General features: G+C 41.2%; 2 protein-coding genes and 1 long non-coding RNA gene across 3 annotated transcripts; 1 reads left to right on the top strand and 2 right to left on the bottom strand.

Moving 5' to 3' along the window:
• Positions 1-15,044: 15,044 nt before the first annotated feature.
• Positions 15,045-17,894, top strand: BTG4 (BTG anti-proliferation factor 4). The gene is made up of 4 exons (XM_074936763.1): positions 15,045-15,217; positions 15,818-15,955; positions 16,979-17,177; positions 17,703-17,894. Exons 1-4 carry the CDS (start codon positions 15,045-15,047, stop codon positions 17,892-17,894), a joined length of 702 nt encoding a protein of 233 aa, XP_074792864.1.
• Positions 17,895-30,888: 12,994 nt separating this feature from the next.
• Positions 30,889-42,011, bottom strand: LOC141975866 (uncharacterized). Its single transcript, XM_074936532.1, has 8 exons — positions 41,894-42,011; positions 40,340-40,538; positions 37,369-37,528; positions 36,968-37,100; positions 36,295-36,567; positions 34,431-34,679; positions 31,986-32,153; positions 30,889-31,074 (listed from the first exon to the last, which is right to left on the bottom strand). The coding sequence occupies exons 1-8, from the start codon at positions 41,978-41,980 to the stop codon at positions 30,889-30,891; spliced, it is 1,455 nt and encodes a 484-aa protein (XP_074792633.1). The 5' UTR covers positions 41,981-42,011.
• A 1,388-nt stretch (positions 42,012-43,399) lies between these two features.
• LOC141976074 (uncharacterized) lies at positions 43,400-50,333 on the bottom strand. The gene is made up of 4 exons (XR_012636067.1): positions 50,164-50,333; positions 49,349-49,506; positions 45,202-45,340; positions 43,400-43,495 (listed from the first exon to the last, which is right to left on the bottom strand). It is a non-coding gene; the product is annotated as an uncharacterized LOC141976074 (long non-coding RNA).
• Positions 50,334-72,089: the final 21,756 nt, after the last annotated feature.

The following is a 72,089-nucleotide window of genomic DNA, read 5'->3' as shown; positions in this document are numbered from 1 at the left end:
GGTTTTCCCGCCCAGCACCTCCTGCTCAGTCAACACGAGCCACCTCTGGGTTTTCCTGCCCAACGCCTCATGCCCAGTCAGCGCAAGCCACCTCTGGGCTTTCTCGTTCAGTGCCTCTGCCCTGTCAGTGCGAATTGCTTCCAGGTTTCTCCTGCCCAGCGACTCCTGCCCTGTCAGCACAAGCTGCCTCTGGACTTTCCCACCCAGCCCCTCCTGCCCATCCTACCAGCCCTTCTGGAGGTGGCTCAGTGTGAACCACCTCCAGGCTTCTCCCATTCAGCACCTCCTGTCCAGTCAGTGCAAGCCATCTCTGGGTTTTCCCACCCAGCGCCTGCTGCCCTTTCAGCATGAGCCGCGTCTGGGTTCTCCCACCCAGGTCATATCTAAAATACAGATTCTCTTCAGAGCAGAGGCTGGGGTTCTCTAGGCTTTCTCCAACACTGGGGAGATAGGAAATAAACAGTAATAATCTTGAGTCACCCACGCTACTGGGGAGGAATGGGGGTCACCCCTACAAGATGGGGGGAAAGCGTGAAGGAAATGAGGGTCACTTGTACCCCTAGTGCTCTCACAGGGGAGGGCACATAGGGGTCTCTGTCAATGATGAAAAGGGGTGTGGGGGCTCTCTCCCCAGTGCTGGGGGGCAGAGGCAAGGAATGTGGGGGGTGTCCCAGTAAAAGAGGATGTGGGGAGTCTCCCTGCAGTGCTAAGGGAATATGGGGGGATGCAGAGGGTCTCTCTGGGGTCTTGAAGCTGTGGTCCCCTGGGGCTTAGGCAGGACTCCAGTGGTGGCTGCAGGGTCACCGAGTTCCAGAAGGCTTTGGCAAAGGCCATGTCACACTCAGAGGAGCCGGTGAAGACCAACTGTCTGGCCGGTGCAAGGGAGGCTGCAGACCCCTGGGGGCTCCCCTGTGCTGTCTCCATAGAGCCCAAGAACCGCTGCCCCCCAAGTGGTCGGTGTTTGCGTGCTCAGCCCAGCTCCCCATGGGAACCCACTTTGCAGCCAGGCCAGCCCTGCCCAGTCCTCCGTGTGCTGCAGGGATAAAGCAGAGACAGATTGGGTTGCTGCCTCTGACCCACAGCTGCAGGAAGCTCTGAATGTTTGGGTCTAGGCTGCTGGGGGGCAGGAATTCAGGCAGTGCAGTTTCCTACATTAGTTTACATTAAAGTGGTGTTGTAAGCGACATTTCTAGTCTAAAAACATGGGGCCCATGTTACCCTGTGCCTGGTGTTCTCATTTACACCTATGCACTATGAAAGCAAAAGGATTCCAAGGTAGCCAGGTCGCATTTCACATCCACCTGTCACTGCTGTATGTGGGTACCCCATGGGCAGGCAAATGGTGAATTGGGGCCTGGGTTTCATCTTTTTTTAAAATAATTGATTTTTAAGGGCTGGGCCTAGTGCATCTGTGCATTAATCCAGCACTGGCAAAGAGCATCACAGATTTGCCCATCTCCCCTAGTGCAGTACTTGACCCAGAACCCTGTTCTAGGGCGTGCTGCCCTCGGTTTTGAAGGCAGTTGATGATATTATTGCACCCCTTAGCATATCTGGCATGGACAGTATCCATCAGAGGGCACTGCTGATCTGGACACATTATGGGAGTGCAGGTATTTGTCATATGTGATGAGGCCCAATTAGAATATTGCTGCTGGAAATAAACTTTAGACCTCACAAGTAGGGCACCATAGCACCATCAGCTGGTAGCTTTCAGTTACTACCAACCCAGGAGCCAGATTTCAACCAGCAAACTCCCCTGAGGTGATCTATACCTTGAGATGATCAGACAACTAGTTCCCCACCAATCTAGCATTCATTAGTACTGCACAGTAGAATTGTGTCATGTTTTGTGGTTACACAGAACTCTAGGCACAGTCTCTTTGGAGTCAACAGGAGTTTTGCTGAAGTAAGGACCGGAGGATGTAGCCCAGAGTGTTCTATGCAGGAATAGCCCCATTGCTGTACAGTCGAAGACAAGTAGTGTTGCGATTGAAATGTTTAGCATGATACTTTTGTTGTGCTTGCCACAATACCCTCTCCCCTCCGAGTGCCTCCTTGCAGCTGGGCACAACAATGTCAGGGTAACTGCCTCAGCTTTCCCTCTCAGGCTCCTTAAAGATTCCACCAGACAGTCTCTTGTGTCCACTATTACCCCTTCCCAGGGCTAGTTTATTATTCCACATAACACACATAGTCCTTCGAAGCCTCAAACACAGTTTATCCCACACAGAATGCATGTAGTCCATGAGAGTGCCAAACCACAGTCCTCATAGCGCAGCTCTGGCATGTGCTGCCACACCCAGGCTTTCTTTTGGTCCCCACCTGTTCTTGACCAGAAAATCCATCCTAGTCGGAGTCCTTCTGCAGCTTCTTCCTGGCTTTCAAGCCATCAGGATAGTCCCTCTGGTGGTTTCCTAGGGTATAGCTACCCTGCAAAAAAAGACCCCGGCTGGCCCAGGTCAGCTGAGTCAGGCTCAAGCTGCGGGGTTATAAAATTGCAGTGTAGACGCTCAGGCTGCAGCCTCAGTTTTGGGACTCTCCCCACTTGTGGGATCTCAGAGACTGGTCTCCATCCCTGAGCCCAAACTCTACACTGCAATTTTATAACCCTGGAGCCCAAACCTGAGTCAGCTGACCTAGGCCAGCTATGGATTTTGTACTGCAGTGCTGACATACCCCAACCCCTTGTCAGCCTCCGAGCTCTGGCTCTCCTTTTCAGTTCTTCACGAACACAGGCCCCAGGGATGCTTCCCTAGAGCATGGCCCTTGTTCCATTCCGGTAGATGTCCTTCCCCCACTGACCTCCCATCTTCTTCCAGGGACCTTCCCCTTGCTCAGAGCAGTCTTTCACTCATTTATTAGCCTCAAGTGCCACACCACTCTCTTAACTGAGTCACTATGGGACGTACCTGTGCTGGCCCAGGTATGCTGGATCCACTTTATTTAAAGAGGCCAGCCACCTTGTGACAGTGCTATTTCTTGCCCTTTTAAATTTAATTTATATCAGCCTCCCTCAAATAAATTAACAACTTCATTATATCATTCTGTACATGATAGTTACAGTTTGTTACAACTTGTTGCATATTAACTGTAGACAAGATAAACAGATGAACAAAAATAGAGGGATATCTAATACACTACTTCACAAAAGACCAAGGGAAAAATATACGAACAAGACAAAGAAAGATGGTTCACATGAAAAATATTACCTCACCTACCTTGTCTGTATGAACAATCAGCCTCTAGCTCACAATCTACACTGAGTTGTAGGTACATAGGCTATATGGACACAGGCAAATCCCATGCTCTGTTGTTCACATGGGACCCCATTCTGCAAGGTGCTGAGCAGCCTGAACTTCTAATGAAGGTTAGAGAAGTTGAGGGTGTTTTATCACCTTCCAGAGAAGCTCACCACTTCATAGGATCAGGCCCATGGTAAGGCTTCAGGTTTTGCTGTGGAGGAACTGCCATGTAAAGTTCCTCCATTGGGAAAAGTGAAGAGGGAGGTGATTCTCCTGAAACAATTACAAGCTTGATTCTGATTTCACTTAAATGGATGTAGATGGTGAGTAACTCCACTTAAGTCAGTGGGGTTAGACAGGTGTAAGGTTGGTGTCAGTAAGATTTGAAAAGATCTGTTCTAGGAATTATTTTGGGGCAGTTCTATGGCCTGTGTTATACAGGAGGTAAGACTAGAAGATCACAGTGGCCTTGGAATCCATGAATCAGAATCAGACCCTATGTTTGCAAATTGCAAAATAAGAAGATTTTCTTTCTGTATCCAAGGGTATGAAACATTTTAATATGCAGCTTTATTCCAGCTTAACAGCTATACAATATTCAGCTGACAATTAGATTGATGTCACTTGCATGTTTATGGGGAATCCATTATGTTTCATTTGCTCCGCTTTGTCTCTGCATTGTCTTGTGCACCTCTACAAAGGAGCCAGACTAAATGCCTTTTGTGTTGTTGAAACACTTCAATATTCCAGACGTCCAGCAAGATGCATTACATACCTTTTTACCTGGCTGTGTGGTTAGTGATTGTTACCTTTAGCAATCAGCTAACTACACTGCCTGGTAACTAGGCTAATGTACAAGACAGTTCATTTCCAACATCTGATTTTACTAAGAGCAGGTCTTGCCGCTGAAATATGGCAGACTCTTGTACTATTAAGTTGAATTGATATTTCTTGATAATTAATTCTTATAAGTTCACCAAAGTGGATAAGGTGACATATGCTAACATGGTGAAGATGTATTTACAGAATAATACAGAATATGATCTCTAAGCATTTTTAGAAGTATCTACATGTTTTTAATTTGTTAAATAAGAATTGATACATACATGTTCATATCTTTAAGATAATTTTTAAAGTCAAATGAATTGGACTTGAATTCTTTGGCCTATTTTCTTTGCCCTTAGAATGCTTGTTGGTCAAATCTTGGTACATAAAGAATTGAATGTTTGAGGTGTTTTCAAAAAGCCAAATTAAACACAACAGGTGAAATCCTGGGGCCACTGAAGTCAATGGGAGTTTTGCCACTGACTTAATGTGGCTAAGATTTTACCTAAATTCTTCAACAATGCATTCTTTGTTGAACAGCTGACATTTCTGAAAATGACGTTGTAAATGAAAGATGTGATGATTTATTCTGCGAGTTAGACATCAGCAGCTTGTAAGATGTGCTGTTCTCTGTGCCGAGGCTGTAACAGGGAATTCTGTGCCTTGTTTTGATGGCAGTAAAGTTAGTGATTGCAAAGGGATGGATACAATCAGCTAACTACACTGCCTACAAACCAAACACTATTTCTGTGAGGAGAGCACTGCAGCTAAACCTAGAAAAAGACAGAAAGTTTCCAATAATTATTTGATCTCTCATTGAATTTCATTAGATGCTCCTGTCATGCAAACAGTTAACAATGACAACTGAAACACTAGGCCATATTCATCCTTGGTGTAATTCCACAGACTTCAAAGGAGTTACTCTAGAAATAAATTTGCGAGAGTAATTCCAACATGAAGTTGACTTACCACAAAGGAGTTAGTGCAAAGACATACTGAATCAGTGAAATACCATAAGTTAAGTGAGGAGAATATACAAAATGGAAATTGGAAACCATAACAACCCGATTGTACAACACTCAGTCATGCTGGTGAGCATGAGATAGTCAGAGATTTTCCTCATGTGAGTAAAGGCACCCACAGAGGGAGAAGGCTGCAAAATTTGGGCAAAGTGAAGTGTTTGAATGTAAGTAACATCCTACGTGGTTTATGGCAAATGAATACTGAATTTCTGAGATTTACTGAATCAAATTCATCCTTGTGATTCTACTGGAGTCAATGGCATTACACCAGGGATTAATTTTGCCAAATGTATTAGAATTGTGCCACTTCCTGTTAAAATGTTCTTAGCAGATCATAATTGTAATGACAATACTAATGACAACAGCAATAATAATGGTAGACCCTTACCAGTTCTCAATTTGCTGACCCCCTAAACCTGATAAGCCCCACAGAGGTCTCCCCCATTTCTCCAGAATGCTGAAGAAGCAGAGATGGTGCTTGAAGTGGCATTGGGGCCTCAGACTGCTATGACTTTGTTACTATTACAAACTACACTACAGCATATTTCCTAGGAAAGCACAAAGTATCATCCTAAATAATTACACCTAAATTATGTTCATCAAATAAATTAACAAACTCTGTGCAAAGTGCATGTGGGGTAGTACCTTTGTTCTTTTCACTTGTATTCCTTCATGCTTGTTCATTTCATTTGCTTGCTAATTTGTATGATTATGTCATTTACAATGTCTCCTAATCTTCAATGCAAATTCGATTTTACTAATAATTTATCTGTTCTGCCCAATTAAACACCATCTTTGAAATGATAATAGGCTATACCTTATGTCTCAGACAAGATGTATACAATTAATAATACAATAAAATATTTTATGCAGGTTTACCTGACTTTTCCTTGTTTTGCAATGAGAGACACAATGGAGTTACCCCATGAATGAATTTGGCCCACAAAAGAGTAATATTTTACAAGCTTTCCTTCATAAATGCCTCAGCCTCAAAGTATGTAAAACAAACTTCAGGATTTGCCTATAAGGAGCTTACCTTGTAATAATTCTGATAGTGAGTATTGCATTTATAACAAAATACTTCCTGGAAACTTCTTCGAAGCAGGAAGAAAAGTGCTGGAAGCATCTGCTTTCTTCATTTTAAACATTTCCCTCCTTTTTTTCAGCCAGTAGCCCAGCCACTTATTCACTCCAAGCATTGATTCTGAACTCTGTTTTAAAGGACGAACATGCAAGCTGGAAATTCTGGGGGTGATCCCAAGGCAGTAGCAGACCATCCCATGTCTCTCCATGAGAATCCTCAGCTAGACTGTCCCCAGCGTTGGTTGTGGGGCAGCCCTAGGCCTGGAACCTTTGTATACACTCTGTCGTCATGGACACAGGTGGGGCTTGTGAACGGAGGATGGGTCACTGCTCTGAAATGGACGGCTTGACTTTATGATGGGAGGCTTTATTGTGCAAGAAGTTTCCATGGATAAAACAAATACGGAACCTAGACTGAACAGAAAGAGATATCACCACTCTCCTTTAATGGAGTGGCTATAGCTCGAGAGTTACAACTGGGACAGTCTGGGCTATGGTATTCAACATGATTCTTAACTCACCATCATTTCTGAGACTAGTTCATAGATTGCTTCTGTCTAAGACTGGTGCTTCCCCAGTGCTTGTCTTCCTAACACCTTGTGTGCCAGCCATGGCTGTGCTCATCTTTTCGCTTTCCCTAGTTTAGTTTTCCATCCTCATGTTAGTTTTTTAAAACAGCTCTGATCTCCAAGTGGAATATGAAAAAAAGTCTCCTAGGGCATAAGAAGAGATAACAGTGGCTGCAAACAGAGTGGGAGAACCTAGGAATTAGATTTGGGATCTCAGTTACCCAGATGAAAATCCAGTGTGATCCCAGCGTGGTAAATGGAGAGGAGTGAGTCTTGTTTGGGACCAGAGTGAGTCTTGTGTAAATGAGGATGGGATAGTCCTAAGGGGGATCAACCTGAATTTTGTTAGACGTGTACAAGGTGCCCATATACTGTGGTAAGAGGCACATTAGAAAGAGATTGACAAATATACGGATGCACAGAGTAAGAGTCTCCCATGGGGACCTGATTTTATGGCCCTCACCCATCTGCAAAGCAAAAGCACCCAGGATGGTAGTAGCCCCTGGACCCACAGCATCTCCCTGCCCCCATCACCTGCTGGGCCCCTTCCCTCCTCATGCATCCTGTCCTCCCCACAGAGACCTCCCTTAGGCCTGGGCTCCGAGGGATAGGCCAGAACCCCTCAGGGTGCACAGAGAGCCTCTCAGATCACTGTGGCATGGCCTTGCTTGCTGCAGAAACAGAAGGCAGCCAGCACTGGGAGCTCAGACAAGTGCATTAGACTACACGACTCACTTTCCCCTGTCTTTACTTGAAGTGTTTTCTCTCCTCCTCTTCCCTCTTGGTCCCAACCTTCTGTCTGGTTCTTTTTTATTGTTGTTGTTGTTTTTCACCCCTGCTGTCTCTGTCCTTGCCCATCACTGGTCCTGTGTACTCCACATTTCCCCTGAGCCTCTCCTGCTCATTGCTCCAGTCTCGTCACTGCACTATCCTTCCCCAGCATTTCTTTGGCACCCCTCTGTCCTTGTCTCTCTCCCAGGTCCTGCATCCCACCCTCCTCCCCAGTCCTGTTCTCCCATCCGACCCTGTCTCTCCTGCCCCCATATGCACCCAGCCTGCTGCTGCTGAGGCGCTCAAGGGCAGGAGGCAGGTGGGTAAAGCCAGCATGGGGCAGCATGGAGCAGGCTGCACCCTCTTCGTTCCCCATGGCCTATCCGGCTGCGGGCAAGGCAGCCAGAAGGAGAAGCAGCAAGGAAGGATTTCTAGCTCTACAGTGCCCCATAGTAGATGGGAGGTGAAATTGCAGGAGAGGCAGTGTGCTTGTAAGTGGAGCTGGAAGGAGAGATGCTTGGCAGGTATGTGTCCACTGGGTAGGCAGACACTGGAGACATTAAAGATAACATTTTCAAAAGTGACTGGTGATAGTGAGTGCCCAACTTGAGATGCCTTAACGGGCCCTGATTTTCAGGAAGTGCTGAGCACCCATCCTCTGAAAATCAAACCCCTTTAAGGTGTCTCAAATTGGGTGGTCAAAATCACTAGTCACTTTTGAAAATCATGGCCTGAAATGAGAATATGGTGTGAGTGTGTGTGTTGGGGGGGGGGGGAGGGGATTAATAGGCATAATCACCAAATTATTACAGTAGCAGAAAAATTTCTAATGCTAGAGCACGGCATGAAGACTCTGTTTAAAGAAAGCCAACTATCAACTCTATGTTCTGTTCTTTGTTGTTTAATACAGGCTTTGCCAAACCAGCATCAACCTCTTTGTCTGTTTGGTTTAAAAGTTTATTTGCATTTTCAGTTTCCAGGGACTGAAGTTCACATTTAAAGACCTAGCAATACATAGTGCATAATGGGTTAAGACCATTCCCATGATGAGCAAATCACAATTCTTTCCTGACCCTTACTTTATAGTGTGAGTTGAACTAATAATATTAGAGGCCGTCCAACATCGCTACATGCCTGCATACAAACCTCATATGATCCCTTCTAACCACGGAAAACACAATGCAACTCACAGATATGGGAATACAAACAGGCCTCAAACCTAAAGGTTTACAGCTAGGGCCATGGTACATTCAGGTTCCCGAGGAAGAACATGTTCTGTGTTTGTTGAATCCATCCTAAGTTAGTGGAATCAGCTCCACTATATCCTGTCTGAAAACTATCTTTATTTCTTGTACTGTATGCTTTCTTACACAACCTGAGCGCTCTTACATAGCAGGAGCCAAAGCCCACTGAAGTCAGTGGGAATCTTTTCCTTGACTTCAAAAGGCTTTGGATCAGGCCCATATGGATCAATGTAATTAGCTTGGCTGTATCGCTATATGCATATTGCATAATAAAGTCTACTATTTATGTTAATCTAATCTATTTAAAGCATCTTTAAATGTTTGGTTTATGGCTGCAATTAAAAATAATTTCTGTGTTGCTTCAGGAAGGAATTTTTTGCATTGAGATTGTTGAGAAGATTTAAATGAACGTGGCTTTTGTTAGCATCATATTGCCCAACAATGCCAAAGTTACCCTGCCCTGCAGCATCCTGCTGCTCACAGTTGAAGCGGCACCTTGTGATGGTGACGCTAGTACTAACACATTATTGTATCTAGAGGCAGGTCAAGTTCTGTCTGAACAACAGGTTGAAATGCAGCCAGGACAAACAAATGCAAAGTGCCCTCCTCCCACAGGGATAAATTAATCTCTTAACCAGCGAGGATTTTTTTTCTCCAGAATGGCTCTTGCTAACTGATTTTATACCAAGATTATTAATTATAGGGCAGATGCCTTACCTGGAGTAGGGATCTCTCGTGCTTTATCAATCACACCTGTATGGGCAGATGCCTCGATAAATAGACATATGAAGTTTTCTTCCAAATAAAAAAGATGTTTTCTTTAGAAAAAATAATTCAGAACAGGCAGAAGGAAGGTTCTTAAAAGTAAGTCGCACACAGAGTGTCAGTTCCATATTCGTTAGCAATGGACTCTGTAAAATAACGTAACTGCAAAAATTCTACTGGGGTGGCCCTAACCATCAGTGTGTTTAGGAAAATAGTGCTAGCACTTGCTTTGGCCTGCAGTTACTAGAGAAACTGTGACTGACTCTTTCCCCTTTGTAGTTCATGCCTAGGCTTGCCTGGTGATCAGGGAGATCCGTAATTTAATCTAACTAAGAATGTTTGTGCTGAGTTAGGGGTCTGATCCAAAGCCCACTGAAGTAAATGGAAAGATTCGCATCGATTTTAATGGGGTCTGGATCAGGCTTTATGTGCCCAGAAAGAGGAATGCAGTATTTTTCTGACAGTGATTTCAATAAATCATTTTTTTGTAAAGGGACCAAATGTTCCCCCATTTGTCTCCTATGACCTATTAATCAAAATATCTGGCTAGTCGTCCTTCTGTACTTCTTTGCAAAAGCTGTCAGGATTCTAACACTTTCTGTTAACATGTAGCTAGAGTGGCTTTTGCTGGCTGGATCTTTCATTTCAAACTTTTCAAACTTTCTCTTTGAAGCTTGGTTTCTTAGCTGTTTATTACCCAAATATAGAAAACCAGGGCTGCCTCTCCTGTAAGTAGGTCAGTGACAAGTGGCGACAGTATAAATGATTTGAAATCAATGAATCTGCCTAACTCGGAAATGGCAGTTTTCTTTCTTGCTGAAATGGGAAGCCAGCAAGTTGAAAAATTCTAAACTTTTCTGGCTCCCATTCAGTGATATAATTAACAAAAAGTGCTTCTGTATTACCAAGTTGGCGGATGATGTTAGAAGTGTTCCGTCAAAAACATTTAATACCCTTTATCTAAATCAATGATAACCTCAATATTTTGAGTCATCAGGATGAACATAAAGTTGCCAAGAACTTTACTTAGTTGTCTTTTCTGTTTGACACATGACCTCTAAAGTGGCCGAGTTTAGCTGAATCAAGGGCCAGACGCTTCCGCCTTGACTCCCAATGAGTAGAAGCTTACTCTGTGAATAGTCCCATTGCTATGTGCTCTGTTGGTTTGGTTTCTCAGGTGCAGAGTTTGTTTACAGCTGATTTACAGTTTGCACATTAAATATCAGCACAAATAGGTGAACAAAAGGAGGTGTTGAGGGAACTTAGGCTTCTGTTTGATTGTCCTTTTGTGGAATCCAGGCATCTGATTATTCTGCTTCACTATTTCATAACTCTCAGGGCCTGCCTGGACAAGTCAGAGAAAGTAATAGCCAGGAGACGGTTCAAAGTTCCATCAGCTGATGTGCTTCACCAACCCAAAACGAAACTGTATTTCAATGGGGAAGCTCAAAGAGAGTACCTGAATGATTGTTGAAACCTTACTGGTTTAGGATCAGATCCCGTGTTGAAGCCAATGACAAAACTCCTATTGATGTCAATGGCATAGGGCTGGACCCTGCACTATTGTGCACACTCTATAATTTTAGACGGTAAATATCAGTTTATCTTTAATACTTACCCTAAATTAAAATAGGTTGAAATTTTACAGGGATGACCTAACCTAATTCCTAAACTGTTCTGATGTTACTCCATTTTACTTTGTCTGTGCCTAAAATAAGATAAAGGTCTCCATGGGAGGGGCAAATATTTTTTTAGTGGCTAGAAGCTAATCCTTGTTAATTGTCACTGTACAGTGGTAAAATGTTATCAGCAAGTGGCAGATTCCTGGCCTGAAGTATTTAGAGTAAAAGGTAGGAATGGGCACTACAGATCAAACCCAGGGCTGTCAGATGACAGTCTGGGATAAGTACTGAATGTGATAATATCAAACTTGCTTCCCCACCTGCCCCTAGCTGTTTTTCTCTGCTACAAGTCTTCCCTGCTCTCTCCCTCCACTTTTGCCCACCCCACCCCTCCACTCTTTTCCACAAAGGGCATCCCTCTGTTCCATTTTTGATCCTGTTAGCAAAATCAGTGCAATTAAAAGATGCACTCCATTTGGAACCTTCACTCAACACATATTTAGAAACAAAGAGAAACAAAGAAAAACTGATGTGGTTGCAACTTTTGTCTGAGGCATTCAGCCCAGAAAGCTTCCCACCAAAATGTTGCCTCTGTAAAGCTGTTTTTAATCTTTAGAACGCAGTTAAGGCTCTGGCATGAAAGTCCAGTGTTTGCCACAGACAGTTGTGCCTAAAGGTGCCCGTTTGTGAGTGTCTTACTCCTTGCCCAGTGCAAATTTTGGTGTGTAATGTGCCATGGGATCAACTGAAAGTGAAATTCCCTACGGGCTCCACAGCAAGGAACTAACAGACTCCTGTCAAGACCTGCAGGGAATTAGGGAAAATCTACACGGTAATACATTTTAATTGTTTCCTGCTGTCAAGCACCATCCTTCAGAAAGCCCTGCACTGACAGCTATTGCCATTTTATGTTATATGTGAAAGAGAAAGAATGACTCAAGCTTTACCCATATAACAAACAAAATCAATATTTGTCATCATACGTTGCTCTGTGCATTGCAGGGCATTTCCTGGGAATGAAGGCTGTGGATAAAACACTCACCTAGGCTAGAGAAGATGGACAATTTCAATTCCTGGCTTGAAAACTGACTTTCTGAAGAGTCATTTCCTTTCCCTCTGCTTTAGGTTTCGCCATCTATAAAGCAGGGATAATAATACCTAGCTTTTATATAATACTTTTCATGAGTAGATGTTGAAGAGCTTCACAAAGGAGGTGAGTATAATTATCCCCATTTTAAAGATGGAAAAACTGAGGCACAGAGAGGTGAAATGACCTGTCTAAGGTCACCCATGGACCAGTGGCACAGCCATTAATAGAACATAGGTAATCTGAGTCCCACTCTAGTGCACTAGCTACTAGGCCATACCACACAGCTACTATGATGTGCTTAGGTGATACGGTAATAGAAGTCATACAAGTATGTAGGCAGGAGAGAAATAGGAAATGGAAAAATGATAAATCAGTGGAGGCTTATCTTCTCCTTTTCTATTGCTGTCTCTTTATAACAGGAGTTTAAATTGAAAACACTGGCCTTTTAAGTGGTACAAGAGGACACTAGTATAAAACAAGGAGTTATTTGTAGGTGGCAAAAGAAATCCACAAATACAAAGCCATGCATAAAATGCAGGTTTAGGCTCCTGTCCTGCAAAGGCTTGGGAACATGCTTTACTTCACATACCTGACAAACCCCATAGATCTCAATGAGACCACTCATGTGTGTGAGGTTTAGCAAGTGATTCGATCTTTGCATGATTGGGGCCTTAGATTTCTTCATATTTATGCATTTTTGATTCTAACCTGTTTTTTACCTTAGTCTTTCCTTTCTTGCTGTCAGACAATGGCAATGCACGTCTTAGAGATAGCAATAGGTCCCAAACAGACAAAGAGAATCAGCTTCTTTCTCTATATGCCATTAGCTAATTATTATCCAAACTCCTAAACAACAAAGTACTCACCTTTAAGAAAGTGCCTTCTTCTAAACCCTTTAAAAATAATCTCTAGAGCTCTTCTTCATACAAGTGTTTCAAAAGTATCAATTATTATAAGGAATATAAAATATATATACTATTGATAGAAGTAAATAGTATATTATTTTTAATGATAAATGCAGAATAATACAATTTTCAAAGATATATAATGACTAAGTTCAGGGTTACACAAGGAAAATAGCTAGTCTGTTTCAATTCTGTGTTTTTGGCAGTTATAGAGAATAACACTAATGATTAATTATTTAATCTGGTATTGCTTCTCTTGATTATGTATATTCCCCACAGATACTAAAATTAATGGGTATTACATAGATAAACATGACTGAGGAAAGTACTGAATTAATCAAATGTACTTCAGAAAGGAAGCCTCATTGGTGTTGAAAACAGATAAATTGACAGTAGTTTTGAATGTCTGCAGTATTGTTGCAGTTCCTTTGGTCCTACGATATAAGAGAGACAAGGTGGATCAGATAATATCTTTTAATGTATTAACTCCTGTTGATGGAAGAGACAAGTTAAGGAGCTGCACAGAGCTCTCTTCTGGCCTGGAAAAAAAAGCATCCAGAGTGTTACACCCTTGGAAGAAAGCAAGTTGTATTCAGCATAATGGAACACACCTGTTCAGCTGTTAAGCTCTTAACAGCCAGTTGAGTTCTAGTTCTATATACACCTGAAGCAGAAGATTATAGAGTAGAAGATTGCAGCTTGCAAGAGTAGGTGATGACAGAGGGTATGTGTGAGGGTGGCTTCTGCGTATGTGGTTTACTAAGGCAACAAACATGTTTTTGTCAAACATATTTTGAATTGTTTATTGTAGTTAAAGTATATCTGAGAGTTTTAAAGTAGCTGGAATTTTATCAGTTTTTATTGGACAAGGTCCATTTTAAAGGTAACATTTACTCCTTTATGGCATGGAAAAGGACTATATCACTACACAGCCTGTGTGGACTGAGGGTTAATGAAGTGATGTAACTCTCTAATATAGGTTGCTGATCCTTGACTCTAGCACACCAAAAATAACTGTTGGGTGGGAGCACTGCCTAGTCTTCTATTTCTCTATATATTCTTATACTGTGCTGAATACTTCAGTGATGAATAATGTGAGTAGCATCTGTAACTAGGTAACCTCTCTGTAAATAGGAGCAATTTATTAGGCAAGACTAGATAATCTTAATATCAACTCTCCTGTATTCTACACTGTTTATAAGTTTGTTAGACCTACAACTGGTACTTGTTAAAGTAATGCTCATTCTTGGAGTGACAGTCTTTTTTTTTTTCTATTGGGTTGCTCTAAATAAACTGAGAATACTAGCCTAGCTAAAGTCCTTCATTATTAATTCATACAACTAATTATAGTGGTGACAACTTGTGACTCTTATGAGTTTTGATGTTTGGTGTGTTTTGAAATCCAGCTCCTGGAATTGTAATTGAGACTTTTGCTTTTTTTTTAAAAAAAAAATGCATTTAGCTGGCATGACTGCAGAGAAGCTTGAAAAGTCACCTGAGTGCACCCTAAAGGCTTCAAAAATCAAACCCCATCTTCTTAAAATCTCAACCTTTAAAGCAAAATGATGGCTTGCGGGGAGGATCTGATTCATGAAGGTTGAACACCTGGGGCTGGCAATAGTGTAACTGACAAGTCTTCCTTAGACTAAGAAGGATGAAGAGGACAGTCATGCTGTTGCTTAATATTTGAGTCTTGTTTGACCAAACACTGTAGTGTGACTTCCTGGTCTCTAGGATGTCTAAGGTCTTTTTTTGGCATTGCTTGTCTAGGCCTTCCACCCTCTGCCCTTATTGAAACTTAATTAGTACCTTAATGCTAGTTAGTTTCTTCAGCATAGTTATCTCTCTACAGTGATGGTCTAACAGCTAGTACATCCTCCTGCACTCCAGATTAAAAAAGAAAATGAAAGATGAAATTGCTGCCACAGTCTTTTTCATCACAAGGCTGGTGAAGAAGCAAGACAAACTGAGCAAGCTCAAAACTGAGAAATTTGCAGCTAAGCTGACAACAATACTGTTTGAAAAGTATAAGAACCACTGGTACCTAGACAACCCATCTAGGGGACAAGCCTTCAGGTAACAGACTTGGCCCTGTGCTTTTGGTGCTATGGTAAAAGGGGGACCAGTGTCTAGCAAGCTGGAATAGACAGAATGTAAGGCTCTGGGAACATCCATGTAAAGATGTAGGAACTACTCCAGGAATAATAATACAGGCTGTAGTAAAGCAAACGAGGCAAATGCTGAAAAAGCAATGAACTGAACAGGGTTTATGAAGAACTTTTTCTTCCTGTCAAACTTGATAGGCGGAATGAATGGCCAAGGAACAGAGCAGATGTGGTAATGCAGGCTGGCTGCACGCTTGGGGAAGCTAATGATTTCTTGACAAGAATGCATGCATAACTGAGGGCTTGCTCTCACTGCAGAGTTAACTCAAGTTAATCTCCACTTGAGTGAAAGTGGCTACACTGCAAAATAACAAATGCGCAACAACGGTTGTGTTGGCAACTGATTTGTGCTAACTCAGGCTTTAGCCTGAATAGCTCTTAGGGCCCAGATAATCTGAATTTAAAATACCACCACACTTGACCTAAGGGTTTTGATGTGTGAATAGGATTTGAGTTAACTGCAGTAAACATAAGCCCTGTGGCATAATAGTCTCCCTTATTTACTCTCTAGGTGTATACGGATAAACAAACATCAGACAAGAGATCCTGTACTGGAACAAGCTTGTTATGACAGTAATGTGGATTTTGATAACCTTGGCTTGCCAAGAGAGATCACCATATGGGTTGATCCATTTGATGTGTGCTGCAGGTGAGGCCTGAACTCAGGTGACTGTTACACCCTTGCTCTCTTTGTTGTCCACAGCTACACTACATACAGTGCATTCCAGAGGCCAGGTGTGGACATGATTCTAAAAATGTATTGGCAAAGGAGCATGTGATGATTAGGAGTTGTGGATTTTCTTACAATCCTATAACTAGTCAAACATGATTAGAAGGTTTCAGAGTAGCAGCCGTGTTAGTCTGTCTTCGCAAAAAGAAAAGGAGTATTTGTGGCACCTTAGACTAACAAATTTTATTTGAGCATAAGCTTTCGTCAGCTACACACTGAATGCATCCGATGAAAGGAGCTGTAGCTCACGAAAGCTTATGCTCAAATAAATTTGTTAGTCTCTAAGGTGACACAAGTACTCCTCCTTTTCTTTTTATGATTAGAAGGGTGCACTTTGTTCTATTCTAAACTGTCGGGACTGGTGCTGGCTCCAAGCTCTCAAACTAAGGGCTTGTCTACACTGGCACTTTACAGCGCTACACCTTTCTTGCTCAGGGGTGTGGAAAAAAACACCCCCCAAGCGCTACAAATTTCAGCGCTGTAAAGTGCCAGTGTAGACAGTGCACCATTGCTGGGAGCCGTGCCCCACGTGGAGGTGGGTGGTTTGGTTTTGTTTTTTCAGAGCGCTGGGAGAGAACTCTCTGCTGAGACTAAACAAGCCATGTTAAAGCGCTGGCATGGCAGCACTTTAACGTTGCCAGTAGAGACGTTTTAGGGCTAGTCTACAACTCTTCACCAATCCCCCTGTAGGAGGAGTCCCTTCAGTCTGGAATACAGCAGAACCTCCTGAATTAGTATCTTGCTAAGACACAAACAGGCAACAGTGACCTCTTGCCACTAATGGGAAAGAAGTAATAGCAGAGTACTAAAAGCCTGGGGCTCTACCATAAAGAGGTATGTCATGTCTGTGGGTAAATAGCAGTGGACCTTTACAGTATTAGTGCAAAGCTGTATTATGCAATAAACTGAGCAAACACTCTTTTCTCCCCCCCCCCCCCCCAGGTATGGTGAGAAGAATCTGCCTTTCACGGTGGTTCACTTTGAAGGTTCTGAGGATGACCGAGAACTCTCTCAACGCATCAGCCATGCTGTTGACAAAGCAAACTCAGATTATCATTCTGGCACCTCCTCAGATGAGGAGGGCTATACCAAGGAAGCTAAAGCTATCCCTACGGTCAGCAACCCAAACAGTGTCTATCAGGTAAGTTGCTGGTGGTGTGTCCTAACCTTCTTTCCTGCTGTAAAGGAGGAAACAGCTAGTGTCTGGCCTATAATATGATCTACTGGGGAAGACTGACCAAGCTATCCCACTCAAGTTCTTCTGTCAGTACTGCTGTACGCCGCCTGTACTGCTCTTGATCCTCCTGTCACCCCAAATCAACAAATGGTGCATGAATAAGCAGTGACTTTATCTCTACACTAACTGTAATACCTGAAAAGGAACTTGAGGCCAAGCTCAATAGAAATCTCTAATCTATTCTTATTCACCCCTTCTTGTCAACTGTTGAGAACAGGCTACTTCCACTTTAACTGAATTGTCTCGTTAGCACTGACCCCCCCCCCCCCCGGGTAAGGCAACTCCCATCTTTTCATGTGCTATAATATATATTGCTTTTTTTTAACTCCATGCATCTGATGAAGTGGGTTTTAGCCCACAAAAGCTTATGCCCAAATAAATTTTAGTCTCTAAGGTGCTACAAGGACTCCTCATTGGTTTTGTTCTTAGTTCAGTGACTACTGCAAGATGCCCATTCAGCCATGGTCTCGGTATCCTCACAAGAAGAGCTACACAACCAATGGACTTCATCAGGCAAGTGTTTACTATCCCCAGCACAAGGGCTTCAAATGCTACTGGCCAACAGCTGCTTTTTCTGGACATCGTATGGATCGATATCACTGGGTGAATACCAACCGATAGAGCAGTGCCTGCACCGCTCTAACCTGGCTCTTACGGGTCAGTAAAATACTGGACTCTGTGGTAGGAAGCTTGATGTTTCCACAAAAACACACTTAATTCTGCCTTCTCCTGTCTGTTTTTTATTTCTCTCTCCCTAATTTTATGTACCTGAAATGTAAAGATTTTATTAAACTTTTAATGTATTTTTATATTGCTCTGATAAGAGACACTGAAAACTAGTAATTCTATTTGTAACTTAAAAAGGAAACATGGAGATTAATAAATTTAGTTGTGTTTTTTTAAAAAATACTGCATTTGTGATTTATCACCAGGTGTGTGAAGGGTGAATGCCAAAAGAGTCTTCCCTCCTCTACTGAAAGCTCTTTATGAGATCATCCTAAACTGATATTTTCTTAGGATAGAACTCACCAGAAACTTCTAGTTTAGAGATTCAATGACCAGTAGACAAGTGTATGTGACCTAAACATGCTTTGTTGTGGTGGAGATAATGCAGAAGCCTACCTCTCTCCATCACAGCTACAGCCAAAAAAAATCCTGTATTTGATCCTGGAATTCTCCTGCAGCTCCAGATGTCTGGGTGGGTCCTTTTCTTTTCTTGGGCTCAAATATAACCAAAACAAGTCCTGCTTAATTACATAGTGTTTCTTATTTGGTGTGTGCAGCAAGGATCGACACGGGCCTTGACTCTCATCTATGCATATTCCTTCTTTAAAAGAATATATGTAATTGTTTCTGAAACAAAGTTGCTGTTGATTAATAGGCTCCACTTGATCCCTCCGCAGAAGGTAGGGAGACTCTATCTTTTGTTGTAAATTGGGCAGTATTTCTATTTAAGTCTTCATAAAGAGCCTACAGAGTTAGTATATTAACAGCAATCTAACAGAGTGCTTCAGGAAACTATCCAATAAATTAACAATCTCAATCTGGTAGGTGACTTACTTACAGTAGTGCTGGGAATGCAGGAGCAATGCTTCCCATTCACTTCTGTAGTACACCTCAGCCTGGACACCTGCCACTTCAGTTCTGACCTGTTCAGGTTTTTTTGTTTTCAAAAACTTGTTTGCATTTTCACAAATGAATGCAGTTTATAAATTACAGTTTAGTCTGATCTAGGAACTCTAAAAAGGTATATTTTTAATAAAATACTACAATCAAATCACCTACTTAAGAATATAGAAGCAATTGGATACGGTTGTGTCAGCTGTTTGACAGTATTAGAGCAGAGACATTCAATGATTCACAACAATTGCAACAGAAACAAATCTCATTCAAATCTATATACACAATGCTCTTCTGTGTTGCTGATCTCCTGTGTGTTGCCATCTGCTCCTTTTCCTTCAGATTCTTGTTTGTATCACACCAGTGTAAATTAGGGGCTGATCCTGCAAGGAGTTGAGGGAACTTGTACCCAGAAGCTAGGAGCTTAGATACCTTTTTGAGGATCTAGCCTTCAGCTCACACTGAAGTCAATCTAAGTGAGAGGTACTCAGCACCTTTCAGAATTAGAATTTCTATGGGACAGGAAACTGTCTTCCTATAAGTTTAAAGGCTATGGAGAAGTGTGATAGTCTTCTCCAATGTTTGTAGGGGTTAGCGCTATATAGTATTATCAAAATACATTTATTAAGCATCATAACCAGAACTGATGGGGGTTCCGTTCTAAAACTCCACTTGCATTCCTTTGCTAAGTTGACAGTTAACTGAGATTTCACATGCTTGGGCAATGACAATAACCAAGGTATCTTGACTGCTTATTATTGTTAACGGATATTTCAGAAGAAATGAGGGAGTCGATCAGCCTTGGGTCTTGCCACTTTTTAAGCTACTTTACATTCTTTTAAATCGGATTTAATTATGAGTGAGTTTGGGGGGGAAAAACAACAATGCACTGGTCTTGGAATAAACTTTTCTTTTTTGGGCTTAATGTAAAGCCAAGCTAGAAGTAAGTCATCAATTTTTTTTCTTTGTTATTAATATTACTTAAACATCTCTCTGCCTTTTGCTATTTTCCCTTCTAATATTTCCATTTGCTTTACCAAACAGTCTTTCTCTAAACCAATTATCTCAAACTGACCAAAGAGCAAATCTTCACTGGCTGCATATTTTAAAAAATGATGTTCTTCCTCTATGACTTTCACCAATTCCTCAGTTAATGTATCCAACTTATCTTCCACTTCCGAAAGGCTGAAGTAAGAGCAGCTTTCCTCTTCCGAGCTGAAGCAATAGAAGCAAATGTTTATGACTTAAAATAAGACACAGTAGAAATGCCACACCTAAAGCAATATCCCTGCTTCTGTCATGAAGAGAGGGGGACTAGGATGAGGACTATTTGGCAGAAACTTAATCTAGATAAAACAGTGGTGGGAGGATGGAGAGAAACAAAGGAAAAGGTTGACAAGTCACTTTTTGTGACCTAGGCTTGAAATTCAGGGCCCAGAATTGCTGCAGCATGTTCACCCTTGAACTGTAAGTCAGTGGAGTTCCCCCAGCAGAGAATTTTGGGTTGCTGTTCTTTATTCATCCCATTGCGTCTGAGACTCTCAGACTAGGAAGATCAGCTCCATATCATATGGTGAGGTCAGGACCAAATGAGGGATCTTGGAACAGACTTGCTTCGTTCCAGAACACAGATTATTTGCATGCCACTTATTAAAACATCTAAAAATCATTCTCACCTTATCCTTGCACCAAAGTTGTTCTCTTTCCTGCCTGCTGAGGTGTGGGTGAAACACTCTTTCTTCTTTACAGATAGTTTATTCTTCAGCAGGTCCTCAAGATTTGTATGGAGTAAGAGGTTCCTGTTCCTCTTCATGCACCAGACAACAAGGATACAAAGGGAGGACATGGCAGCATTGGTTTTAAAAGCCCTTTATGGACTCTGTCTGAAATTTATCTTCAAAGACATCACTTTTTACACTGCCCTGGGATATTCTGAATCCTCCCCACCCAAAACATTTTCAGATGAAATGTCAGCTTTTGAGGCAGTCTGAATAAGACTTGCTACAGAAACAATGATTCTCTCTTCCATAACCCTGCGATACCTCTACGTCTAACGAAACCTGAGTCATTCTAGTCAATCCCTGTAGGTTTGTCCACTCAGAATGTAACCTGGGATGTTAAGATGCTAAGCAAGCAGATGAATGGAATTTACCATTCCTTTTAAAAAATACTGGGCCAGATCCTTAGCGGCTGTAAATCAGCATAGCTCCAGCGACTGCAATTGACCAGCTGAGGATTTCATCCACTGCTTGTTTGAAACACAACAACAACAACCCTTCAACCATGTCAAAGATGTTGTGACAGGCCTTATTTACTCCGGTAGAAAACTGGATAGAAGGAGACTTTTATATTGTTTTTTCTTTGAGCAAATATTCTTAATGAAAGTCAGCCAGCAAAGGTCATTTGACATGGAAAACAAAAGGAAGCTGCTGGGGTTAGAAGCTTCATATGATTTACAGTGTGTTTACAGTTCAGTTGCATGACCTGAATGCTAAAATGTCACATTTATTCTTTAAATACTGAATGTAGCAGGGATTTGTCTGCCTTTGGGACACTGTTGCCTGCTTTAGTTCTGAAATTTATGTGACAGTAGCTTTAAATAAACCTATCGTACAGATTGGACAATTGGTTTAGTTCCACTGCTGTTAACCCTAACCCTAAGGATGTCTTAGCAGGCTCAGCACTGAGCAGGCCTCTGACTATATTGAATATGTACAGCATTTAGGGTGAAATTCACCTCTGTGCAGAGCCAGAACTGTGCACCATTTAAGTCCCACCTGAGAGCTTAAATGGTGCCTAGAGCCTGTGCTGGCCCTCTGCGCAAGGCTGATTTTACTGAGCAATGATGTGGGAAATGTGAGTTTAAGATCTGGTTTAGAATTCCAGTCTGTGAAGCAGTAAGAAGGTTGGGGACACTGAAACGTACCAGGGTTCATAACTTTCTGCTTACCTCCTCAGACGCCTCCATCTCCCTGGAGGATTTTACTTTTGCATCAAAAAGCTGAGAGATGAGATTTAATTTCTCCTCAGAGAATGGTTCTCCCTTCAGCAGAATCTCACTTATCTTCACAGAGGATTTATTGTCCTGGAGAACTGCTGACATCCGGAGTCTAAGGGAGAACATTTCACTGAGACAGGCCTTTAGTGCCTAAACATGGAGACAAATTATTTTTAAAAACGTGAATGCATTTGTCCAAGAAATATTTAAAGCTAACATTCATAAAAGTAATAATTAACAAGAAGGGAGAGGAAAAGGAACGTAGATGGACAATGGGTTAGAACAATAACTTTTCAGCTCTGGAAGTCTAGATTCACATCACAAAAGAAATGAATTTATTTGCTTTAAGTTAGTCCTTGGAGAACGTGTGTGCAGATCACAAATGCACCACACAATGTGGGTTAATGTGGCATTCTTAACAGTCTCTCTTCAGGAGACACTCATGATTAGAATATCAGGTCAGGCATGAGCAGGACCAGCAGAGTTGCGTGTAAGGTATTTGCACTGTGCTGGGATCTGGGCAGCGCTGCTAGTCCAACCTTTGCATGAGCACCAGGCAGTCCTTTGGGGAATCACATCTCTGTTTGTGTGCCCGAGGCAATATCTGGGTTGATAACTGGTATCTCCAAGATCCAATGGCTGGAAATTAAAGCTAGACAAATTCAGACTGGAAATAAGGCTAAATTTTTAACTGAGAGTAATTAACCTTTGGAACTATTACCGAGGATTGTGATGGTTTCTTCATAACTGCCAATTTTTAGATCAAGATTGGATTATTTAAAAAAAAAGATATGTTCTAGCTCAAACAAAAATTATTTTGGAGAAGTCCTATGGCCTGTGTTATCACAGTGGACCTGTTTGGCCTTGGATTCTATGAATCTCCAGTGGCCCAAGCTGAATCCCACACACAGAAATCTAGATAGCGGCTAAATTTTCTGGGCCAGGAGTGGCAATATGCAGGTACTATTTTCCAGTGCTACCCCAGCTCAGAACTCTGCATACATTTCCCCAACCACTTGAGACTTCCTTGCACTGAGCAGTAGGTTGCTAGAAATATGGTTGTCCCCAGCGCTATCACCCAATGACAGAAGCATGTTGCAGGTATTTCTGAATCAGTATCGTTTGTACTGAAGGGATGAGTATACATTGCTTTGGAGCTTTCTGCTGGTTTACAATACGGTGCCAGGTAGTTTGAAGCAGTGTTCTTTGGATACTTTTCCAGCATTCTGTTGACAGCATCTCCAGCATGATCGTCATATGTTCTTGATATCATGTTATTAATGTTCTCCAGGAAACCCGAAGACTTGTTTGCATTGCAGTCAACAGGTAAGCATCTTATCCCACCTCCCTCCTTATTATTCCAAGCAATACCATAAAGTGCCAAAGAGAGCCCTGGTTTTAATAAAGTAAATCTTTGCAAAGAGTTCGTGCCTTAATGTAACTGGATATATAGTGTATCGTTATACCTGATAAAACAGTCTCTGAAAGGCGGGGCTGGAGTCTTGGCTGAGGTCAGCAGCAGTGATGTGAGCCAGACAGTGCACCAGCAGCAGAATGAAGCTGCCCACACAACCCAGATACTCTCTTAAAATGAATAATTTGTTCTCTGAAATCTGAGAAGGAAATAAAAATATCCAGAGCAGAGACAACAAGACAGCATTAGAGATGTGAGGTGATGTTTACAGTGGCTGGGCTGCTACTTTCATGGACACTGGACACACTGTTTAGAGTCCACTGGGGATAAACATATGCACAACTGCCAGAAAGTGCAACTATTAAAGGGTTTTATTCAGGAGAGGCTGGTGTGTACCCTGACATTTTTCTCTCATGAGAAACACACTTTCAGATTATTTTAGTGGGTATGAAGACTTCGAGAGAATTTCCTCTTCCCCAACTATACCATGATACAAAACCTCACCTCTTCCCTCAGAATCCCTATATAGAAATAAGTAATAGTTACGGGTCAGATTTTGCCCCCCTTACTCATATCACTCTTACTCCACTGAGTTCAATCAAGGCTATTTGCAGAGTAAGGTACTACTCAATGTGAGTAAGGGTGGCAGAATCTGGATTAAAAAGATTTCTTTCAAAAACTGAAACTGATTGTTGTATATATACAATAATTTTACCAGCTCTCTGAAGCTATCAGTATGACCCATCTATGGCACACAGCCCCATGACCACTATCTTAAAGAACTCAATTAGCTTTACATCAAACACTAACTGGGACATATCACTGGCAGATGAGCGGTGGTTCTTTCACAGTGACATTTTTTGTTTCTTAGTTAAGCAATCTTTTCCTAGAAGGAATCAAATGTTCCATGATTTGATAAATATGAAGTGTATTTGCATTTCACTCCCTAATCTACAAATTTAATAGATCTGAAAATATTGAGGATGCTGAGAAGGATCTAAACTGACATACCTGATGATAGAAAGAGTTTTGGAAGGCATTGCCTGTGGTGTTACTGAGAGGTATGCTGGAGGCGACACACAGGTTAATTTCTGGAGCCTAAAGGGAAAAATAATTGCTTCTGTAAAAGTTTGTATGCACTTCATATCTTCAAAGTCAGATGGATTAGTGGGATATAAATTAATTTAAATGTCAGCTTTGATTTTCAATAGAAGCAGAGCCAACAAATATTGCATGAAAATGGAGAGTGTTTAAAATGTCCCCAGCATATCACTGGAGTTCATCTTGCCAATTTTCTGATTAAATAAATCAAAGGGTACTCGAGCCCAGCAGCTCTGGTGGTTAGCGCACCATTATTATTATTTATTTATTGTATTACAGTAGCTTCTAGAAGCCCTAACCAAGATCAGGGCCCCACTGTGCTAGTGCTGTCCAAAGGCAGATATAAAGGTATGTCTACAATACAAATACTACAGCGGCACAGCTGCAGCTACACTACTGTTGCTCTGTCATGTAGACGCCTAGTCCACTGATGGAAGGGTTTTTTCCATCACTGTAGTAAATTCACCCCCTCAAGAGGTTGTAGCTGCATCTACAGCAGGGCTGATCTAACTAAGCTGCACAATGAAATTTTTCACAGCCCTGAGCTAAGTCAACCTAAGTTTTTGGTGCACAGCAGGCCTAGGAGATCCCCTGTATCAAAGTTTAAAAGCCAAACAGACAAAGGAAGTATTATGCCCATTTTACAGTGGAACTGGAACACAAAGAGATCAAGTGACTTGACAAGGTCCCACAAAGAGTCTGTTGCAGAGCCAGGAATTGAACGCAATCCCCTGAGACCCAGTCCAGTACCGTATCCATTCTTCCAAGCTACTGTTGCTGAAACACGGCTTTGACTCCTTTGAATCTCTTACTCACTGAGCATTCTCTATCCATCCTTCACCTACAATGGATGGGTTTACCGCAGCCCGTCGCTGGGTTTTATTGGTGCTTTTCTACAAATGCATGCTTCCTTCTGAGAATGGAAATATTTTCTTGTAGTATGTTAAACTTACATTGATATGAGGCCTGAGAAACTGGAGAATGGAGATGCCATATTGGTATATTACAAACTCTCTTGCAGAAAGTGTTAGGGGATGAACAGGTATTAGTTCACCTTTATGAGTCATCAAAGCATCCAATATATCCTGAAAAGAACTTCCTGTGTCTGCAGAGAACAACAGCATTTCAACAGACTCACTTATTTTTGTTTTACGTTTGTATTTAGCACCAATGTACATTTTCTTTTATCATGAAATATTAAGGGACAAGAAGAATGCGCAGGTGGAACTTTCTGGGCAAGACTGATTTCATTGCAAACACTTTTAAATGACACACAACACATTTTCTGGACTATTTATACAACATTTAGTAATAGAAATGACAAAGACAACAACAAAACACCCTACCAAACAAGACAATCCCACGGCATACTCTTCCCTCCTGGTGAGAGGATGAAAGAAAACAGTATGTGACAGATATTAGTCACATCCTTCAATGCATTACTGGAAGGCACTCAGATGCTGTGGTGATGAGCATGGCGTAAGAACTTATATAGAATAGAATACCCAATTGTCTATTATCTATTTATTACTGTTATTTTATTTAATTCTGGGGCTATTACATTTGTACACTCAGACTCTGCATTATACATTGTGATTATTTAGCCCTAGTCAGTGGAATCTTTCTGTTCCTGTTAGAGAGAAATGAAGTAAGTTGTTTACTTGAAAGAATGAGAGTCATTGTTAAAAGGTACATGATAAGAGCACTTTATGCATGTAACCTGTGTCACAAAGAGAAGATGGCTAGATCTGCAGCAATGCCCTCAGATTTACTTAAAACATGACCAGACTTACCCCTGTATTAGAAAAAAGCCCAAGGCTTGTTAAGCACATAATTGGTCAGTGAATGATCTACTACAGGTTTCAGAGTAGCAGCTGTGTTAGTCTGTATCCGCAAAAAGAACAGGAGTACTTGTAGCACCTTACAGACTAACAAATTTATTTGAAAATAAGCTTTCGTGGGCTACAGCTCACTTCATCAGCTGCACAGAATGGAACATATAGTAAGATATATATATATACACATACAGATAAGTTGGATAACTTCTCCTAATGTTTATAGCATCGCTGTTCAATAGGAAATAAAGCAACTCTGATGTATCATGCCTTCCATCCAAGGATCTCAAAGTGCAAAAAGCTTTACAACTAACCAAATTTCATCCCATCTAGGAAAACTGGTAAGTGTTAGTATACAACCAAGGCACAGAGAGATTAAATAACTTGCCTAAGGTCATAGAGTAAGTCATTGGCAAAGGCAGGAATTGACCCCAAACTCTCAGATCCCCCTATATTTGCCATTAGTCCATACTTCCACCACAGAATAAACATAAGTGACATTAGGACATCTGCCCTGCTGAAGATGAGTTAATCCCAAAACATATGAGTAGTGGCCAACTCTAAGCTTACATAGAAAGATATCTCCCAATGTTTTACTGAATTGTGCTAAAAATGTACATGAAAAACAGAAGGGAAGGAAATTTACCTTTTTCCGGCAGATGGCTTTCCAGAAGCCCAACTGCCATCGCATGAGCTTGGAGCTGGTCATTCACATCTTTCAGAAGAGTGAGAAGTGGAGAAGATTTCATATATTTGGCTTTATCATCGTCTACACAAATAAATATAAAAATGTAACTGTGAAAAATAACTGTTTCTTACAGTGTGTGCATGAGGCAAATAAGAAACTCATATCCTGGAATAAAACACTTTACTGGTGCAGTGAAGGTAATATTTTGAGCAATCCATTTAATTGTTTGCCCAAATCTAAGTGCTGGTTACTAAAGAGATTTTCATATAACTTGAAAAGAGAGTTCTCTTCTCCGCAGTGTTTGTTATGAATAAAATGGGTAAAATAAATACCTCTTATTTTCCACAGCTCCTGCTTCGAGTGCTTAGAAAATACTCCTGGCAATTTTATGAAGCTTTTTATTAAAGGCACTCTGTTTGTCAATGATACAGTTTGATTGATGAAAAGAGAAAATAAATTTGATTTAAAACATTTTAAATATATTAAAAATGATTTTCTATAAGAGGACCAAATTCTGTTTCCTATCATATTAATGGGAGTTTTGAATAATTAAGGAATTCAAAATTTAGCTTCATGTGTTTATGTAACTGTTGTCTACACCATGGCTACTGTGTGGATATAGGGAAGCATCATACAAAGGTCACAGGATACTCGTTTGATACAAAATGATGTAGCATGGATGGAGTTATACCAAAGGAAGTGACTCTTAGGGGGCTATATTATTCAGATCTACTGACTTAACTGTGTAAAGGGCTTACCACACAGAAGAGGTGACCTGAACTGGGGATTCAGGAGAATAATCCTTGATGCCAACAACTGTTCAGTTTGCTTCAGTATCTTGACATCTATGAGGCCAACATACATGTGTTAGTGAAATTCTCAAAAAAGAATTGTAGAGATGCTCATACTTGCTTTACATAATTATTTCTTCTCTTATTCCATAATCGAGCTATAATTTTTCTATTTATAATCTAGGGTCACTTTATTAGTAACTAGTTTTAAGATGGCCAAAGCTTGATTTGTTGACTGGGTTCTCTCACTTGGGAAGATTAAAGATACAGGAGTGGGTCAGAGTCTATCAAGAGGATGGGGTGGGATATCCTTGAGTGGAGCTGTGATGATTGATGGATCTTGAGCCACTCCTGGAAAGTGCGTAAGGTTCCTGACAGGGCTGACATTAGTGCACTAGGGCCAGTTTGGCTGAATGGTACACTCCAAATTCTTATTTGCTAGCTGAATCTGCATATGCTGCTGCACTCAGGGGCCTTTGTGCCTTTCAATTGTTTCCAATCTCTTATCCTATTTACTTATATTCCAGACTGTAGGTGACACAGAGAAAGGACTTTATATCATCTGGACCATTTATTTGTACTTATGAGATTATGCTAACTCCTATTGCCTGCAATTGATGAATGAATACAAATGACTGGATCTTCCCTAAAGAGGGAACAAGGAGAAGACAGGAAAGACTTAGTGTATTGCCTAGTGGTCCCTGGAACCATAGGCAATTGGTCTTGACTGATTCATTCCCCCGATCCTAATGAATGAACTCCGTTCATTGTTCCAAGGAAGGTGAAACCCTGGTATCCCTCAAGTCCCTGTTAACTTCTTCTATGGCAGGTGCAAAGGGAACCTTTCTAAAATTTGGTGATTCAGTTCAACTCTATGGAGGTAAGTGAACCACACCCTGGTTAAATATTTAATTTACTTGTATCATAGATACTTCTGGCATCCAAGCAACTGTGCATTCTCACACCTAAATCTTGAGTCATGCAGATTCTGCCAGTTATCTCCAAGGGCAGAAAATTGATCACCCCTGGGCAGAAAACCCCATATGTATCTTTCAATCTAAACTCTGTTTAGTTTTTAATTTCCAAGAATGCCCATGTGTTTTCCACTTACTGCCTAGCTGAGAGACTGGCATCTCTTCAGATGATCACATAACATCTTACTCATCCTGTACTGTACTTGTGATCTGCATGTTTATTTCATTACAAAAGCATCAATAACACCCAGAATGCACATTACTTGCAACGAGGAGTTATGGATCAGCTACATTTTCTATTGAAAAATCAGACCTACTCTCTGCCAAGAGAGATAGAACCTGGTCTTCTGCCTGGCTGGGTTTCTCTTTGGCCAATAAGGATGCAGCTGCAGATGATGGAGGGCTGTTTTCTTGCTGCTTCTCTTTTTTCTTCTCTGCCTGCTCTAGCCTTCCTCTCAGTTTCTCCAGGTCTTGGTTAAAAGCCTTTTGCAGGAAGACCTCAGTTTCATTGTGTTCTCTCATCATTTTCTAACAAGAATTGTGAGAAAAATGTAAATGTTTGTAAAAGGGTGAGATCTCTGGGAAATACAATCTCATGCTCCGTAAGACTCTCCCATAGGACACTACCCTGGTATAAGGCTTCAGGATCTCTCAAAGTATGTTAGAAACTCCCTCTGTATAGTATGCATCAGTTGCTATAAGACATATTACATCTGCGCCTCAAAACCATCATACTATCACTCTGCATATGGATGAATTTCACAACCAGTGCATATTTACTTATGGACAATTACCAACTACTGTAATCCACTTATTTTCTGCAAATTTCATTCATCCATACATGGTAATCATAAAATTATCTATCTACGGCATTTCTGGAGCATCCATCATCATCATCGTTTCTCAGGGATATAGAACTTTTTAAAAACGTAAGTATCTAAGAACTCCCTATGGGGGATTTCCACTGCATATGTCATCATACTGCAAAATGCATATTTTGGGACTACGGCGTACATCCTTCATCCAGCTCCTCAGCTCTCCATGATCCAGCTGATCCTGCAGATTCACTCTTTCATCTAATATTTGGCATTGGTGAGATTCTTCCAGCTGCAGCTGCTTTGCTTGGAAAATCTCCCAGATAACGTTCCCTTTAAGTATTTTATCTTCACTTTCAAATGTGGATTTTTTGATCTGCAGGGAAGAACGTTTTTTGTCAAACACCTATGTTTCTTCCTGTAAAAATTTTACCACTGATGACCACAATACTTCTGCTTATTGGCAGTTAAGATAGTTTTCCTCTAGATTTCTTAAACTATGAAATACCTGCCCCCACCCTTAAACTGGAGTTTATAATTCAAGCATTAACTGACTGTATGATGATGTAATGGAGCCACTGTGACATCCAAATCTGTATCATGTTGTTTGGGACAGATACGGGGGGATTCTGAGCTAATTCATTACCATTATGTCATGAGGATGGTTGATAGAGCTCTATTCAAACACATCTGGCTTGGCCCTTTGTTTCTGAGCCAGTTTCCAAAAAGTGTGGCCTCTACACAGGTTGATTGTGTAGGAGGCCCGCCCTTTCCCTAATGTTTTAGGCTATGGGGCAGAACTTAGAAGCACTATATACAAGCAGGGCCAATAAAAGGCAGGGAGTGAGCAAGTGTGAAGCAGCACTAGTTAGAGTGAGAATGGTTGTTACTAGAGATGGGACAACCAATGACAGAAAACCCGTGTGTTTCCCTTCAAGGGAGAATGAGGCGCCAGGGAGCAGCAAGGCCCGAACTTTTCTTCCCACATGTCAATGTCTCTGTTCTCTAGTGGTAGAAGTCAGACCTGTGTATATGGCCAGGACAAGGCACATGCACCACTGAAGTCCTATTTTGAGGGTAGATATGCAGCTAGTTATTATAAGCATGGCTCACTTCCCAGAGCAGTAAGTGGGGGTATGGAAGAAAGGAGGCAGTAAGCATCATCATGACCCACTGTAGCCTGAGCAGTTGAGGGCTTGCCACAAGTATCTGAACTTCAGCATCACAAGCTTGAAGTCTCTGTTACCAAATGATCAGACTGAATTAAGCCCAAAGGGGACATATAAAAACAACGACATAGTATACAGTATAACCTCCATTATATAGGCTGCAGTTGTTGCTTAGGTATCATTACACTCCTGAACATGCATGTGGTGCAATCAATTCAGTTTGAAAAGATACAGAATTTGCTGTTTTTCTACCTGTAGTGGATCAAGATTGCTTGAAGTATTCTCCTTAGTTCTTTTATCGCCCATGAAGATTTTGAGCTGTTCTTTCAGCCCCCTTATTTTCTGCTTTCTGAATTCCTGTAGATCACTGGCTGTGAAGTCAGCTTCATCCACAGGCTGCAGAGTATACATACAGAAAGGCAAAAAAGAGAAAAACAGGAATTTTATTCACAGAAAGAATGTTGTTATTATATAACAGTAACAAAGATAATTGCTTAGCTTCTTTCATCTAGGGATCTCAATGTGCTCTGTTAAAATAAATTAATGCAGACTTACAATATCCCTGTAAGTTGTCTGCAGTGTTGTTGTAGCCTGGTTGGACCCAGGATATTAGAGAGACAAGATGGCTGAGGTAATATTTTTTTATAAGTTGGTCCAATGAAAGATTCACTTCATCTACCTTGTCTCTATAATATTTCTGCAAGATATTATAATGCCATTCTACAGATACATTAAAGGAGGCACAGAGAGGCGGGGTATGGATCAGTGTTCATGTTGTGCTCCCTGTCAGTACCTGGCCCGGGTCAGGGAAGCTAATGATCCAACCACTGGACCAAATTCGGTGATGAATCCTGGTCACGTGCCACTTGAAGCACGCTGCGCATGTGCTAAGAAGAAGAGGCACAGACAGATGAAGTGACTTGCAAGAGACCACGCAGGAACTCAGTGGCAACACTGGGTCTAGAACCTAGGAGCTCTGACCACCCGTTCCTGACTCTAAAACTGAACATAAGCCTCTCAACAGTTTTGGTTATTTGAAGCCCAGTGCAACAAAATTGATACTGATCCATTTAGATTGTTGTTCTCACAAGTTGAAAGTTTTAAACAGAGCCACGGCTCAATATAAAGCTGTACAAAACCAGATGTGCACAAACAATTGTGCTCATTTCAAATTATCGCGTGCACTCTATTGTTAAGTGCCAAGATGTCACTAAGAACTTTGCATGGGCTATTAAGAAAAATAGAAGCAAACAGAACTTGAGAGTGGATATTTTGGTTATCATTAGATAATTTATTTTCAATTTTACCTTGTCCAAAGAGTGGTCTTTCAGGCATTGGGTTATTTCCAAAAACTGTTTCTCTCTCAGTTGTAATAATCTGGCAGCTTGTTTCAGCTCCAGCCCTGAAAGCTTGTATTCTATGTTATCTTTCAATAGATGTATGATGTCCTTCATATCATCATCAACCAATGACCCCTGAAACACAAAAGGCCCATGTGTTACATGGATACAGCCACCCACCATTACCTCAAATATTCCACAGCACCCATAACATGGAACATAAGTAAAATACCCTGCTCCTTTCATTGGTCATTTTAGTTTCTAGAAACCAGCTCACTGAGAACTTACAGAAAGATATATGAACTGCAGGATCTTCCAAAATTCTATCTAGCACAATAGGAATCAGATAATAATACTTACCACTTATATGGCACCTTCTGTCCATAGATCTCTAAATGTTTAACAAAGGTGAGAAAGCATTATTGTCTCAATTTCATAGATGGGCTAACTGAGGTGGAGGCCTGCATTTGCATAAGTGGTTTCTAATTGTGGATACCTCCATTTTTGGGTGTCAACCTTAGAAACCTAGGCTGGGATTTTCAAAGGAGCCTGACGTAAATCTACACATAAATAAATTATTAAATAAAAATAAAGGAGGTAGGAGCTTAACTCCCATTGAGACTCATTTGACAGTCCCAGCCTTAGGGGCTAGTTTTCAGAAGTGCTTAGCATGCACAACTCCAGGTAAAGACAACAGCTGTGATCGCTCAGCACTTCTCAAAATTAGAACTTTCCTAAGTTTACCTGAGAGGCTACAACCTCCTCCACATTCAGGTCTCTCCTGATGACCCCCCAGCTGCCATAGTGCCTATGAGAAGTGTGATGTTCACAGCTTACACACAGAAAAATTAGATACGAACAAACCCTCATGCTGGAAGGTGGCAACGTAACACTACTTTATTTCTTAGAATTCAGAACAACATACAAGACCCAAAACCAGAGAGAGATAAAGCAGGCTACTCCCTTAAACAGAGAGGCACAGCTCACCCCATCTTATTCTAGGCTATTTGTCTACAAGCTGATTCAGACAATCCAGATCACAAGGCTTCCCTTAAAACTCCCTATCCTGCTGTTAGGATAAAAAAATCCCTCACACTTAAAATGATAGCTTGTTATTTTTCACACAGTTTCCAATACATCTTGGGAAGTTTGTTGATGCCAATGACGAGCTTAATGAGTAATCTGAGACTAGTTTACACATCATCTATATATTTGTTAACATAACTGTATATATGTTGTGCCCCTTCCCGCATCCTCTGTTTCTTTGTTTAGGCTGTGAACTTAGTGGGATAGGGATCATGTATTCCCTTATGTTTGGAAACACTTGCACACTGTTGGGTTTGCCAGATATAAATAACAACAACTAGGGGTAAAATTTTCAAAAGTGCCCACATGATTTAGGAGCCTACGTCCCACTTTCAAAAGTGATTTAGGCACTTTGGAGCCTACATCACATTTCATTTCTATGGGATTTAGGCTCTCAAATCACTTTTGAAAATGTTACCTCTTAGGCATCTCAAATTGGGTACCCAGAATTAGAAGCCACACTTGAAACTCTGGCCCAAAGTGACTTGCTCATGGGCACAAAGCACGTTAGAGCTGAGAACAGACCGGAGATATCTTGAGTCCCAAACCACATCATACACAGTGAACCATACTACTTTTCAGAAGATTTCAGGTACAGTTTGGCATGTGTAAATTGTTACAGAAATGATTATATGATATCCCGTAATCTGGAGCCGCACATTTCTATGAAAGGAAACAATCCTTGAAAAAAATCATACAACGCCTAAAACATAAACACATGCAATATAACAACAAAAAAGGGCTTTACATCTATGACAAGCTCGCACAGGTTTCTTTCTTCAGTCTGTGTCCAAAAGTCTGCCTTTTGGAATCTGCAGCTGTCTTGCAGCACTATTACTGTTTGCCGCAAGTGCCTCTGAGATAGGATAAAATATGCCACATGCTTAATATGATTTGGTAACTCCTGTCTTTCAGCCTCCTGGATCACTTGCATTTCCTTGGCTTGCACCTAGGAAGAAAACATTGCAAACTCTTTAAGACTAGGTTCCCTGTAAATTACTGAGTGCTCTGAAGTATTCAAATTCTGCTGGCAAAAGTTTGAACATAGCAGTCACAGAAAAAAATTAATTAACTGTACTGAAGGACAAGGGAATCTATACAGTTAAAAGCCCTGCAGAATTCACTCTTACTAAATATAGAAACCTGATGGAGCTGGATAATCCTTGTTACCATTTTTTTGTGTGGATAATACATGAATCAAATGTTTGCAAACCACAGACAACGTTACATTTGATACAATGGTCAGATACATGTGCTTTCCCATTATTTTAAAGCAGCATAAACAGAGAGAGATTAACAGAGAGATTAACACAATAGCAATTGTACCTTTTCTTCTGTCTGGGTTTGAAGCTCCAGTCTGAACTGTGTCTGCATATTCCTCAATTCAGTCTCTGACTCTTCCTTTACACCAATAAGTAAGTCCCCTTCTTTGTGGTGCTTCTGGAGAAAAGCCGCAGCTCTCTCCACTTGCTGCTTCTCAGTAATCTGGGCCACCTCTTGGGCCACAGATTCTCCTGTAGCTCTATAGTGTAAAGTGTTCAGAATCCTTAACACACCTTCTGGACAGGTCTGTCTCTTAAGAGAGAAAACATAGTGATATGGAAAAATAAATGTTATTTGGCTGCTACATTCGAGATTTTGTTTCCAGCATTGAGTTGTGTAACTCATGAGGCAGAGTACATTATACTGCAACCCCCCTCTGTGGACATGCACATTCTATCCCACGCTTTCTGATTGAAGAGGATCAGGGTGCAGAATATGTTTTGTGAATTTATGTGTGCACAGTAAGCATGCACAGTGGGTAGATGAACTCCTAAATATGGAACAAGCATAGATATAAATGGCACTACAAAAGGAGGCGGGGAGTAGCTCAAACTTTGCACATGCCTGGCAAATCACGCCCCAGACATGCCTGGCTTTAGAAGGAGGGAAGATGGTTTTGTGGTTAAGGCATGGGAATCAGGATTATCTGGGTTAGAACTGAGTTCTGCTAAAGACTATGTGTGGGTCACTTAATTTCTCAGTGCCACCGTTTTCCATCTGTAAAATGGGGATAGATACTTCCTGTCTCTCTTTTCTGTCTTGTTTATTTCACATAAACTCTCCAAGACAAGGACTATTTTTTACTTTGTGTATACATGGTGGGTAGCACTATGGGGACACAAGGTACTACTGTAATACAATTACATTATAATGAATAAAAATACTATCACTTTTATCACCAAGTAACTGTCTTAGAATTCTCCCAGGAAACTCCTGCTGCCTCTAACTGGCAACTGGCAACAAGATGTGATTGTCTCGGGTGCAGATATGAACCAGAGACAGGAAGCATACTGAGGAAAATCTGTGTGGAGAGATCTGGGAAGTTGGGGAAAACTTTTAAAGGCACAAATGGCAATTAGGCACCAAGCTCCCAGTGAACAGCAGAGAGCTGGGTACTTAAGTCCTATTTGTAACTTTGAAAATGGCACCTGTTGTGCTTAGCTTGTGCCAACAATGTGGCTGTGAGGTGCAGCGAGCTTTATCCTTTTGTAGCTGAATTCTAGCCGATTCAAGTCTCCTTTATATTTTCGAACTCTGACTGGAAAAGGTCTGAATTTGAATGAGCCTTAGCATGTTCATGTAGCACTTTATATTCTCAAGGTATCGTGCAGACCTTAGCAAATTGGCATTAACTTCTCATGTGAGGATAGTGAAGTGGAGGAATAATCAACGGGATATACCTGAAGTTCATTATAGAGATCCAATACTCTATAGAGACACACTTGTTTCATAACTTCTAGCTTTACTATTTTGACTGCTGAAGCTTGTAATATTTGAGTTGCTGAGTCTGTAGCTAGCTCTGCTTCCAAATACTGTGTTTCCTGTTGAGTAAAAGAGACTAAGATGCTGAGAGCTTTCAATGTAAAAAACATAGAAGTTCATTCCACAACCAGATTCTCTTGAGGATGGATTTACCTCACTGTACCACCAATACATCAAATACTTTCCACAAATTGTTGTCTGTGACGGGGTTAATTTTTGGATCAGAAATAAAATTACTGTTTGGCAAAACTAAAGGCTGAGAATTCAAATCATTTTTTTCTGACACATGCAGTCAAGACCAGAACCTGCTTTTTTACAGAGAAAAGAACAAACTAGTAAAGTGACAGCTTACTTACAGCTATGTAAATAAGACCCTTGAACTCACATCTTGTTTTTTAGTGACATCGTATTTGATGTGGGAATCTGTGATTTGCAAATCAGCACCAAGCAGTGATAAATGATGTAGAATTTCATCTAGAGAACGTAAGTGGTCTTTGGGTGTTACTAGATCCCAGCTGAGCCCTGACTGCTTTACTTCTTTCCAATGCTTCTGATAGAGAGCTTGTTCAGCACACTGGTGGCATTCAGCTAACTCCTTCAGAAATTTGTCCCAGTCGCTGGCCACATCCATTTCTTTATGGCTCTTCATTCCCTGAAACTACAGAGATACTTCTGCTTCAGCTTAAGACCACATAAATGAAAATAATCAATTAAACTCTAGCCAAGATTTTTAAATATATGCGCCATACATTAACTCCATATAAAAAAAAGGGCCTGAAGTTCAGCACCCAGGGGCTCATATTGAAAATCAGGCCACTTAAGTAGATGTCTATCTATAGATATAGAAGCCTAATTTTAGAGCCTCAATTTTTAAAAACATTGGCCTCCATGTTTTGCATTGAAATGGCCAGAGCTTCAGGTTCCCATGTGCTATGGGAGATATTCTACCTCTGTCATGTGATGTGAAAAAAATGAAAGCCACTCAGAAAGGAAATAAGAAAACTCTCATTTCTCATACTCTGAATGAAAACTTCGAGCTTACTAAGCACCAGTCTCACCCGATTTTCTTTACATTCTTCCTTTTCCTTATCTTTGGCTGATTCATAAAAGTAGCAGATCATGTTTATTTCTTCCGTCATTAAGGACAGCTCTAAATGCACCAATTCACTGGCATGCTTTTCTAAAAATAACCTGCCAAAACACCAGAAATAAATTAAGCACGACAAGAAATTATCAACATTTATATGCAGCCTTTATCACGAAGGATCCTAAAGCACTTTGCAAGCTGATACACATTCTATATGGGGGACAAGTGTCGTCTACCAATAGGATGGATTGCAGTGACTGTTCAAGTTCAAACAGCATCACCACATAACACTTCAGGACGAAACACAAATAATACCCTTCACCAATTAAAACCATCAGGAGGATTTAAAAAAGAAGAATTAGTATTTCTCACCTTGTCAGAATTTCTTGCTGTACATGGGATCCCCCTGGTAAGAAAAAAGAGGGCAGCACAGGTGACAGTGTGGCAGTTGGAGCAATTTCCTGGCTTTCTGCAGTCCTGAATGCCTCAGACTGAGCTGTAGATGCCTTTAAGGTGCTTCTTGAGGAGTATCCTTCAGGAAAAACCAAAAAGAAGTAAAGGACCTTTACATTTATTCCTGAATTCCGGGCTCTTTTCAGCACATTCAAGCTCCCTTTCACAATTCTTTCTACTAAATATTTTGAAAATATTAATATCTGTCACTCTGCAGTACTCTGTCCTAATCCAGTAACAGTCTGGGACAGAAGATAACCTATCTAGATTTGTTCACTTATCTGGTTATCTGCTCATTCTAGTTTTACCACTCAGAAGAAACATTTGTAAACAAGTCATTTTACAGAATACAAGTAACTTTGTAGCAAGAGAAAATGTACTATATACCTGTCACTAAATCCTGCAAGGTTCACAAACCTGGATGTAAAAGTTCCTGAAGCCTTTATTACTTTTTCAATCAGGAAAGCAAATCTTGTTTGGAACACTTGCCTTTATCTAATTGCATATAAATAAGCTTCAACAGCATGTACTAGCGAGCCCTGGTCCCAACATTTGATATAAGGCTCATTCAATCTAATTTCCATTGTAGTGAAGGTGACACAATCATGAATGATTAATTGCATATGAAGAAGAACTGGAAGGGCACCAGTCAAGTGATGTTGAGCTACAGACAGATGAATAAAGAGGTAGCTGATGTGATAGATGCAGATCGAGTACCACCTGGATCGATCTCTAGCTAAGTCCTTTAGGATGGTCTGGCTCGATGTTCACTATATGACTATGGTGCTTGATCTGCAAAGATGCTACATCTCTTTGGAATTTGCCTTAATGATGACGACAATTGTGAGATAGATGTTGCAAGATAACACACTAGGTTATTATAAGGGAATGGAATTTGTGAGTCCATGCTTATCTATTCTGACGCTCTTTCTTGGCAATTCTTAGCACTCTATGCAAGTTGATCCCTCCTCTTCTTACCTTGCAAACATTATGTGACAGTTTTCTCATCCATGCTGGAAATAGTCAAGCAATGTTAGCTCAACTATCGCTACAGAAATGGGAATCAATGCTGGCTCAAGAAAGAAGAGGAATGGCCATTTGATTCTTCTTGTATTAATTATTTTAGTCCAGTCTTGATATGTATATAATCACCAATTCTTTCAAAAGTGCTGACAAATCTTAAGGCTTTTTTGGCTGCTTCCACGTTTTAACTGAAATTTTCAGTGTGTTCCAAAGAAATTGATGAGTGATAGAGAGTGAAAGGAACTAGATGCTGTAGCTGCCATCATTTAGGCCCTGATTCACCAAATTACTTAAGTACATGCTTAAATTTAAGCCTGTGAGCAACCGCATTCCTATGAACATGTTTCTCTCCTATTGACTTCAATAGGATTTAAGCACATATAAGGTCCTTAATCAGTAATTCATTACTAGTTACTTCAGTATTCATAAAACAGCTATACCTTTCCAGTAAAAGAATGACACAGCACTAGATCTGATTATCCTGAAGATATTACACGGAAGAGAAGACCTTTGAAAAACTAATCATTCAAATCCCAACCTTACAGTTAATGATCTTAGCAGAGATTGTGGCTGATAGGAATTAAGAAGAAAATATACTTGTTACAGATCTAAAAAAAAGAGGAAAAAATCTTTACATTTTAATTTGATCATTCATATTGAGAGACTGGAAAGGAAGTTGAATTATGAGAAAGGGGAATAATAAAATAGAGGAAAGAAACAGTTATTAAATTGCTTTGGAAATTCCACTATGTTTTTCTCCCTCGGTTTGCAGAGAGACATATTCTATATTGACTAAATGTTTGCATCCTGAAATGTATCCAACATTTTGACAGCTTGTATATTTCAGCTCTGTTTGTCAGTAAACAGCAATTAGAACTTTTATGTAACTACAAGTCTGGTTACATCACAATTTACAGTTTGAATGCTCACATGAGGGAAAGTAAAAGCTTTGCCATTGATTTCTGTGGTTGCACAAGGCTTTTTACTGCCAAGCTGAGGGTAGGGCCTACATTCTGCAGCAGCCTCTAGTTATACCACAGAATGAACAGAGGTGGAATGGAGACAGATGCACAAAGATTACATCTTTCAAGATTTCCCAGGATTGAAACCTTCTAGTTAGGGAAAGAGGACCAGACCCTCAAAGGTATTTAGTCATCTAACTCCCACTGATTTAAAAGATCTTGTATAGTCCAGTAACTAAACCAATCCTCAGGCCTGAGTAAAGATGCAAGAAATCAAGTACTCTGTCTGTCACCATGCTCCTAATCTTGTTCTCTTGCAAAAATGTGGAAGAGGAAACTGCTATCCCCCAGAAGTTAATACAATCTACTGTACATAATGATGAATTTTCAGCATATACATTATTCTCCTCAGAAATCTGCAGTTTCACCTTCCTTTATCAGTAGAGACTGAAAATCTCTAAGATTTAGACCTTATTTTTTCCTTTGAATTTTAACTGACGGTGTTTTGATTCTGACTGTCTGGCCTATGGAAAGAACATCATTCTGATGAAAACTGACCTTTTGCTTCTGGAAACTTCCAGAAGGATGGGGGATTGCGAGAGAGAATGTACACACAATGCACTTCAATTTTTGAATAGTCTAATAAAAGATTATCTGAATTTTACAAACTTTTATAAATTTTTACGGTTGAAAAGACAGGCTCTGATCCTGGAAATAGTTGACACAAATGCTTCATTTTACACATCTGAGCAGAACCTTTGACTCATGGGACTCCTCAAAATTATAAAATTAAGCACATGCTTAACTTCCTGCTGCAGATTGGAGCTTCAGTTTGTAGCACATCAGAACTTATTCACTCTGGCAACAGTTTCTGAGTTGGAATAAAATGAAATTATTGTCTGTACCTTTACTTGATTGAAGAATCAGTGTCTCAAGTGACCTATCACGCCTTTTGTTTTCCTCCAGTGTCTGAATCAGAGACTTTAACAATGGAATCAGTTTTCGATGGATGACTGCCCATGTGCCGTGGGGGACACCAGCAATACCGTAAAATCTGGTCCCTTGGTAGTTTTCAAAGCATTGTGATGTCCCAGAGAGAAGAGCCTGAAATAGCACAGATCAGACAATGACAAACACACTTGCTGTTCGCATGTGAGTCATTAATACCACTGGAAATGCAGCCTGTCACTCTTAATATTTCCACACAATCCTTGTACATGCAAATCATTTTATAACAGGACTAGGAGGTGTGCACTGAGCTACAAGCTTGCCTAATCACAAACAGTTTAAAAGCTTTGGGGGCTCCTAATGTGTGTCTGGTGGGGTGGTAATGGGCCCACAGCTCCCATCTCTTTAAACTGTCCACGTTCCTGAAGCTAGTGTAAAGGGTTTTAGGACAAAAAAATTAAATTTCATTTCATGTGTTTAATGTCCCCAGTTTATGTGGGATGCATTTGCAAGTGCCATATACATGGTCAAACTCTCCCTCTCCAACACTGCAGTATAATAACCTTATTTCATTTAGAGTAATAAGCTGGAGTTCAGCTATAGATATATATGACAGACTCATGGGGAGTGAAAAGAAGCTGAGATGTAAGGGGAAGGGGAACTTCAGGAGACCAAACAGCATAAGGCATTTTGAAGTAAGGGGAAGAGAAGAGGGGAGGTGTTCAGACATGACCACCCTGATAACTCCAGTGATCATTTTTTTAACTGAAGTAGCCTAAAATAGATAGACTATGTAAACTGGTCACTCAAAAGGACAGAGAGCCTGAACTAAACCCCCTGAAATCAGTCAAAAGACTTCAACTGATGTCAACAGGGTTTGGTTCAGGATCTAAATTTTTCTGGACACAGCCCTTAATTAAAACATAGATACCAAGGGTGGGATTTTCAAAAGCACCTTTGTGATTTAGGAGCACAAGTTCCATTTAAAGTCATTTGGATTTGTGTTTCTAAGTCACGCAGGGTACGTCTAGACTTGCAATAAAACACCTGCAGCTGGCCCATGTCAACTGACTCAGGCTTGCGAGGCTTGGGTTGCAGGGCTATAAAACTGCAGTGTAAACATCTGGGCTCGGTATGGAGCCAGGGCTCTGGGACCATCCCACCTCCTGGGTTCCTAGCAGGCACTGTCACGCTTTATGGGAGTACCTTTAGGAGGAGGATGTTCACCTGTTATAAATGTACATCCAAACTGACATTGTGCACATCAGTCTAACACTGCTGCCAAAATATTACATTTTTTAATTGAATTTTTATTTAGTGTACAAGTTTCAAAGTCCATGATAAAATAATTTTTAAACTAATTCTTGCAACTCTCAAATAGGGTGATTTCTTTTTCTGGGTGTCTGATTCCATGCTAAGATTTTACTCTAAGAACATACCAACAGCCTGTTGTTGCTGGAAAAATTGAGTAATACATAACATTATCTCAAATCTTCAGGTGAAGTCAGTACCTTTGCCTGCAGAGCCTGGATGTCCAACAAGTCCCTGAGATACTCTAGTCTGCTGTATGCAGACTCCACACTGACCTGTTGTTTCATTATATGTTCCTGAAATTCAGCAACATGATGTAGTATGACCTAAAAAAATGATATGAAATATTAGCAAATGAGCAAGCAAGCTGCCTAAATTAAGGATTGCATTTTTCTTATGATTAAAATAGAACTTTATCTATAAAGCTTGTGTGACTCTATCGAGGATAATGCACTCAGTTCTGGTCATCTCATCACCAAAGCTATCCAGACAAGTGCAGAGTTCAGGGAATAGTAACAAAAATGATTAAGGGGCCTCAAGGGACTAATTTAAGAGAAAAACTGAAATAAATAAATATGGCAGCTGGGCCAAGCAGTGACATGGGACATTGGTAAAAGCCTGTAAGAATTTGAAAGGTGTAAACATCAAGGAGGTTTGTTTTGGACAGAATAAGTCGGAGTAACGGAGTAAAATTAAAAGGAAAAGCTTCCACACAATGAAATCTGATACGTGTTGGATGAAGGCCTGAGCAACACACACACACAAGAATGGCCATACTGGGTCAGACCAAAGGTCCATCTAGCCCAGTATCCTGTCTTCCAACAGTGGCCATTGCCAGATGCCCCAGAGGGAATGAACAGGTAATCATCAAGTGATCCATTCTCTGTCGTTCATTCCCAGCTTCACGCAAACAGAGGTTAGGGACACCATCCCTACCCATCCTGGCTAAGTCACAAGTCAATAAAAAGAAAAAAAGAGTCCTATTTATTTAACTAGTCACTTGACTGGGCTATGGATAGTGGTTGAAGCTTCATCTCTACATACATGTAACATATGACTGGGAAAGCTTTTGAGAATCAGTCCCCAGGAGATGATCTTTCATGATCTAATTGGTCTTTTCCAACTCTAATATCTATAATGCCATGTAACAGGTTTCATGTTTTTTTAAACTGCTAACATGAAGAGGTTCTGTACCAGTCAGAAACATAACACAAAACATCGCATTTGACAATTCCTCTTTCTAACTCCTAATTTCAGTCTGGCCAGTTTGACTCCTAACTAGCACTGTTTCACAATCAAACTGGATTTTCTATCTCAAAGGATAAGAACTGGTAACAGCATCATGCTATATTTTTCTGTACAAGTTTAAAATTGATTATCTGAGCAGTAGCTGTATAGGGTGACTGACTTTTGTTTAATATCATTCTGCTCACTTTCTTCTTCAGCCTGGTCTGTGGATAAGGGAGGAGAAGGTCCTATATGAGATGGAAGGTTCTTTGGGAGTTAAAACTGGCTTAATCATAGTTTCATATTTTAAAATGTGCTTCAAAGGGAAACCATAGTTTCCTGTAGAATAAGGTTAGTGATATTTACCTCAACCTGTGACCTCACCTTTCTGGGCTTGAATCTGGGTGCTGTCTCTGTGTTAAAGTTCTTGCTCCTTTGCCATGCTTTCTCCTTCATCTGCCTTTGTAATAGGCCTTCCTCCAGCTGCATCTTTTTAATAAATTGAACCATTTCTTCCAGTGCCTTCCTGATCACCAGTATGACTCGTACTTCTTGCTCTTTTTCATCTCTCTCGGCTGTAGGTACAGAATGTTAGCAATTACTCTCAGCTTGGAAACTGAGTCTCAATGAGTGGTTATATAGGGGAAGCCACTGAATTTCTGAGACAGATGAAGGGCATGGATTAAATGCCCTAACAGGAATTTTCAATTTCTGATTCTGTTGATTCTGTGGCATGCTGCACAAAAATGATTTATCTGTCAAGTCTGTTCACCCGCTATTTCCTCTTTCAACTTTTAGGACACCCACGAGAACTTACTATAGATTTATTCAGAGTGTGAGTTCTACCAATCACAGTGCAGAAGAAAAAACAAAACAAAAAAACCCCCAACCTCAATGAGTCTGACATACAGAGCCATTGCAGAACAGTGTGGGATTTCTGGGGCAATTGGCAGGATTTTGCATGGGATTTTGAGATTCCAACAGAACTGAAGAGACACTGTTCAGGTCTGCAGTGAGATGTCTCAAGATGAGTGAAAAATCACCAGACCGTCAGCACAAAGTCTACGTGTAAGCGGGAGAATGGTCCTGCTATTGTGGGGAACTTTCCTGGCTTCTACACTACCCCGGTGGAATCGGATAGTGAAAGGATCTGAGTCCTCGCTCCAGAGCCCTTTACCCAGATGCCTGCCTGCCCTTGAGGACTCCCTTTTCACTCTCCCAAGCGGCAGAGTCCTCATAACCCCGATAAGGCAGGGCCCAGGATTCTGGGAGACAAAACCCTCAGTCTCGTCGTGGTCACTTAGGACAGGGGCAAGGGTGTCCCCACTCCGGGGTGCTCGCTCCACACCGGCCACTTCCTCAGCCCAGTGAGCCCGACGTTCAGTTCAAACTAAATACAATTGATTAAACAGCAAAGACTGGTATGAAAAATAAGGGAGAGGAATGGGAAAGGTTCGAGGAAACCAGGCACGGGGGAACGGCCAACAGCCGTCTCTAGGAAGCTCACCGTCTGTTCCTCGCACATCCCAGGCCTCCCCACCAGGCCCTGGCTGTGCTGCGGTGATACCACGGGTCAGACACCTTCTCCGGCAGTGGCCACATGCCCTCAGGCGCTAGGTGACAGGGACTTTCCCCCCAGCATCGCCCCTCCCGCTTCGGGGCGACGACCCCCTCCGAGTCCGGCCTGCGGAACATCTTGCCTCCCGGCGCGGGGCCGGCTGCCCAGGATCTCCCTCGCCCGCCCCAGCTGCTCACCGCCCCCGGCTCTGGGGTGACTGGCTGCACGGCCGGCGTCCACCCCCCCCAGCTCTGGCCCCACAGCTCCCCGCTGTCGCCCAGCCCCGGCTCACCGTCCCGCTCCAGTTCCCCAGCTCTGCCTCCAGCTCCACTGGGCCTTCTCCGGCCCCCTCTCCCCTTAGCTCTGCTCTCAGCATCCCTCACACGGAGGACGGGACCCCAGGCCTCAGACTCCCTCACGGGCCTGCCTGACCTGTCCATCGGGCTGACCTGGAGTGCTGGCCTCTCCCCATTGGCCCTGGGGACTGTCAGTCTCACGATCTTGATTTCTCATTGGCCCTTCCCCTTTCTTTTGGTATTGAGAGAGGACCAACAAAAAAAACCTCACTCAGTTCAGTAAGGGCCCAACATATCCATCACTTCAGTCCCATTTCAGCTCTATTTTGAGCTGGAGCCTTGCTCCAGCCCTCTGCACAGGGGTGATTTTCACACAGTGTGTACAAAAGGGCCTCACTTTCTTCACGTGAAAGCCTCTGCTTCCTACCTTTAGATAACAAAGGTAGTTCAGAGCCCAATAGGCTGCTCAGATCCCTGGCAGTTCTTCTTTGAGCTTCCTGAAGAGAGGATTCCTCAAGGAAGTGACAGGTTTCCTCAATGTCTTTTAATTTATCCTCGTGCCTTATCTGTAAGAAGCAGGACAGAAAATATGAAATAAAATTACAGCCTCACCAGATGTTCCCATTATCACTGATGTTATCTTCTGTGACAGAGAAGCCTAAAAATCCTACCTGTTCCAAAAAGTTTTTTACAAAGCTACAGATAACAGGAATAACTGTGATGGCCATGTTGTGAATACATAGTTAGAAAGAATCTCCTTCCTTAGAGGTTTTTAAGGTCAGGCTTGACAAAGCCCTGGCTGGGATGATTTAACTGGGAATTGGTCCTGCTTCGAGCAGGGGGTTGGACTAGATGACCTTCTGGGGTCCCTTCCAACCCTGATATTCTATGATTCTATGATTCTATGAAAGAATAAGGCTTTTATCTATACTTTCTTTTCCTCCTAACCTCCTCTCTTAGCTAACAGAGCATGCACTGTCTGTCCTAACATCTGTCATCTCATTCCCCCTCTGTCTATTCTTCCTTTCCCCAGTCCCTTTCTCTTTCTCTGATTGCATTTTGATTGACTGAGCCAAAACTCACTGAAGTTATTGGGAATCTTTCCATTGATTTCAGTGAGCCTTAAAACATCCATTCTGAGTTTTTACTGGAGATTACTACTGTTAACAGATTACAATCTGTTACTACTCAGATTGTTACTGAGAGGCAACAGCTACTAAAACAATAGCGACTGCAGGAGTGGGCTTGTCTACACTGGGGATTTTTGCACAGGTATAATACACTAATGTAGCTGCACCAGTGAAAACACCAAGTGTAGATAATGTATTGGTGTAAAAAATGACTTGGACTGACAATTTGCACTAGCACAGCACCAGGGTATATTGATGGAAAAATTCAAATGTAGATGAGCCCACACAAAGCATATTCGTTGAGTCAAAAAGAGAAGCAACTATATTTCTAAACATCAGCTTGAAAATTTGGCACACAGTGGATTCCCTTAAGCACTTGAGAAAAAAATATCCACTGAAGAATTAGCTGAAGCCAGTTACAAAGAGGATCCACTGCACCTTCTGTGCCTTTCCTTCCTTTATAGCATCAAGGACATCAAGAAATACAAAGTTTAGCTCTTTAAGAAGCTCTTCTTCCTTTCCTCTTTGGCAGTGCCAGTACATTTGTCTTGAATTTATCTCCTTTTCCAGAATGCTCAGCTGAAAAACAACACCAAAAGCAGCAGCTCAGGTTTTCAGGGTTCTGAAAGAAGGTCAGAAACCTCTGTATCGTGTGTGATTCTCTGTGCCAGTGAGGAAACCATTGTTCCATGATTTCTACAAATTCTCCAGCCTGACAGTATCGGCACTTACTTTGCATTAGAGAGATGAAAAGGAGTACTTGTGGCACCTTAGAGACTAACCAATTTATTTGAGCATAAGCTTTCGTGAGCTACAGCTCCCTTCATCGGATGCATACTGTGGAAAGTTTAGAAGATCTTATTATATACACACAAAGCATGAAAAAATACCTCCTCCCACCCCACTCTCCTGCTGGTAATAGCTTATCTAAAGTGATCACTCTCCTTACAATGTGAATGATAATCAAGTTGGGCCATTTCCAGCACAAATCCAGGTTTTCTCACCCCCGCCCCCCACACAAACTCACTTTCCTGCTGGTAATAGCTTATCTAAAGTGACCACTCTCCTTACAATGTGTATGATAATCAAGGTGGGCCATTTCAAACACAAATCCAGGTTTTCTCAACCCCCCCCCCAAACTCACTCTTCTACTGGTAATAGCTTATCCAAAGTGACCACTCTCTTACATTGTGTATGATAATCAAGGTGGGCCATTTCCAGCACAAATCCAGGGTTTAACAAGAACGTCTTTGGGGGTGGGGGTAGGAAAAAACAAAGGGAAATAGGCTACCTTGCATAATGACTAAGCCACTCCCAGTCTCTATTCAAGCCTAAATTAATTGTATCCAATTTGCAAATGAATTCCAATTCAGCAGTTTCTCGCTGGAGTCTGGATTTGAAGTTTTTTTGTTGTAAAATAGCGACTTTCATGTCTGTAATCGCGTGACCAGAGAGATTGAAGTGTTCTCCAACTGGTTTATGAATGTTATAATTCTTGACATCTGATTTGTGTCCATTTACTCTTTTACGTAGAGACTGTCCAGTTTGACCAATGTACATGGCAGAGGGGCATTGCTGGCACATGATGGCATATATCACATTGGTGGATGTGCAGGTGAACGAGCCTCTGATAGTGTGGCTGATGTTATTAGGCCCTGTGATGGTGTCCCCTGAATAGATATGTGGGCACAGGTGGCAACGGGCTTTGTTGCAAAGATAGGTTCCTGGGTTAGTGGTTCTGTTGTGTGGTATGTGGTTGCTGGTGAGTATTTGCTTCAGGTTGGGGGGCTGTCTGTCGGCAAGGACTGGCCTGTCTCCCAAGATTTGTGAGAGTGTTGGGTCATCCTTCAGGATAGGTTGTAGATCCTTAATAATGCGTTGGAGGGGTTTTAGTTGGGGGCTGAAGGTGACGGCTAGTGGCGTTCTGTTATTTTCTTTGTTAGGCCTGTCCTGTAGTAGGTGACTTCTGGGAAAGTCGCTATTTTACAACAAAAAAACTTCAAATCCAGACTCCAGCGAGAAACTGCTGAATTGGAATTCATTTGCAAATTGGATACAATTAACTTAGGCTGGAATAGAGACTGGGAGTGGCTTAGTCATTATGCAAGGTAGCCTATTTCCCCTTGTTTTTTCCTACCCCCCACCCCGCCCCAGACGTTCTTGTTAAACCCTGGATTTGTGCTGGAAATGGCCCACCTTGATTATCATACACAATGTAAGGAGAGTGGTCACTTTGGATAAGCTATTACCAGCAGGAGAGTGAGTTTGTGGGGGGGGGTGAGAAAACCTGGATTTGTGTTTGAAATGGCCCAACTTGATTATCATACACATTGTAAGGAGAGTGATCACTTTAGATAAGCTATTACCAGCAGGAGAGTGGGGTGGGAGGAGGTATTTTTTCATGCTTTGTGTGTATATAATAAGATCTTCTAAACTTTCCACAGTATGCATCCGATGAAGTGAGCTGTAGCTCACGAAAGCTTATGCTCAAATAAATTGGTTAGTCTCTAAGGTGCCACAAGTACTCCTTTTCTTTTTGCGAATACAGACTAACACGGCTGTTACTCTGAAACCTGTCATTAGAGAGATGAATACTTTGCAATAGGAAGTTTGTGCAGGTGTACAGCTTTCACTTTAGAAGTTTATGCTTTAAAGCTGTAATGAAGGTAGTATGAATTTCAATAGGGGATGTGACAAAGTAGATGGAGAAAGAGGGGTGACAAAGAAATGAGAAAAATAAAGTGCAGAGGAAGGGAAAACAGTGGGATATTGGGAGGGTAGGTGGGAGCAACAATTAATTTATTTCTGATCATTTTCAAGTATCAAGTGTTATAAAACATGTAAATTAACTTTTATTGAACTGTGGGAAAATATAAACTGGGAAACAGACTTTACAGTTTCCTGCTCCAGAACTTAATACTACCTGCCACAGAATGGATCCTTAAGATGTCACAGAAGTCTGTCTACCCTGATAACACCTATTCAAAAATGAAGATACTAAAACTAGGAGGCCTCCAATACCCTCCTTAGAGAACTATCTGCCCTCACCCCCAAATGCCACTCAGTGCCCCCAAATCACATAAAACCATCCCAAACCCACTCTCAGAAATGTTTGGTAACCAAATCCCTTGTAAATAGGTAACAAACGTCTAAAAACCCCTAAATTCCAGTTATGGCTGGATTTCCTTCTATACTAATTCCAGTTCCAACAATACCCTGTGCTGGGAGCTCACTCAGGTACATACAATACAGTACAATAAACAAATTTGTATATACTCTGGTAGTGACAAACTCACACATCCACTAATAGAAAAAACTGTGGTCTGTTTAGTTAGGATACTGAAGCAAGCAGAATTGTCTCCCCATAGTTTGAAAGCACAAGCAGGGAATTTCTAAACATTGTTATATCTGGAAGAAATTCTGATTTGTTGGGGCTCTAATTACCAGATCTGGGTCTGCTGTTCCTCTTGGTAAAGCTCCTAGGGACTGAACAATAGGAATTACAATGTTTGTCCAAGGATCGGTTTGAGCACCTATAACTGGGCCAGTCTCACCTGTAACAGGATCTATGGTTCTGGCACCAACTGTGATAGGGACAAGACCTGCAGAAAGACAAAATAAATAAATATATTTTTTAGAATTCAGAGGACGAGGAGAGTGAGCCATTTAATTTTTGTGCATCCAGTTCAGTGATTGACATTTATTAAACCACAAAAGGAAGTGACTTTGATCTTAAATAGCCCCTTGATAAAACAAACCTCTGAGCTAGCCCTGCAGCACTGAGCTGCCAAGAACATGGCTGAGTTCAGGTCCCAAGCAAATGTCTCTTGTTCATGAACTGGCATGAATTGGGAGCACTGTGGGGGCAGTGCCCCCAACCCTTGGGGCTGTAGCTCTAGTTATCCCCTCTGGCCCATTCAAGGAGTCATATCCAGCCCTCCTGAGTCAGAGACTAAAGTGGGGCCTTTTAGATCACCCACTGGGACTAAAGAAGTACAAGGATGTGCAGGCAGAATACATTCCAGAAGTGAAAGGCCACTGCAGTGGCCTAACTCTCTTTCACCATTAAGTTGAAGCTGACTGTTGTGTACAGGTCCACACCACACCAATCAGAATTTCGCATTCAAATTTGTATGAATGCATTAAATTTTTCTCTGTCACTGCACGTTACTGATTCTGAAAGTAACACAGATATTGGTGACAGTCCTGCCACTGCCTCACTATGACTTTATGTTGTGTGATCTGGTTTCTTACTCCACCTTTTCCATCTGCATCTTCCATGGTTCCTGCTAGTGGGGTTGGGTGCCCAGTGTTCCAATCACATTCTACTCCTAGGATGGGCACCATCAAATCTGACCCACCAGGATCTGGGATTTTCATTCCAAACACTGCAGGAATCCACATCTCTGTACCAGGATATTTGATAATCCCTAATTCATTTGAAAAAGAAGAGAGGAAGATATCAATATGTGCTGCTAAACTGAATGGGAATTGTTTCTTGATGGAAATAGCCGTTTAACTTTTAGCAGCTGATGAATGCACAATGAATCTCGTTAGTTTGGCTACAGTATCCAAATGAGACCTGGCTGAGCTCAGAGTATAAAGATTTGCTAAAGACAGCAGGTATTTGGCATGTGTTTCTCATCCCACTGTAGTCCTAATATGGCACAGAATGCTTATGCTATTTTGGGCCAACTTCTCTGATTATGTGATTAGATATAGCTCCATTGATTTCAAAGGAATTTCATCCATTTACATCAGTGAGAATCTGTCTCTCAATCATTAAAATAGGCTCAGATTACTTTTGTTCTAAGTGATTGTTTTTCAGTAGGTTTTATGCAAAGTACATACCCAATTTGCCACCATTACTTTTGAGGCTTGAAGCTATTTCGTGTTGTTTCTCCAAACTTCGCAGCCAGTGCATTGCATGATAGAGCCTAATTGACAATGCCTTTTTCATGTCTTCTACTGCAGCCTTCAGGACTTCCTGCTTGTCTGTTGCTAAGGACATATCTTCACAAATTGAGTCTTTATACTGCCTCAGGGCTTTAACCACATGGATCTGGGCGACAAGAGTGTTCGCTTCCAACAGCGCCTGATAACCTCCTGCATGGGGCAGCACTTTATCTTGTTTAAGGCAAGCTCCATGTATCCGAGCAGTCTTCCTACTCAGAGGTTCAGAGAAGGAATCTCCAAGAAGCAATAGGCTTCCCGAGGGTCCCATCAGCCCCCCAACTGGGACCAAATCTCCTGTAGTCAGGGAACAGTGAAAAGAAATCAGAACATCACCCAGACTTTATGGACCTGATCCTGTTCCATTAAAATCAATGGCAAACAAAATCATTTATTGCAATAGGAAGAGGATCAGGTCCTAAATGAGCATGTAAAATAGACTAAAATGCTGATGTCCATTGTTTACAATGACAGGTTTCAGAGTAACAGCCGTGTTAGTCTGTATTCGCAAAAAGAAAAGGAGTACTTGTGGCACAGACATAGAGGTGGTTAGGGACTATTTAGAAAAGCTGGACGTGCACAAGTCCATGGGGCCGGACGAGTTACATCCGAGAGTGCTGAAGGAATTGGCGGCTGTGATTGCAGAGCCCTTGGCCATTATCTTTGAAAACTCGTGGCGAACGGGGGAAGTCCCGGATGACTGGAAAAAGGCTAATGTAGTGCCAATCTTTAAAAAAGGGAAGAAGGAGGATCCTGGGAACTACAGGCCAGTCAGCCTCACCTCAGTCCCTGGAAAAATCATGGAGCAGGTCCTCAAAGAATCAATCCTGAAGCACTTACATGAGAGGAAAGTGATCAGGAACAGTCAGCATGGGTTCACCAAGGGAAGGTCATGCCTGACTAATCTAATCGCCTTTTATGATGAGATTACTGGTTCTGTGGATGAAGGGAAAGCAGTGGATGTATTGTTTCTTGACTTTAGCAAAGCTTTTGACACGGTCTCCCACAGTATTCTTGTCAGCAAGTTAAGGAAGTATGGGCTGGATGAATGCACTATAAGGTGGGTAGAAAGCTGGCTAGATTGTCGGGCTCAACGGGTAGTGATCAATGGCTCCATGTCTAGTTGGCAGCCGGTGTCAAGTGGTGTGCCCCAGGGGTCGGTCCTGGGGCCGGTTTTGTTCAATATCTTCATAAATGATCTGGAGGATGGTGTGGATTGCACTCTCAGCAAATTTGCGGATGATACTAAACTGGGAGGAGTGGTAGATACACTGGAGGGGAGGGATAGGATACAGAAGGACCTAGACAAATTGGAGGATTGGGCCAAAAGAAATCTGATGAGGTTCAATAAGGATAAGTGCAGGGTCCTGCACTTAGGATGGAAGAATCCAATGCACCGCTACAGACTAGGGACCGAATGGCTAGGCAGCAGTTCTGCAGAAAAGGACCTAGGGGTGACAGTGGACGAGAAGCTGGATATGAGTCAACAGTGTGCCCTTGTTGCCAAGAAGGCCAATGGCATTTTGGGATGTATAAGTAGGGGCATAGCGAGCAGATCGAGGGACGTGATCGTTCCCCTCTATTCGACACTGGTGAGGCCTCATCTGGAGTACTGTGTCCAGTTTTGGGCCCCACACTACAAGAAGGATGTGGATAAATTGGAGAGAGTCCAGCGAAGGGCAACAAAAATGATTAGGGGTCTAGAGCACATGACTTATGAAGAGAGGCTGAGGGAGCTGGGATTGTTTAGTCTGCAGAAGAGAAGAATGAGGGGGGATTTGATAGCTGCTTTCAACTACCTGAAAGGGGGTTCCAAAGAGGATGGCTCTAGACTGTTCTCAATGGTAGCAGATGACAGAACGAGGAGTAATGGTCTCAAGTTGCAATGGGGGAGGTTTAGATTGGATATTAGGAAAAACTTTTTCACTAAGAGGGTGGTGAAACACTGGAATGCGTTACCTAGGGAGGTGGTAGAATCTCCTTCCTTAGAGGTTTTTAAGGTCAGGCTTGACAAAGCCCTGGCTGGGATGATTTAACTGGGAATTGGTCCTGCTTCGAGCAGGGGGTTGGACTAGATGACCTTCTGGGGTCCCTTCCAACCCTGATATTCTATGATTCTATGATTCTATGATTCACCTTAGAGACTAACCAATTTATTTGAGCATAAGCTTTCGTGAGCTACAGCTCACTGCATCCGATGAAGTGAGCTGTAGCTCACGAAAGCTTATGCTCAAATAAATTGGTTAGTCTCTAAGGTGCCACAAGTACTCCTTTTCTTATTGTTTACAATGATTTATAACTTTAAAATACTTTAAATGTATCTGTTACTTTGACTCTAGAAAATTGTGCTGTATTTGCAAAATTCGAATGTTAACAATAAAGTTGGATAATAATACATAGCTCTAACATAGTGCTTTTCATCTGTAACTCTCAAAGTTCTTCACATAGGGAGATAAGTATCATTATTAGAGGTGGGCAGGAAGCTGTTTTTGTGTCCTATGGATATTTTTGAGAGTTTGAAAATTTTTACTGTCCTAAATCAGAAAGAAAAGTTGAAATCCTGAAAATGTTTGTCAATTGAAAAACCAACAACTATTTTGGTTCAGGTCAATCAAAATGTTTTGTTTTGATAATTTTGAAATGTTTCTTTCTTATTTTTATCTTCTCTCTCTTTTTTTAAACAACCCTTTTTTCAGTTTAACTAAATTAGATTTCAAAACAAAAAAGTTGTTTTGGAACCAGAAAAATGGACTTTTTCATTTAAAAATGTCAGAATGAAACATTTCAATAATTTTGAAACTTTTTTCAATATTTTTCTAGTGTTTCACAAACAGTTTTGGTTTCAATGTACAGGCATTTTTTGAGGAAAAAACAATTTTCAGAAAATTCCTGACCAGCTCTAATTATTATACCCACTTTATAAATGGGGAAACTGAGGCGCTGATGTGTCGTGACTTGTCAAAGGTCACTCAGCAGGCCAGTGGCAGTGCCGGAAAGGTATTGCACATTCCAGGACACATTTCATTTGGCAATATATCCAAATAGTATAGTACTGCAATATGATATGAGTCAACAAGGCCTGTGTTCTGCATAGCCTGACTCCCTGGAGACAGAGAATAAGGAAAACATGTAATTGTGGCTTTGCTGTTTGATGTTTCTGGCATTTCTATGCATCTTGTTCTGTAATAACTGCTGTAGAGTGATATTCCCAGCAGAGTCTGTGGGATATATAGTGTTTTAGGTAACCATTAAGGTGCATTAGTGTTGAACTTTTAAGAACTGACTTTCTAAGTGAACAGTCAATCAAGAGAATAACCTCCCACTCACTAAAAACCTCTGTAGATGGTCTCTAATCATGGACCAGAACACGCACCCTTAACTCCACTGTAATAGCAGGTATGAAACACAAAATTTGCACATCTTACAAGATCCTGCAGGGAAATCCTGTGTCCCCTGCAGAAAGTGATTGGAGCTCTCTGCTCTTGTTGAAATTACAAATATTTTCACACGTATCTCTGAATCTCAGGAACTCTTCCTGCTTCTTTGGTAAAGAAATTCATACAGACTCTGACTATACCTTTTTGCCTTCTTATCTAAAGGGTCAGATCCCCAGCTGGGGTTAATCAGCATAGCTTCACTGAAGCCAGTGTAGCTATTCCGATTTACAATAGCTGAGGATCTGGCTCTAAATTATGTATACTGTACCTCCCCTTACTAAACACAAAAACAATTCCACTTTGGCTGCCTCATGCCTTCAGTGTGGGTACAACTTGTTTGCTCTGTTTTTGAGTATGATATGTTTTCTAAAATTAGCTATGAAGAACATAAGTGTATGGAAAATGCTTTCTATAAATCTAGAGCTTTTGGCCCCAAAGACGCTAAAGAATTGATTTCATGCTGTTTTTATGATATTAATAGAGAAATTGAAATATCTCCAAGAGTCAGATCAACTTTACTAGTTTTTGTCATATAATTAATGACTACAGCACCTCTTAGTCATCAGTCACTGCTTCTCTTCCTTTTTTTAGTCATCTTTATGGAAAGTGGGGCAGGTTATTGATTTTTAGGACAATAATTTCTGAAATAATATTCTGGGAAAGTGAAGGCTTTCTGTCTGTGATACTTTGAGTCCAACCTAAGCCGCTATTCATCTGCTTATGGTAGTATCTCATTCATTAGGAGAAACCAAATGTGGGGAGGTTAAAGGTTTGAATCTCATGCTTCTGCCATTTTCAGGATTAGTAAATTGATGATAGGTTGCATCTGCACAATGTGTCACTTTGTGCTATACACACACATACAGCAGAACTATCAGTGTCGCTAGTTGATGCTGGGGTGTTTTGAACAATATTTGAGGTCTTAATTGAGCCACCATGGTGGGCTATTGAGTTTCTCTGTCCTTTTTTAACTGTTTGACTATTCGTCGATAGTTCCAGTGGGAACTACAAGTTCTATAGACCTTTTAGATGGGACATCTTCCTCCTCAATAAGGTTATTGCAAACATCCACCCAGTGACTAGCTATGGGAGAGGTGTGTGAGGGGATGAAGGGAAGGAAGAAACAACCTCACTTTGGATTTCCATCCCAAGAAACATGAAGATCATTTACCTGTGTTATTATCCAAACTGACTCCAAGTATTGGGACAATCTTTCCTCCCTCTGGTTCAATCATAGGCCCTCCAATTTCAAGAGGCATCACAGTTCCTGTAAGGGGATTCATATACGTCCCACCCAAGGACAGTTTTTGTCCTGTCTGGGGATGGATTGTAACTCCTAGCACTGGGACTTCTATTTCTGTAGCTGGATCTAGCATGAGTCCTCCCAGTTTAAACACTCTGTCAGGTTGTAAACTAGGCAGGTTAGTCTTCACTGGTAAGCCAGTCCTTGGAGAGATAGGATACGGAACATAGGGGAATATGGGTACTTCGGACTTACAAAGCTCACCTAAATATTGAAACAGAAGAGATTTGACACTGTTACAGACTATTTTACTCTTCAGTGGATAAGAGAATTAATCCCCACGCTAATACCAAGTCTCTGCATTAGAGCTGGGAACAGAGGCATATTGGGGATTTCAAAGGATGATCATTTTTACAAACTTTCTCTTTCTTCATATGAAGAATTAAATGAAGAGAGTGAATTCCCTTTCTGTGGTTGACATACTTTTCCAGCTTAATTCCTGCTTTTACCATTTACTTAACATGAGAGTTCTTTAGCATATAATATTTTGTACAATTGAATGAACAGAAAGGAGAGAAAAAAAAATAATCAGAAACAGGAAATATTTAAACATTTTGCTCTATATAAACCTGGCATGCTCAGTAAATCCTGTCCATGGCAAGGCCCAATTCATGGTGAACAAAATCTCCTTCTAGTGCCAAGCAGGCAATGAGGTGGTCACAGATCGACCTGCATGTAAGGTTTTTGTTATAAGAAAAATATAGGTAAGTGTATTAGGCTTTACTAAAATCCCTACCACGGATGCATCCTCATGTAGGTAAGAGGATATATTAATTATCCCCATGTGTCCCTTACCTGAAGCAGAGTCAACAGCAGAGATCAGTTTAGAGCTAACTGGATCATATCCAACATTACCAGCCACAGGGAGCACTTTTCCAGTTTCAGGGTGCAGGAACTGATCCCTAGACACAGGCATGGGGCAGTGATTGACCAACAGTGTGACACAGTCTGGGTTGGGAGTTAAGAGTCCAGTTGTAGGATCCATGTAGATGGTGTCAGGTGCCCTCACATAGCCATCTGAGTCTGAGAGCAATAAGTGACAGATGAGAAAAGCAAATGAAAAACACCATTAGATCCTCCATTAAACCCTAGGTTTCTGAAATTCCAAATCTGTATGTCTACAGTGGGATTCCAATCTTAGGTTCAATCAGAAATCTATGGCTATTTCTTTGTAATAGGTTTCAGAGTAGCAGCCGTGTTAGTCTGTATTCGCAAAAAGAAAAGGAGTACTTGTGGCACCTTAGAGACTCACGAAAGCTTATGCTCAAATAAATTTGTTAGTCTCTAAGGTGCCACAAGTACTCCTTTTCTTTGTGATAGTTTGTCTGTGATCAGAGATCACATGTAGGTCAGAGAGAGTAAGGAAGGAGAGTAAAGGCTTACAGACAGATCTTTCTATCAACTTTAGCAAATGTTCTGTATGGGAAGAGAGTTACAGCGTCTCCAATCCTTATTCTTTTCTCCCCTCAATACCTATGCATGACTCCCATGAGGCTAAAGGGACTTTTGCAACCATATGAGTGTGGCTAATAATCTCAAATTTCTGCACATAAATTCACGTTGCCCTAATCTGCAGCATACATGGAAATATCCAAGGTAGATTTTATGTTTTAATTTTATTTAAGAAGATTTAAATAATAGCAAAAAATGCCTACAGCAGATCTCTAGGCATCATAATATTTAATTAATTTTACAACAGCAAAACACACCCAGCAACATTAAAAACAAACAAACATTCAAACAGGAACAAATTAACTCAGCTCAGCTACAAAATAGTTCCTTTCCCTCTCCACTGACATCGAATCACTAACAAAGGACATAGAGTTATACGCAGACACCTAGCAGTGTGTTTATCAAAAGCCTAAGGAAGAAAAATGAAAATGTAATGTGGCAGTTATCAGAAATGTTTATCTGAAGAAATTCCATAGATGGTCGTACTTGCATAACAACACAACAAATCCTCTTTTTTGCTACATGAGCAACTGAATTAGCCAGCAGCAATGGTAGGCTGTTGTCCTGTTATATGGACCAGCCACGAGAAGAGGGCAATGAACCAGTGGGTTACATCTGCCCACCTGTATATTTGCACAGTTAAAGTGATAATAGCTCTTTTTGAACATACACTAACTAGTTGCCAGAGTTTGTAGTTACCCAGTAGCTCCTCTTTGGTGAGGAGCCTGGTTTTATCTTTGTTCATGAGGTGAGCTCCTGTTCCATCTCCCAGCACACCCCATGCCTTGAGTCTGTGACTCTCCTTTATTACTGCACTTGACATTCTGTTGCTTGCAGCATCTATCTGGGCTAATAACCTGAAACTCACAAGATAAAGATGGATGTCAGTAATCTAAATATAAGGTAAAACTGTTTCAAGGCAGAATGGCATCCATTTCAGGAAAATCCTGGAGCAGGCACATAATCCATCTCTGAACATCAGCACCATCACAAAAGGGATTTTAAGGACTGAGGAAACATATGCTTTTTATCTTCCCTGCTTTTAAAATCATTTTATTAATATTTCCATGCTGATTCTGACACGGGGCCAGGCTACTCAGACCATTGTTACCTGGTGTTCTGGGATGGCTGGCCTGATAGGACAGTTCTTTGGAAGCTGAGGTGACATGGCAAATGGGAACAATTCATTAGGAAGCATGAAAAGGAACCAGAATAATTTTGGACCTTAAGGTCTAACTGGGCTCTTCTGAATATCCCCAGATCTCCTTTTCCTTGAGTTTTCCTAGCTCTGCTTTCCATTAACATGATTTCAATAACCTTGTGGTATCAGTACTTCCAGACCCATGCTGGTGCTGGTTACAAACCAGCCCACTGACTCAATACTATACAACTGCTTTGTCTGTCTAAAAACAAAAACACTTTAATGCAAAATTCTAAAGCAAGTTACTTACCGTTGGTAGTCTGGTTTAGACCACATGGCTCTGTTCCCTCCACAAGCCATCTTCTCTGTCAGTACCTCCACCAATCTCACTGCCTCTCTCAGGGCAGAATTGAACATGACACAATGCTCTTCTTGGCATTTCAAATCATGGTGTAATAAGTGAAGTTGTTTATTTACAATCTCATCATATTCAGCAGCCAGCTGCTTTCTGTGCAGTATCTCCTCTTCTGCCTAATTGTAACGTAAAATGCAGACACCGCTGTTTTTCAAGACATGAACGGAGACTGCAGCTGCTTTGTACTTTACTAAAAAGGTAATAACTGGAGGAAAAAGAGTAAATTTTAAGGTATCTGCCCCCACTTGGGCATTCAAAGGCCAATAGCTCCAATAGGTTGGGTAATAATTACCTAGAGGTGTCCTCACTTGAATGGTCTAGTGATTCAAAACATTGGTCCATACCTGCCAGCTAGAACTTAAGGGATCAAGTTCATTTTGTTTCTATAGCTTTGAACTATATGTTTGTACATATATGTGTCTGTGTGTGTGTGTGTGAGTGTGGGTGTTTCTATTTATAAACTGCAAAATTGTTACATTTCCTTCACAGGTTTTTCAGAACAATACAGCCAAACACACTATCTGTGAACAAGATAGAAGAAGAAGCTGCAACAAAATATACATAGATATACACACATGAATGACATTTCCAAAACTGAAAGCTTGGTCATTGCAAGGGAGAAGATATGGTCTTCCACAGGTGGGGAGAGAGTAGCATCAGACACTAAGTAAAAAAAAAAAAAAAAGCACACACCAGAAAAGTGAGTAACCTTCAGAAATATGTCTCTGTATTAACACTGAATTGTTCCAACAATTTTAGAGTTTTAAAATGATCTAGTATATCAGTCACATACTTTGCAGAAATATTATTTGCCTGGTAGCTTATGACCGTGTCTAATATTATGAAAATACATGTAACCAAGTTGAGGTTTTCAGTTTCTATGTCTATGTATAAACAAATCTAAGAAAAACTGAGCTCTACCTGATATTTTGCTCTCATATAGTTCCCCATCATTATGCTGTCATAAGATTTTGCCTTCTCTGGGATACACAGCCTCATTATCCAAAGCTCTCTGAGTGAAGCTGTTTCCGTCAGAAGTTTGTGATACAAGATTTTCAGCTGAGAAGGAAACAAGATGAAAAATAAACAAATGAGGGTTGTAGCTGTTGTTCTGGACCCTTCTTAATGCTCAAAGGCCACTGAATTTCTAGCACGAAATACATCTTTGAATGATTATATTCCATACAGGCATCTGATTTTCCTTTAAATATACCAATACTAGGTGACTTCACCTTGATTGGAAATCTTTGCTGCCAATACAAAACCCTCTCCATAACAATTATACAGTAAGGCAATCATTTTGCTACCTGATTTTGGGAGACTGTAAGCTGTTTGCAGCAGGGATCGTCTTTTTGTTCTGTGTTTGTACAGCGCTTAGCACAATGGTGTCCTGGTGCATGAATGGGACTGCTACGTGCTACTTCAGCACAAATAAATAATAATAGTCAGGACCTCACCATACTTTGGATAAAATTCCTGAAAGTAATCTTCATGAAATGGTCATCCTTAGATGGATGTTGCAGTATTAGAAATGCTGAGTGGCTGACACTACGATGCCATTCCTGGCAAGACCCCCTTCAGGAAATGATGTCAGAGCAAAGGAGTTCTTGGGGCTGTCTTAGGCATGTAGGTAATTTGGGGCAACAAGTGTTTTTCAGTGTGTACCCTCCTTATGTGCCTTTCTTCTCACAAGATCTTTTTACTAAATATCATACTATTTAGTAAAAATAAAAGGAGTACTTGTGGCACCTTAGAGACTAACCAATTTATTTGAGCATGAGCTTTCGTGAGCTACAGCTCACTTCATCGGATGCATACTGTGGAAACTGCAGAAGACATTATATACACAGAGACCATGAAACAATACCTCCTCCCACCCCACTCTCCTGCTGGTAATAGCTTATCTAAAGTGATCATCAAGTTGGGCCATTTCCAGCACAAATCCAGGTTTTCTCACCCTCTGACCCCCCCCCACACAAACTCACTCTCCTGCTGGTAATAGCCCATCCAAAGTGACCACTCTCTTCACAATGTGTATGATAATCAAGGTGGGCCATTTCCTGCACAAATCCAGGTTCTCTCACCCCCTCACCCCCCTCCAAAAACCAGCAGGAGAGTGAGTTTGTGTGGGGGGGGGCGGAGGGTGAGAAAACCTGGATTTGTGCTGGAAATGGCCCAACTTGATGATCACTTTAGATAAGCTATTACCAGCAGGAGAGTGGGGTGGGAGGAGGTATTGTTTCATGGTCTCTGTGTATATAATGTCTTCTGCAGTTTCCACTGCATGCATCCGATGAAGTGAGCTGTAGCTCACGAAAGCTTATGCTCAAATAAATTGGTTAGTCTCTAAGGTGCCACAAGTACTCCTTTTCTTTTTGCGAATACAGACTAACACGGCTGTTACTCTGAAACCTGTCATACTATTTAGTAAACATTTTAGTATTCCCCATTCTTTAGTGCAGCTAATGTGGCCTTAAAATCAAAATGAACTATGTGCATTAAAATATATCTACAGATACAGTAGCATGCAAACATTTGTCTTATACAATTCTCTCATGCTACACTGTACACACAGACTGTAATTCTAGCTCCCCCTGCTGTTCTTAATCCATACAGTTGCATGCTGTCATACGCTGCAGATCACTGGCCTGAATCATCATCATATTAACTCCACTGATTTCAGCTGTGTTACATTGGTATAAAACTGAAGTAACATAATGCATATGGTTCATTTTGATTTTAAGGATACATTAGCTGCACTAACTGCATTAGCTGTCTGTTCACATCAATGTACCTTTTAAATTCTCCTAAATTTTATCTCTGGCTCTTAACCCTTGTGACAAAGAAAGATAAGACATCATTACCCCAATTTTTCCAATAGAAATTGAGGCAGAGAAGTGAAGTGACTTGTCCAAGATCACATGTTACCTCAGTAGCACAACTGGGAATAGAACTGAGATTACCTGACTCCCAGGCAAATGCCCTAAACACTGGCCTATGCTTCATAAATACAGCTTGTATGAATGATTATTATAACATATTAACGGTTTCATGGTATAGAAGATAGAATCTGGAATGACGTACATGCCTTACAGTCATACCCTAATATAGCAGTAATGCTACAGATAATAGTGCACATGGTTGTGAGGATCATCTGTACATACATGTGAGTACGATAAAAAAACAAATAAATCAGTTACCTCTTCTTTAAATTGGCTCAGTTTGGCTGTGACTGACAGAGACTGCATGCGCAGAATTTCAAAGAAGACATTGGTATTGAATGAATCCAGGTTTATTTGTTCTTCAGACTCCCAGATTTCACCTGTTTCTAGGAAGAAAGCTGAAATGAAAGTATTTATTATTACTTTTTAAAGAGGATCTGGATTAGAAAATTAAATGACCACAAAATCTATCTCCAGTGATCTATAGTAATTCAGAGGAAGGAAGGAGGCAAGTCAGAATACACAAGCCAATGAACATAATTAGAAATAGGATTCTGTCATGAATACGTCAAATAAATTTGATTCAGCTCTTTGCCTGAATAACTGTTTATTATGTACTTTAAAAAATATTATCTGACCTTCTGTCTCATCAGCGTTGCCACAGTTTTCATCCAAGCTGCCTTTGTTCTTTAGCCTGGGATGACATTTTTTAACTGAAATCACTGTGGATCCTTTGGAGGAATATTTGTCAAGATTATATTTCAGCTGCAGCCTTCGAAATGGAGGGCAGGTAGTTCCTTCTTTGGACCAACCCAAGTCTTGACAAAGAAGCTACAAAACACATTGAAACCAAGTGAACAGGTTACACTATTACATATTACTATTTTTATACCGTTGTTCATTCAACCAACAGGATACATCATCACATGCAGGACCAGATGCTTAGTTGGTGTAAATCAGCATAGGTCCATTGAAGTCAAAGAAGTTATGCTGGTTTACATCAGCTGAATATCTGGCCCACAAATTCTAATCTAAAGCATTCACATGATCTGTTCTAAACCCAACAAATGATTAGTCTTAATAGATACCACATGAGTCAAGAGGCAGGAATTGCAGTCATCAGCAGTTTGAGTTTGCTCACATATGAATTAATAAATCATCTCCACTTTTCCATCATTATCATTTATTTATTTATTTACTAGTAGCAGCAACAGGCCCCAATCAGGATGAGGACTCTACTGTGTTAGGCACTGTGAGCATATGGAATATCCCTGCTCTGAACAGCTTACAATCTAAAAGACTGTATCACTGTTTTTTTTTATTGTGGTCCTGATCCTGTATTTGTTGCTGTCACTGGGAGTTTTCCCCTAAGGAGCCCAGAATTTGGCTCTGTGTTCACTGGCACTTTAAAGGCTGATTCATTAAAGACAAACCTTAACAGTAGCGAGCTAGGGTTAAGGTGTGGGTCTCTCATTTGTGAAACAGTCATGCAATTCACGAAGAAACATCTAAAAACCCGCCGACTCCTGCCAGCCTCTGGATGATGAACTGGAGAAAGGGAGCCACTGGTAAAAGAATTCTCCCTGTCCCCACCCACCCAGTGGCTGGATCACATCATTGTTCCCAATTTAACACAATCCTGGTAACAGAGAATGAGCATTAGGGTAGTGGCTGAATCACTTGTATCTTCTGGGACCATAGGCATGATTTATAACCCCAGGAACTCTCAATATTATCCAATTTTTATCTATCTCTCTGCTATATTGATAGTGCCAGTCAGCATAGCATCTAGGTCTTGGTCTACTGAACTAAGAAGCATGGGTGAAGCATCCTTCTATGCAGCTCTTAAATACTACTTAAGACCTCGCATTAGGGCGTAATTGGTGCATAGGGCTGTGCGGGACCTTTGCGCAGGGATGAATTTCAAAATGTGTATGCAACATGTAGTTTAATCCTAAATCCAAAATCTGGAAGTGGTGCAGTGGAAAGAGGTATTATATCATTTCTACTTACAATCAGCAACAGGCAGGTAATAAGGAAAATGAGAAGTCCTATTATTAATCCAATAATAGCTGGCCAGTCAGGTTTCAGAAGAAGGTTTGGGATTCTTGCAATGCCCACTTGTATGACATGTCTGGGAGTTGTTGGGAAGAACGGCCCGTCTTCATAACACTGTCCACCATACGGCATGACTCTAATATACTTCATGGAATGAGCATACATGTAGAAAGAGCAGGTCAGACATATGCAGCTTTGGCTCTATCCATCTGAACGCAAATGGTAGGTTTGTATTTTAAACAGAGGGTCAGATCTTCACTGACACCTCCCCCTACCTCTTTACACTCAAGTGTACTTCATGAACACACACATTCACAAGCCTCTGTACTCCTACATGTGCACACACCCCAACACACTTTGTACAAACTTAACAAAATGTACGTAAAATACAAAGAGACTCATTATCATTTTGAAGTTTCCTCTGATACCAAACCATTGTGTGGAACTTGAGACACTCCACTGAAAATAGCATCATAAAAGCAAAAATAGAATTCCCCAAAACAAACCATTTTTTTGTTCTGGTTGCTACTGAGCCCAAGGACATAGGTGCCAGGATGCTGGAATTGGTACAGGAAAAGGAGGAAGTTGGTGGAGGTCAGTTTGATTTCCTCTGCCAGGCTGCGGAATCCTCCCCAGTCAAATTCATTATTTGTGTTGTACAAGTTGTTTCTAGGAGCAGAAACAAAAGTTGGCTCTTGACATCATCTGTTTGTAAAATACTCTGCAAATATTGTGCATAATTACAGCAGAAACTTGCTAATGCACAATAATGACTGGGAGACCACTTGCAAATGACTCGATCCCATGAATAGGTAAGTGTAAAGAATGAGGCAGTTATATATAGTACTTTTTACAAGTATCATATGCCCGTCAGGTTATCTGCCTGAATGCCAGAAAGCATTGAATCAAAGGAGGAAAGGGGGAAACGCACACGAAATGAAACAATGACAAAGATAATGTTCGGGCCATCAGTGGAAAGAAACTACCTGTCTGGCTCCATGCAGGCTAGAATGGTTTACTCTTCATAAGGCTAAAGCCTGGGGTCAAAGGGGATCCTAAATCTCAAAGAGAAGGGATTTTGGTGTGAGTTAGTAGAGGCTGTCGAGGTTGTGACAGTGAAAAGCTGGCAAGAGTGCAGTCTGCTTCTCTCTGCCAGAGGTGGAGTTAGTGGGGTTGAGTGGTACTTCCAAAAGCTGTCAAGGAAAATTTAAGGTTTAAGTCAGACCCAGGCATATCAGCCCTTTTTTGTTTCACCCTTTGCTCTATATGCTCTGTACCTTTAGGGAACGTTTTGTTTTGAAGACACTGTCTGTGTCACTGTGAACTTGTACTGTCACAGGCACCCAAAGGAAAGCTTGCAGAGGTGCCTAACCGGGGTTTGTCCTATACCATTAACATGATTGGGAGCCAGGGGGCTGCAGTGCAGAGATCCAGCCTAAGAGTGGCTGGACCATGTGGTCCCTTCCAGAGTGAGGTGCAGGGCACCAGGCCTGTCATCTTAGGGGTGCAGTTGAGAGGAACTAAAAAGGGTCTACAGTGCAGTTCGCCTTGTGCCCATGTGTAACAGGCCAGCCTGCCCCTTTAAGGCCAGAAGGCTTTGGGCTGGTCAGCTCTGATCCATTAGCCCTGCCCTGCTACACCTGTGCTGGCTGAAGTGGAGAACACAAAGCAGACATAGGCCTGTGGAAGACTCCAGGTAGGAAGGCCTGAGAGTGGCTGCTCAGGAAAGAGTAGGGAGCAACCAATAGGAGCCCAGGAGGGGCTGAGTGGAGAGAAAGACAGGAGCCTGGGAAGGGTGAAAGCTGAACCCAGAGGGAGGGCAGAAGAGTGTGTGAATCAGAGAGAAGACAGACCCCTTTGGAAGGATGAGCTGGGGCCAGTTGGAGAGTGGGTCAAAGACTTTGTGTTTTGTTTGTTTTGGACTTGTATACCCTGGAAGGGGTGGAATTCTCTTTATGGCTTAGCCAGAGGGCCAAGTCACTGCAGCAAGATTGTTGTGATAAAACTGAGGGACAGACGGCTGCAATCCCAAGTCTTCCTGTGAGGGGGCACTCTGAGATGGTGAGTGTAGTAACACTGTGACAGTGAGTAAGGATGAAATCCATCCCTGTGCAGAGGGCCAGCAGAAAGCCAAAGCAGGGCTGAAATGGGAGTTAAGTGGTGGATAAGACTTGTGTTGGCCTGCTGCACAGAAGTGAAGTGAACAAACACAACAATAAAAAAGCAAAGAGATGGCATCACAAAATACACTTTGGTCACTTATTTTGATAATTGCACTTTAGTTTTAATTTTTTGTGAAGATCTTTCCTTAAGTACCAGTATATATTCTGCAGCCAGTTTTGTAAAAAATAATGCAGATTTAATAATAATTGATTCCACTCCCATCCACTTAGTTTTCTGCTCTTAAATCTGTGTTGAGAGATGTGGAAAAGCCAACCATGTTTTCTATGGATCAGATAAATGTGGATTAGCAAACTTCTATTGGGTTTAGAATATGTACTTACACATCATACACTGGATAATGTTCTTTAGAAACAATGAAGAGGATGGTAACGTTACCACTGATGCATGTAGTGGGATTTAAGATGCCTGTAAATGTGATTTGCAATGTAGAGTTTGAAGGCCTCTGGCTTTGAGCCCAGTAAAATTGAGGATCTTCCTTGCCAGTCTTTCCTGTGGAAACAGAGATCTCAGTGGGCTAGGATCTTACTCTTCATGGCTGTTTGTATACAGAATGGTCACAGGATATTGTATTTCCTGCTTATTTTACAATTAAACTTTATAGAGCTGAATCTTGTTTCCAGAATAAACCAAGTTTACAGTCAGGGTGGCAGATAAATGTTGATTCTCTCTCTGGCTCTTACCTGACTTTGTGAAACTGTGCACTGTTCTTTCATCCTTGCTAAAATTGTTCTTCTAAAGGTGAGGCATTAGCTGCATGATTTCCAGCTCTTATAGCATTTCACTGTGTAACGAAACAACACTCTTGCATTTTACTGCAATTGGCTCATCCATAGATTTGAGGCTGGGTAAGCATGAGTAAAACTGACTGTGGGCACCCCTCTTGCAAGGATGTAGGGATCAAGCAATTGCAATGGGAGTTTTGGGTGCTTAGAAAATAAGGCTTGTTACTTGGATGCCTCGATAAGGATTTAGATGCCTAACTTTAGGCACCCATGTTTAAATTGTTGACGTTAATATTTTGAAAATAATAATAGTTCCAACTCATGTAGAGAATCATTTTGCCAACAGAATCACTAGGACCTTAGGATGTATAAGCCAGAGACTCCTATATCAATTTTGCAAGGGGCTTGTGGAACCAATAAAAAAGTTACTTGACATAGTAACAGTTAAAGTGAGAGAGAAGGAAGGCACTGATTTACTGTAGGGAACACAGCTGTGGGCATTCTGCATGTGGTGATATTTGACCCGGGAGAGAACTGCTTGGCAATACTCTAGTGAAGACAGGGTCTGATTCAGAGCCCACTTAAGTCAACTGAATTCTTTCTGTTGACTTCAATAAGCTTTGGATCAGGCTTAGAATGAGGGAATCTCTCAGGGGATATGATAAGGTGGAGGACGACAAGGTCTATACGCTTTGAATATACCTATTAACTGTTCACTGCAGACACAGTTCAGAATAGCAGGGAATTAATGTTGGTAACCAAAGGCAAATCTTATAGAAACTACGTTTTGCAGCCTTGCTGCATAGCCTCACCTGGAGCTGCTGCTGACAATGGTACACTTTTGTCAGGAGATGAAATTTTGTTTGGCACAATGAGCTTGTGCAGCAGTTCAGGGTCAGGATTGTACACACCCAAAAACCCTTTTTCTGAAATGATATAAAAGCATCAGTCACCCGCATTTTTATCATACCAGAACCCCTATTTCCTCCCCCTCTGGAGAGGATCAATTTATCTCACCTCAAAAATCAAGCTTAGAAAAACTGAAATAGAATTGTATCCAGAGTGCACTGGGCCCTTTTTGGCTCTGTAATTTCATTCAGAGCCTGTGCTCTAAAACGCATGTGCAGTATCCATGTGCTTCAGATTCTCTTTGGCACTACAGGGCCAGATCTTCAGGTGGTAATTGACGCAACTCAGCTGAAGTCAATCGAGCTATGCTGATTTACACCAATTGAGGATCTGGCCCAGATGGTCAAATGCACCACTTGTGTAAATGGGCACAATTAATGCTAACGGAGTTTCATTTGGTTACACAAATAATGCATTTGGCACACCGTTTTTATTCAAGAGTAATGGAAAAATATACATGCATATGTACATTTACATCTACTTGCTAAATGCACATTAAAACATGAGGCATAAGCATCCCCAAGCAGAATCTCTACAGACAAAGGATCTGTGAAAGGGATTGTCTGACATGTAAACCTAGCGTTCTTCATACTTTGCGTATCACACTTTGGGGAAGCCGAAAGCTTAAAAAATGTCTGGTCTTACATGGTATTTAACAAGTACATAGGTGGGATCTTTGCACAGAGGTGTGAGTTTTATTTAGAGTGCTGACACTTTGAATTAAACTTTTGAGTCTGAGATCTCCATTCTAGGAAATAATCCATTGAGGCTCTTTAAAAGGTATTTTGATGAGTATCTTGTTGTTTGCCATGTCCACTCGGTGTGGTGCTCTGTCCCACTCTAGTAGTGGTCAGGCCACTGAGGGTATGTCTACATTGCACCCTAAGGGCTGTGGGACCTGGGTTTGTAGACTTGGTGCTTCTAACCCCATCCTTGAGCATCCACAGTGCATTGTAAAACTGGGTTTATAATTGCTGGACTCAGGTGTCACAGCCACACTAATGTGTCCATACTGCATTATGCTGACCTTCTGACTCGGGTCACTGGCTTGTCCTGTATCCACCTGAAAAATGACAGGGGTTGGACCTAAGCCTCAGTGGGATTTAGGTTCTGACCCACCCCCCTAGCAGAGACCTCAGACCCAGGTCTTGAGTGCTTGTTTACCCAAGTTGGACAGATTTCTGTGTGGATGGAAGAAGGGCTTGGGCTCAAGCCCAAGTCAGAGCCTGGGATTAATGTGCACTGTAAACATACCCCTAGAGTGACAAGCCAACTACAGCCTTGGCTCACAGAGATTGGTCTTTTAGCTCAGGCAGTACACACTTGTACATCAAGATCCAGCAGTCTCGGGTTCAATCCCTGCTGCCAACAACCCACCCAGGGATGTCAACATTACATTTATAAAGGCCATTCATTACCTATATAATACTATGAAATCTGTCATCCCCTTCCTTACCGTTTGTTTTCACCATGTATACAGGATAGGAAGACATGCTGTGCTCTGTAGGGCAGGGGTTCTTAGCTGAGGAACGCAGCACTTCTAGAACTGCCTCTAATTGTTCCAAGAAAATGGCAATCTGAAAATAAAAGTTGAAGTTTGAGGTTTACTAATATAATATCTTAGCCATAGGCCATTCCTCATAATACAATAAATAATTACAAACTGCAAATCAACACAAATCCAAATAACAGATACAAATTTTAAACACACAAATTAAAGAAACAAAATTAACCCTTCCCTAAAATCAGTTACATCTTTAAAATCACCACCCCGAAAATGATATCTGAAAATTAGATTTAGAAAAATTAGAACTCCCTCATTTCATTTAAGTCAAAGGTAGCCTCCTTCTCAGATTCTTTTTTCTCACTTTTATGGCCTACCAGGCAAATAGGGTGACAGCCAATACAACTGAAATGTTTTCAGTATGTAGCAAGTATTCTAATTTCTGAGGTGATGTGGTAAAAGGCACCAGGCCCAGGAAGAGAGAGAACCATTTGTTTCTCAAGTCGCAGTGCAGGTTACAAGCTTGCTAAGTCTTCAACCTGGCCAGACCCATATGGACAAAGACAATTATGTCTATCAGTACCAGCACACCTCTTTTCCAAATTGGCCGTCTGCATAGATTGGAAATTGAGACCGACAGGCCACACCATCATCTTGTTCAGAATACCCAAATACTGAAAAGTTTATAAGTTTGGGTGACATGAATTTCACATACAAGCTACAGCTGCAATACAAGACCAGATGCAAAAATACATCAGACATCTAAAGCAGAATTTACTTTTGTTTTGTTCCTACACTTAAGACATCACTCCTTTAAAAAAAAAAAAGGGAGGATGATCTTCAATTATAAGGCTGACTGGATATTAAAAAATTAATATAAATAGATGCACTGGAAAAGTTACAAGAGAAGCACATTTACCTGGCTCCCATTTCTGTAAGTGATAGAAAGTTGAGCATTTTTCCCTTTACAGACAAACTGCAGAATGTCTCTTTGTTGTCTTCTACACTGAGAGTTACACACACTGTTCAAATTGTCTGCTCGACAAACGCAGAGGCCAAGAACCTTGTCATAGCCTTGATAGTCTTCAGGAAGGGCACAAACCTGTAGAGAAATGAACAAAGAAGAAATTCTGCCATAAAAGTGTGAAAACAATCTGAATGTTGGGACTCTAATCAGGACCTCTTGGGAAAAACAGAAAAATGCAGAAGGAAATTGGGCAGTTGTTTTGTCATGCTGAAAGAATCTGAACTTCTTATTTCAGGTAGGACAGGAGCAACATGCAGGAATTCAGAGCATGTTGTGAAAACTCCAGTGACACTTTGTTCATGCAGTCTATACGCAATGCAGAAATGGTCAGAAAGTTATGCATGGTTTCAGGATTTCGATGAAGTGAGCTGTAGCTCATGAAAGCTTATGCTCAAATAAATTTGTTAGTCTCTAAGGTGCCACAAGTACTCCTTTTCTTTTTATAAAAAACACAGTACCTTATTTGTACAGTATTTCATCCATTCTTTCTTAGTCAAGCACTGTCCTTCCTGGTTTCGGGAAGTTGCATCTCTACAAATGTCATATACCTGTCTAACACAGTGTCTCCCCCCATCCATTAAAGTCTTATAACCTGGAGCACATGGGCAGTGAGCATCACTGAGCTGTAAGAAGAAAGAGATTTATTCAGCATCTGTGGTCTTCCAGGCAAAACTGCTTCCACAGACTACTTATATCAGGATCTCACTTTATTGGACAGATGTAAACTGAACCTTCGGCTTTCAAATACATGCTCTTTACCTTCCATCAGAGGAGACAGAACGATGCAACCAAGAGAAACTCAAAACAATACAGAGTTCCAGAATGTGAACAGGGAGACATGAGGCCTGCATATGAATAGTCAGTTGTAGGGTTGAAGGGTACAGCCAGTAAAGAAGGAGAATTATTATGTTTAGGGTAGTGCATACTAGGTATATTGGCAGGGTAATGTGAGAGCCCAAGGATGAAATAATAGATGGTGCTATGGGCAGGATTGAATTACATTGGTAGGTGTGTGTGAGCACTTAGGACTAAAACAACAGTGGTCCTGAAATGCTTTGGCAGACCTTTGTCTAGAAGTTTGTACAGTGTCTGACCAATGCTTGGATCTAGCCAGTTCTGCCATTTTCTCACTTTCATGAGTACTAAAGTTCTAGAGCTCAAAGTAACAAAAACCCTTTATTTTGTTTTAAAATGAAGCATTTCTTTAAGTGTTAGTGTGATTAAGCATGATGTGGTCAAAATTGTCAGTGTGATTTGGTCACAATAGGTTATTTGGAAATAAAACTGATTTTTTTAAGTGTAAGCTTTTTGTGGGCAAGGTCCGTCTTTTCATTATTTGAGGGTACCGTGCATAGCACATGGGGGCTTCAGTCTCTGACTAGGTCTTGCAAGGGATACAGCAATTCAAATAATAAGTAATAATAATAATAATTTAGTTATTTAAGAAAATGGTAGAATCTTTTATTAGAAATAAAACTAAATTTCAACCCTTCCACTTTAAATTGTTCTTTCACAATCAGAAGGAGCTGGTCCTATACCTGAAACACACGGCCTTCCCCATGGCAGACACATGTTTCTTGACCCTCCTTGGGTTGCACAGCTTCTGAGCCACATGGAAGACATGCCACTTGGCCAGGTGTGGGATTAAAGAAATTCACAGGGCAGTTCAGGCAACTGTGTGAAGTCAGAGTTCCTTCTGCAGAACGGAAGGTGCCAGCTGGGCATGGGACTGGTAGAATGCTTCCTTCAGGACAGAAAAAACCTTCGGAAAAAAGCAAAGAGTAAAGCTTCACAATACAGGTACATTAATTAGTGTAATTACAGTATAAATGTATTGTAATTACACTGTAGTTCTAATTTTTGATGCAATTAAGCATATCCCAATTCTTCAATTAAAAATGCTTGCCCATTGCATAAAATATATTATATTTTATATTTATATGTTACAACTTTATATTGCAATGCCGTACGAAAATCTTCTAATTGGCAAATGCTGTTATTACAGAAAAGACAGGATGCTACACATTTATCATTTACACCTAATTATCTCTCAGATCACAGCTCACACTACCACTCCTTGAAACTATTTATTACCCAAAAATTCCCATAGCATTCGACAAAATAAAAACTCCATTGTC

Source organism: Natator depressus, chromosome 22 (assembly GCF_965152275.1).
Source record: "Natator depressus isolate rNatDep1 chromosome 22, rNatDep2.hap1, whole genome shotgun sequence".
NCBI lineage: Eukaryota > Metazoa > Chordata > Testudines > Cheloniidae > Natator > Natator depressus.
Note: the sequence above shows the minus strand (reverse complement) of the source record. Positions and strands in the feature narration are given on the sequence as shown.

Coding starts and splice junctions, on each gene's coding strand:
- BTG4 (XM_074936763.1), top strand. CDS start 15,045: ATGAAAGATGAAATTGCTGCCACAGTCTTTTTCATCACAAGGCTGGTG. Junction 15,218..15,817: donor TCTAGGGGACAAGCCTTCAG/GTAACAGACTTG, acceptor TTTACTCTCTAG/GTGTATACGGATAAACAAAC. Junction 15,956..16,978: donor CCATTTGATGTGTGCTGCAG/GTGAGGCCTGAA, acceptor CCCCCCCCCCAG/GTATGGTGAGAAGAATCTGC.
- LOC141975866 (XM_074936532.1), bottom strand. CDS start 41,980: ATGAAACAACAGGTCAGTGTGGAGTCTGCATACAGCAGACTAGAGTAT. Junction 40,539..41,893: donor TCCAGGCTCTGCAGGCAAAG/GTACTGACTTCA, acceptor GTGCTATTTCAG/GCTCTTCTCTCTGGGACATC. Junction 37,529..40,339: donor GATTCTTCAATCAAGTAAAG/GTACAGACAATA, acceptor TTTTTCCTGAAG/GATACTCCTCAAGAAGCACC.